We start from the raw sequence: 60,948 nt of genomic DNA, 5'->3' as shown, positions 1-60,948 counted from the left end.
GCGTCATGTCTGGAGGAAACCAGGCACCGCTCATCACCTGGCCAATACCATCCCTACAGTGAAGCATGGTGGTGGCAGCGTCATGCTGTGGGGGTGTTTTTCAGCGGCAGGAACTGGGAGACTAGTCAGGATGGAGGGAAAGATGAATGCAGCAATGTACAGAGACATCCTTAATGAAAACCTGCTCCAGAGCGCTCTGGACCTCAGACTGGGGTGAAGGTTCATCTTCCAACAGGACAATGACACTAAGCACACAGCCAGGATAACGCAGGAGTGGCTTCGGGACAACTCTGTGAATGTCCTTGAGTGGCCCAGCCAGAGCCCTGACTTGAACCCGATTGAACATCTCTGGAGAGATCTGAAAATGGCTGTGCACCGACGCTCCCCATCCAACCTGATGGAGCTTGAGAGGTCCTGCAAAGAAGAATGGGAGAAACTGCCCAAAAATAGGTGTGCCAAGCTTGTAGCATCATACTCAAAAAGACTTGAGGCTGTAATTGCTGCCAAAGGTGCTTCAACAAAGTATTGAGCAAAGGCTGTGAATACTTATGTACATGTTATATTTTCGTTCTTTATTTTTAATAAATTTTCAAAAATTTTAAACAAACTTTTTTCACTTTGTCATTATGGGGTATTGTGTGTAGAATTTTGAGGGAAAAAATGAATTTAATCCATTTTGGAATAAGGCTGTAACATAACAAAATGTGGTAAAAGTGAAGCGCTGTGAATACTTTCCGGATGCACTGTATATTTCAGCTGCTTGGCAGTAATGTTAGCTGACCAGACGAAGGTCTCTCCATGAATCAATGCTGATCCTAGTGTTGGCTTTTCCTGTTTCAGCCTCCCGACCGCGGCTGGAGGGAACAGGGGAGACACCGGAGTTTTGGTCGGAGACGATAACGTTTCTCTCTGCTGAGTCACTTCACAAGACACGGGAAACCTCTGTTGGTCTGGAGGAGCTGCAGCAGTTATTTCTGCACAAACGTCACTCTGAGAATATCTAGTGAATGTAAATTCACTAGATATTCTCAGAGTTAAACTAACTCTTCTGCAGTGTGGAGTGTGCGCGCATGCACGTGAGAGGTGGAGCGAGAACGAGCGCGGTGTGTGAGTGAAGGCAGGCAGAGGAGCAGAGGAACAGAGTACAGCAGAGACTCCGGTCCTGGAGACCAAAGCTACGGTCTCCCCCGCGTCAACACTGTTTAACAGACGGGCTTCACTAGATACAACCAAGAGGTTTTGGTGCTTCCGTGTAGTTTGTGTTGGAGTCTGAGTCTGAACAGCGTAGCCACACGCGAGCACGCATGGGACACCAATCCGCAATGATTTATATGTGTAAGAAGTTACAAATTATTAAATAGCATCAATAGGCGAGATTGGAGTAAATATGATTAAAAAAAGTTATTTTTATAAAACGGTATATCATGACAGTAGTACATGAAACAGTTAACCTGGAAAAATCATGTTCCTCTGTGTCCTCCGGTGCTCCTAACGGCATCTGCAAGATTTCACAGACCGGAGGAAAACAAGCAGTAAGAGCTGATCTGAGGTCTGCTGTCCATCTGCTGTCTATGAGAACCGGCTGTCAATCACTCGTGAACTCCGACCAAACGGTCAAACTAGGCAGCGCTGATCAAATATGAATCAATATTATGTTACTGTAATGCTTATTCCTCTCCTCAAATGTTTTCAGAATCATCTTGTAGTGTACGGTTTAGCTGTAAAATGAGGAAGTTTGTGACGCCGCCGCCATTGTGAAATCTGGTGAAGGAACGCCGAGTTCCGGTCACATGACCGGAGCACAGCCAATAGGAACGCTCTCTCAATGAAATGACCTGTGATTGGTCAAAATCTCCCGGGCTAGATGTTCTAAAGCCTGAAAACAGAGCCATGAGGAGGGGCAGAAGTCTAGTTTTCTCTCACAACATTTGAATTACAATATGCTGAAAGGTTATTATGGGATTTTTGCCCAATGATGCCAAAAATATACTGCCTACTGAAGCTTTAATGCATGAGTTTAAAGTGTATGCTCGTGCTTTAAATAACATTTTGGACCACAAAAATCAAATAAGCTTCCAGGTCATCGTGAACAGGAAGCAGCTCTGGTTGTTGGTTGGAGCATCAGCGTGTGAACACGTGGTAGAGGAGAGTGTGTTCTTTAACATCCATCCATTATCTCACATTCACACCTTACGGGACATTTAGAGTCAACAATGAACCTAACCTGCGTGTCTTTGGACTGTGGGAGGAAACCTGAGAACCCGGAGAAAACCCACGCTGACATGTGGAGAACATGCAGACTCCACCCAGAAGGATCCAAACCTGCAACCCTCTTTGCTGTGAGGCGACAGTGCTAACCACCCTGGATGGCGACATCATATATAAATACCACTGGGCTGCTCTGATTGGCCGAGGGACCACATCAGGTGTAAACTATGAGTGGACACACTGAAGACAATATTATGTGGAGCAGATTTATGTATGTGACTGACAAACAATTATAAAAAAGGAAGCAGCACAATGTGATGACAGAAACAAATAATTTTATTTTAAAAATATTTCACTGCTGATACATACAATACTCATCATACTCATATATATTTGCATAAAGTATACTCTTAACATGATAATATTTAAAGATTTGATACATTATTGTCAGGTGTGGGGGGTATATCAACAACGGGAACACTTTATTGTAGTGTGTAGCGTAAAAACACTGAAAGAGAAAAACCACTAGAACAGATACGGAGGAGGACCTCGCCAGCTGCTGCCTGATTGGAAGAGGACAGGAGGGGGAGTGGGGGCGGAGCCTGAGCTCTGCTGGTATTTTAATGTCAACAGTCCTGTTTCAACCCAACTGGGTTCATTTCACTTGCAACCGTTTTGCATCCCCGACTGGAGAAAGAGTCTCATTTGGGCTGCCAAATATTGAGCCACAGATGATTGATATCGTGTCAGAGATTAAAAACGCTCTGCCTTTATGGAAATAAAAATACGTTTGTGCCTCTCATGTATTATTAACATTCTATTCAAGTCGCAGAGCCAAGCATCCTGAAATATAAATCTTTTTTATTATTATTCATTGGTCTTTGACGAGTGAGGAAACCTCCTTCATTACAGTGCTGAGTGGGTCACACATCTTCCTGGGTTCTTCATAGATGGTTGGTGACGCCGAGCTGTGTGACTGGAACACAACGATAACACATGAGAGGCTCAGTCTAGACCAGGGGTCAGCAACCGTTACTATCAGAAGAGCCATTTCAGGCAAAAAAACAAACTAAAAATCTGTCTGGAGCCACAAAACATTTGATCATTGTGATGAAGGTAACACAGTTTATAGTCTAAGTATATAGGATATAAGTCTAATGCAGTGAGGGCCAAAGAGCAGATGGACTACGGAGTATTAGGACCACATTGAGGGAAAAAACATCTGAGATTTCCAGATTAAAGTCGTAATATTACGAGAATAAAGTCATAACTTCACGAGATAAAGGTTGTAATATTACGAAAATAAAGTCATAACTTTACAAGAAAAAAAGAAAATAACATGTAAAATTACTATTTTATAATATGACTTTATTCTCGAAATCTCAGATTTATTTTTTTCCCTCAATGTGGCCCTAATACTCCGTCGTACCGTCGTACCGCAGACCTACAACAATGATAAATAAAAATGAAAATGTAAATACAAAACAGTTATTCATTTGCATTTTTATAAATCCCCAGGGAGCCACTAGAGAGGAGCTAAAGAGACACATGTGGCTCCGGAGCTGCAGGTTGCTGACCCTTGGTCTAGGGACAGATGTGTAGATGATGCAGTGAGTGTTTTAGGACGCATTAAAAGCTGGCCACTGCATTTTACTTGGTGATTTTCTTGACTTGAAAATCCATTTTCAGTATATTCCAGGACATCTCGTTTGTTTCCAAAAATGCACCAATGAGTGTAGAAACAGTTCATAATGTATTCAGTAGAATGCTTCTCAGGTTGGATGTTTCCTGGAATACTGGGTTCGTTTCTTACAGCTGCATTCTGGACATGAAATCATTCATGTTGTGTCCATACAGTCAGACAGCTTGTCCTCTCTCCACCTCCAACTGGAAGTGCCCTAAACAGGTGGGGGGGGGAGCAGCAGAGAGCTGGCGAGGTGCACGGCTTGTTTTCAGGATATTCATTATCATGGAGGAGAAACAGACACTGAAAATGAAGAATTCCATAGAGACGCTCCCGGGCCGTCCCTCCTGACCCCGTTAGCTGTCACAGGACACGATGAGCTCCACATCCGTCCCCCCGTCTACATATAGCCCTCTCTCTGCTAACAGGCTAGTTTTGCATTGACAGTCACATGTAGCCATGGTACATCTGTTTCATTAAACAGTTTGTTTAATCCACATACTGTAATCTGTCAGCAGGGTAAACTGGGAGGGGGGGGGGGCTCTTCCTGTTTCCCAGGTCCAGGTACTGAGGACCAACATGATGGGTCCGTCTTTAAATATTCAGATCACAAAAGGCAGAGAAATACTTTCTTGGGGGCCTGTGTTGAATCAGAATACTGATCCAGAGTCAGCCCTCCTAGTTGAGGGAATAGATCTGACTGCATCAGTAAGGGCTTCATATGTGTGTTGGTGTAGAGGGGGAGGATGAGTGTGGGGGGGGGGCCCTGTGACCCAGAGCACCAGGTCTGTATGTTAGCAGGCTGATGCTGATTAGCCTGCTAACATGTGTTTAACCTGCAGAGATCAGACCTCAGCAGGATGGCAGTGGAGAACGGGTTCCTCACGGAGGAGCTCTTGAATTGTCTCGTTTTTTTTGCAGTCAAAATGCTCTTTTGAGAGACGCCGAGCACGAACACGCACACCTGCACGCCGAGCAGCTGCCGCCAAGCCAACGCGCCCGGTTACCTCCGTCAAAGTCTCATTGTTTGTTGTAACAGCTTCACTCCAGCTGCCCATCAACAGGAGAACACGCAGTAGAGGTCTTCACAGGTCCAGTACTCTGACCCCGACCTGGGACCGGTACCTGACCTGGGGCCGGTACCTGTCCTGGGGCCGGTACCTGACCTGGGGCCGCATTATATCCAGTGAATTGTGTTGTATTGCCTGAGTGGATCTGAGCAGACCTGCTATCAGCCTTGATCACATGTACATGTGACATATACAAAACAGATTTTGAACTGCAGTCCATCCATCATGTAACCCTTTGATCCTCTGGAGGGAGGCTGGGGGCTGCTGCCTATCCCAGCATGCACTATGTTGAGTCGCTGACGGTCCAGCTGTGTCCCAGTTCCGTTCTACATACAGTATATACTGTGTACTTGTCTTTATAGTACACCATTTTTTAAAATTTTTTTTTTAGTATACAAGAAATCAATTTTGTCCTTTTTAGGACATTATCCGAAGTCAATTTAAGTGAGAGAGTTTTGTGAAGTGTTCCTGGAGCTGTTTCAGTGACCTCACTTCTTCCTCTGGACAGTTTCTGGGTCTAACAGCGGCTCCGTCTCCTCGGAGCTTCAGCAGCTCACTCACTAATCCAGAGGTTTCAATGCGCACGCCGACTCTTCCGTTTGATTGCTTTTTCCGGTGTGGACACACTCCGTAGTACAACGGGGTGTTAGGGCCACAGATTTCGAGAATAAAGTCATAATATTACGAGAAAAAAAAGTTGCAATTTAATGAGATTAAAGTCGTACTATTTCAAGAAAAAAAAAGTCGTAATATTACGAGAATAAAGTCAGAATTATACGAGAAAAAAAGGAGTCATTTCCTCCTCCACAGAAGAGGCAGTTTCCCCATCAGGTCCGTGTGGTTCTGCAGTTTCTTGCATTAATCTTTTCAAGGTCCTGATACTGATGATAATGTGGTGCTGATGTGCCAAAAGATGAAGTATTTGGTTATTAGTGAAACCTTTACTAAAGTATAACTTCACAAGATGCTCCACGATCTTCATTTTCACACACGCTGCTCTATTCCCCCTCTAAAATAACACGTCAAATTACTACTTTATAATATTATGATTTTATTCTCACAATACTACGACTATTTTTCTCTTAGACGTATGACTTTATTCTCATAATATTCCGACTTTTTTCTCGTAAACTTATGACTTTATTCTCATAATATTCCGACTTTTTTCTCGTAAACCTATGACTTTATTCTCGAAATCTCAGATTTTTTTCCCCCCTCACTGTGGCCCTAACACTCGGTCGTACCGTAGAGAATGTAATGTGGGACTGGGACTGGTGGTCCAGCAGAAGGAGCCGGAGCAGTAACCGATGACGCGTGGAAGCTCCTAGAACAACGTGTTGCTTCTCCTGCTGATTGTGTTAAACGTCGTGCTGCTGACGTTGTCTCTCTGTTTGGCTGTTTGGGTCCAGTCTCAGTTTGGACGTGGTTGAAATAATAACATGTATTTATGCACATCGTGTCAGGTGTTGGACTGGTCCATCATTACGGACTTGTGAAGACCTCTACCAAGACACTCGCATGAACTTCAGGAGTATTATTTTTGGACAGCTTTAAAATGTTTTTAACATTCTTTTGTGTTTAAAAACGGAGCTTTAAACTCAGGAGAAATCATTCTGGGAGAATATAATTTAGTGAGGACGAGCTTTAGAGTAGCTTGTAGAAAACAGAGATCATGTTAGTTGAGGAAACAGCAGCTGGGAGGCTTTTCCTGTCATTATTATAATGAAGTGAAATAGACCTGCTCGTGGCGTCTTGTGGCTTGGGGAATAAAGGAGGAGGACGAGAACTGTTGGAGATCAGCTGGCTAAAACAGACGTGTTTGTTCCCCCGTCGACATCCTACGAGAACGTGTTGCGGCAGGAGGCAGAAATCAAGCGTTCCCCCACCCAACATCAGAGTTCACCCAGTGTCTGTGAACGTGTCAGGAGTCCCGCGTTGGCTGACCGCTGGCTGACGGGCCCAGAGCCACCGGTAGACAAGAGTTCAGTCCATCAGTCTACACCTGTAACAGGGGGTCCCCTTTATACCGGTCTCTCACCGTGGCAACACTGCAAAAAGGATCAAGGTATTTCTAGAAAAACCCCAATGAAATCCAGGGGTCGCTTGTCCACCTTTCAGGGAATGATGAATGAAAGTAGCAGTGAAATGTGAACAGCGGTGAGAGCCTCTGCTCTGCTGTGTGTAGTACTTGTAGGAGAAAATCTTCAGTATCTACAGCCCTTTCTATTAGAATACAACTTTTTGCAGTGTGATCGTGTACAGAGGGCAGCCAGAATCCGAGCGGACTGAACTCTGTCCATCAGTGGCCTCTGGTGCTCCCTCTCTCTCTCTCTCTCTCTCTCTCTCTCCCTCCCTCCCTCCGCTTCCTCACAAAGGCCAGGGCAGGTCGCTGAAGTCGACGGGGCCGCCCAGGCCGGCGTCCGCCTCCAGCAGGGACATGATGACCGCCATGGCCGCCTCGTCGTTGCTGGGGCTGCTGGAACCGGGCTCGTCCATGATGTCTATACTCAGGTGGGAGTTGTCACCTGGATGGAGGACGGGTCGTTTAGGAAACAGACAAACTCACAACGTCGGTCAGAAAGTGTGTATAGTGAGTGTGTATAGTGAGTGTGTGTGTGTGTGTGTGTGTGTGTGCTTGTTTTCATGACAAATGAGGACAATTTTATGATAACACACCTTCAATATCAGGACGCTCGGAAAAATGAGGACATTTTTGGGGTCCTCATTTTTCCGAACTCACCACAGTGTTCTAGAGTCTCCGTAGCATTAAAATCAGGTCTGACCAAAGTAAAGCCTTAGACAAAATCTCAACAGATGGATGTATTCGTAGAAGCATGGCTCGGAGATACTTTGATTCCCAGGTCTCTAGCACCTTGGGAAAGGCACGTCCACATTTGTCACGTTTTTTTCAAGTCCTGATATTGTCTATAAACAAGCATGTGTGTGTGTGTGTGTGTGTGTGTGTGTGTGTGTGTGTGTGTGTGTGTGTTGATGTCCAACTCACTCATGATGGACTGGTTGGAGTAGGGGTAGCCTACGGAGTCCGGTCCAGGAATGATCCCTGTGCTCGGCAGGTCGGGGGTCCCTCCGTTCTGAATCTATAGACGGGACACACACACATACACAGGTTTCCATTCTGTCCACAAATGTCTTTGTGTCTGTCCACAGAATACTGAGGGACAAGTCCACAACTACACACTCTACTTTGTTTTATCACTTTTAATAACAGCAGGCGTGAAGGGACACCACGGTGGAGTCCTGCTGACGGGACAACAACACGGATGGTACAGTACAGAGAGCACCGGGTCCAGATTGCTTTATTTCAGCCGCTACCAACCGTTAACTGATACTTCGGATCAGCAACTTTGACATCGACGGAGCACCGTTACTTTTTTAATACATCTAATTTTTCAAGGAATAGTTTGACATTTGGGACCTCACCTTTTCAGCGGTTGTCTGGCAACCTCAGATTAAACAAGATAAGGACAAGGACTGATCTCCCTCCAGATATTAGAGTAATGTGTTGTCTCAGCAGGAATCTCTCTGCCCCGTCAGAGGCAGCTCTTTCCCTCGCCTCCTCCCTCGCCACTTTCTGCTGCTCTGCAGCCGATTTGTGAGCGTCACTGACCGGCTTTTGAGCGAGCTACGCCCGCAGACGATTGTGGAGCTTTGAAACTCCAAAAAGGCAGATAATCGCAGATTCTCGTTCAGATATAACGGACATTTATGTTGTGATATTTAAACAAACTATCCGTCAACAAGGAAATAATAGCCTCTCGTCTACAGACCGGTCTCTAGAGAGCTCGAGCCAGCTCATAGCGGTCTGTGAGCATGACTACCCGGCTGGCGCTACAGGCGCTAGCTAGCTGTCACGGCAGTTTGTGGAGCTTCTAAACTCCGAAAACGTCAGAGCAAATGTTGTCGATTCGCCATCTAATATTGTAAAACTGTCAATATTCTAAATCTACACAGTTGATGTCTCGCCTCAAAACATTTTCAGAAGTGAATTTAGTGATGAAATAGCTACGAAAAATGTAAAAAGGATGTGTTACCTTCTTGCCCCCTGGGGAGCAGGTGTCAGGTGGGGGGGTGCTGGTGATGTTCAGAGGGCTGGAGCCACAGCTGGAGGGGGAGGAGCCTCGAATCCTGACAGACAGACACACAGACAGAGAGAGGGTGAGGATTGTGAAACATCACAGTTTGTAGGTTTCATTCGCTCTGAGTTTGAGTCAGAGCCGTTCACTGGGACGACAGGTACACATACATATCCACACAGAGGGGACCCCTTGACCTCTGACCTCCAGATATGATGAAAATGGGTTCTACGGATAAAGTTTGGGGCAAAAACCATGCCGTTTTTTTCATTAATGTGTTATTTTCGCCTATTCTAAAATGGTGTATTTGAATATTTCTGCATACTGGGGTCTGCAACAACTTATGAGACATAATAGAGCATGGGGATGAATTAATTCATGTTTATTCCTGATTTATGACTAGAACAACTTGACACACAGTGCTGAGCAGCATCTAGAATGAATCTCCAGGTTCCTAGCTTTCAGATGATGTACACCACTTCTACGTGAGATCTATTGTTGACCTGCTATCTCCCCCTAAAAAAACCCTGTACCCCCCTAAAAAGACAAAAACGGGTCTATTGTGGGTCTCAGAGGGTTAAACGGCATTTCCATGACAATAAGTGGATATAACATCCATCAGAGGAGTCACACGAGTTTCCTATTTGCCCAGATACATCATGGCATACGGTCTCGGTGTCGTCCTCCACCCCTTCCTCTACATTCAATCTAGACCACGGGGATGTTCCAGATTGAAATACTCTTGATTTCATTTCTGCTCTCACCTCTGGATCTCCATCACTTCCTCCGCGATCATGCGTCCGATTTTGCCGGCTCCCGCTCTGGTGCCGCCGGGGATGCCGGGGACCGTCTGCAGCGCCCGCCTTCCTCCACCAGCTATTCAACGACAGTCAGGAGGAAGAGGAGGTGTTCATCATTGAGAAGAATGAATGATTGACAGCCGCTGTGGCTGTTTTAGTTTTTTTGATAAATCAGGTGTGCATTTGTTTACAGTAGTATTTTACCTTCTGAGGTGAGAACACTGTCCATGCTCTGTGGCGAGGCAGCAGACTGAGGGTAGTCGGATCCTTCCATCATGGGACACCTGTGGAATATATACATGTTAGGATATTTCACGGCCTACTACGTCCTCCCAGCGGTCTCAGAGGTGTGTGTGAGCGTTCTACTTACGACACCACGGTGTTGGTGGAGACGATGTACTCCACCTCCTTGGTCCAGGGGTTCATGAAGCTGAACCAGCGGCTCCTCAGCGTGATGAAGGAGCCGTCCTTGATCTTGAACTTGTAACAGTTGGTGTTGATCTTCTCTCTCATCTGCAGCACTGTGGACGGGAAGCAAAGACAGACACGTACTGAAGACATTCAATTCAATTCAATTTATTTTGATATAGCATCAAATCATAACAGAAGTTATCTCAAGACGCTTTTTATATAGAGCAGGTCTAGAGCGTACTCTATAGTTTAAAGACCCAACAAGAGATCACACCCAGAGCATTTCATTGATATGCGCTGTGGCCAGGAAGAACTCCCCGTTTAGTGGGTAGAAACCTAGAGCAGAACCAGGCTCTGGGTGGGAGGGCAGAGAGGGAAGGGGTGGGAGAGGAAGAGAGAGATAGACAGAGACAGAGACAGAGACAGCGAGAGACAGCGAGAGAGAGAGAGAGAGAGAGAGAGAGAGAGAGAGAAAGAGAGAGAGAGACAGAGAGAGAGAGAGACAGAGACAGAGAGAGAGACACAGAGAGAGAGAGAGACAGAGAGAGAGAGAGAGAGCGAGAGAGAGAGAGAGAGAGAGAGAGAGACGGAGAGAGAGAGAGAGAGACAGACAGAGAGAGACGGAGAGAGAGAGACAGAGAGAGAGAGAGAGAGAGAGAGAGAGAGAGAAAAGAAACGGGGAGAGATGTACAGCAACCACAATAATAGCACAGCAGCTGTAAGAACTAATACAAGTAGGACTAATAACACAAATCAATAGCAGTGGATGTAAAAGAGTGATGATACAACTATTGGAATTAATAGCTGTAATAATAATAGAAATATAACTAATACTAATAACAATAAAAAAGGCTGATAATAATGATGGTAGAGGTGGGTGTCAAGCAGGCAGCAGACGGCGGCAGCAGACGCAACCCCGTTAACATCCATCCCACAGCAGCCACTATACCTTGTCTGTGACACTCTGCCAGGTGGCCGATGTCGTCCTGGTGGAAATACTCATAGAAGGAGGTTCCCAGCAGCTCCTGAGGCAGGTAGGCCAGGATGGCTGTGGCTCTGGAGAGGAAGAACGATAACAAGTTCTCTACATGTTGGTCAACAGCAAAAACAACTCAGCAATTAATCAATTCACGTTAGCTCCATTCATGTGTTGACTAGTGGTCCTACAGCATGGACAGAATCAGACAGATATAGACAGTGTCCAGCACCGATACACTTCAAAAGCACCACTCATGTCATGTTAACTCATTGTTCCTGCATAGGAAATGGAAATGTGACCACCTTCAACAAATCCTGACCATGCTGGCAGAACTAAAACTTAAAAGAGACTCTATGTAAGAATCAGAAATGTCTTGTTAACAGCGACACCTGTGGCCGTTAAGTCAACGAAAGTCAGCGTCTTGTTGCTCGCGCTTGTGCTCGCTCTACATAGACATGAACGAGCATCGGTCAAAACAGTGAGGCGACACACGTCAGCTAAAAGCACAATATCACTCTATATTTCAGCTGCTTGGCAGTAATGTTAGCTGACCAGACGAAGGTCTCTCCATGAATCAATGCTGATCCTAGTGTTGGCTTTTCCTGCCTCAGCCTCCCGACCGCGGCCGGAGGGAACAGGGGAGACACCGGAGTTTTGGTCTGAGACGATAACGTTTCTCTCTGCGGAGCCCCGTCACTTCACAAGACACGGGAAACCTCTGTTGGTCTGGAGGAGCTGCAGCAGTTATTTCTGCACAAACGTCCACTGTACATTCACTAGATATTCTCAGAGCTAAACTACCTCTTCTGCAGTGTGGCGTGTGCGCGCATGCATGTGAGAGTGGAGCGAAAGAGTGAGAGGTGAGAGGTGCGCGGTGTGTGAGTGAAGACTCCGGTCCTGGAGACCAAAGCTACGGTCTCCTCCGCGTCCTCCGACCGCGGCCAACACTGTTTAACAGACGGGCTTCACTAGATACAACCAAGAGGTTTTGGTGCTTCACTGTAGTTTGTGTTGGAGTCTGAGTCTGAACAGCGTAGCTACATGCGAGTGCGCATGGGACACCGACCCGCAAAGATTTATACGTATAAGAAGTTACAAACAGTCCCTTTATTGAAATTCATCTAAATCAACTATAATTTGCTAGCTGGCTACTCTTGATACAAACAACAAGCCACACATTTATACGGGTAGAACTACACACATTACTGTGGCAAAATATAACGTGATATAAAAAGAAAAGTGACAATACACATCAGGAGCATAAGTGGAATACTGTGCTAAATAAATCCAAACTGATGAACTGATGATTACCTTTAATTTAATCTTTTACATAAATGAGCTGCCAGACAGTAGAGGTAGGCCATATATCAGATACAGTCGATGGACTGCAGCTTGTTCTACGTGGGATGTAGTAAATTACTATATCGGCAACATCGAGCACTGGCATGAGACTCGCTCTGGCGTCTCTCCATCCCACGATACACTCTGTTGGGGGGCGGGAGGGGAGAGTGTGTGTGTAGCGTATGAGCATGGATGTGTGTATGAGGCGTGTGTTTTAGTATGTGGAGGGAAGCAGGGAACAGAGAGAGAGAGAGAGAGAGAGAGAGAGAGAGAGAGAGAGAGAGAGAGAGAGAGAGCCCGGAGAGAGAGGAAGAAGTGAAGCGCCAAAGCGAGTTTATACGTGTCGGTTCAGAGCCTGTAAGAACAGCCTTCAAAATAAAAGTGATCTTCGGGTCTTTTTAAAAACTTTCAACTGCAAACTGTATTTCAGAGAAAAATTTAATTTCAATTGTGTGAATAATTAGTCAGACTTACTAAGAGACCAATCTGCCATCAGTATGACAGTACGCCACCTCATAGGTTTACTCACGCTGCCTAGCAGAAGGTACGCATGATCGTCATCTATTAAAACTGAACTATCAGAGGTCTCAACTGCTGCATGAAAGCTTCAACAACGACCTACTCCAGCAATTAGAGTCAGTTTGGATGAAAGTGTGATCTAAAGTTTGTGGCCAACTGATTTGTTTTAGCAATGTCACTCGAAGCAAGGTCCTAGTGTTTGATCTCTTTTTAATGAGGTCATTCTCATCTAGACATCTAGATCTCAATGATTGTTGAACAGAACGGTGGCTTTTCATTCCACAGTATCAGAGGAACCGGACAGATGATGGAGCAGGACGGTACCGCTGTTACGGATCAACTGCTGGGACTTTAGACTGAATTGGTTTGTTATTGACATTTCGACATACACCCATGTGAATTTTCTCAAGTCTTAGTTGGGAGTCAAACCTGAGTCACCAACAAGGAGCAGCGGTACTCTTCAATATCAATGCACTAAACCAGTTCACCAGCTGCTTCTTTAAGGCAGCAGTGGGTAGAAATGGAGCAAATAGGATTAAAAAAATCACTATATCCTGATGTGAGACAGGTAATCTGAAAAAAATCCTGTTCCTCTGTGTCCTCCGGTGCTCCTAATGGCATCTGCAAGATTTCGCAGACCGGATGAAAACAAGCAGTAAGAGCTGATCTGAGGTCTGCCGTCAGCTTCCGTCTCTGAGCCGGCTGTCAATCACTCGCGAACACCGACCAAACGGTCAAACTAGGCAGCGCTGATCAAATATGAATCAATGTTCTGTTACGTTAATGCCTATTTCTCTCCTCAAATGTTTTCAGAATCATCTTGTAGTGCACGATTTAGCTGTAAAATGAGAAAGTTTGTGACCCGGCAGCCATGTTGAGATCTGTTGAGGAAATACCAAGCACCACCCACAACCCGGAGCACAGCCAATAGGAACGCTCTCTCTCTGAAATGACCTGTGATTGGTCAAAGTCGATCTAGACTTCTGAAAACAGAGCCATGAGGAGGAACAGAAGTCTAGTTATCTCTCAGAACACTTGAATTACAATATGCTGAAAGGTAATAATGGAATTTTTTGCCCAATGATGCCAAAAACATTGTTGCCTACTGCAGCTTTAAGGCTGTGAGTCCATTAGTCCTACAGCCAGCTGTCTGATACAGCCTGATCCACTGTATTCTACAACGCAGGGCTGCACAATGACGTTGTACTTGTGGCCTCTTCACGCTACACACACACAGAACACAAATATTTCAATTACAATAGAATAAAGCAACATGTAATGTCATCTCATCTACCCAGAGAGACTTTAGAGGTTTAGAGGGAACGAGGGTGGTGGAAAAGGTAATGGTATGGTCATGAGTAAAACTATTTTGCCCAGAAAGAACTAAATGTTATCAACACGTTTCAGTAGAAAGTGATCCAATAAATACAACACCACTGCACACTACACAGTCCACATGACAACGTTGAGGATGGAGGACCGGGCCCATGTTGAACCTAATAAAGCCGAATGCTCCTCTACACACTTTTAGCGTCTCACCTCTGGTCAACGAAGACAAATTTGCCGTCGATGGCGTGTCGGGAGACGTACTCCGTGGGCTTCACCCTGATGTCCGCCAGGCTGGGCTGGGGGACGATGTGGGGGTGCAGGCGGCCGATGGCTACCAGGCAGCTCAGGTTGCAGCCCTCGTTGTCGGGCTCGTTGTCCTCGTCCAGACCCATCTTGGTGGGTGGCCAGCTCTTCAGGTAACCCGTGCTATGGATGGTGCAGAAGCTCTTACGGTCCGCTGTGACGGAGGGTGGGGGGGGGAGGGCACACAGAGTTCATGTCAACATACAACACAATAAAAATACATCTACAATTATTATTTTAGACCAGAATACTGTTCAAGACATCGTTTCATTCATTTTGACTCATTCTAGGAATTCATCCATAACTTGTAGTGTAAACACACTAAACAGGAAAATCATGACCTGTGTGTCATTTCACAACCACAAACTGTCCTGCTTCACACGGGACTCACATTCTTCCCTTTGCAGTGTGGGACAGTGATTACAGGCAGGCCTACACGCAGTACCACGCCTGAATGCATCCTGAGTAGACACAGACGCTGCTGAACCAGCGGTCTGTAGATATGTGTCTACCTTCTTAAGATAACTGCACATCTCCAGTTTTATCACAAAAAAGAAGAAAAAATGACTCCATATCTTGGGTCCCCGTGAGAGTGATCTGTTTATTGATTCATGTTCTGAAAAATTCAATACAAATATCAGAATAAAAGATTCTACACTAAAATGGAAAGATATTGTGTCACCATGTGCCTCTGAGGAGTTTAACATCTCTCCGTTGTGAAACACAAAGCAGAGGGAGATCAGAGGGAGAATGGAGTTAGTCTGCAGGAAACAGCTAAACACTCAACATGAATGGTGACACAGTCAGTCTGGGTTGTGTGACTATAAAGATACTTAGTTTAGATTTATCCACATGAGTCCCCAAAACTGTCCCATCACTGAGTTACGGGTCAGTCCAGAGGACTTCATGTCTACAGCACTTGGTTGGAATGAGTCAGTGTGAACATGATATGGACTACAACTAGGGATGCTAATTTTGAAAAACAAATCTTAACCGATAACCGACCTCGTTAACCGATTATTAACCGTTGACCGACAAGATTTGTGCCTCGCACCAGCTGCAGTGTAGGAGCACAACAGACAACTGAGTCCCCAGTTCACCGTCCAGGAGCGTTAACTTAGCAGCTACGATGCTGCGTGTAGTGTCGCGGACATGCAGCCACTTTCCCAGTAAAAGTCTCCACCGCACATTTAGTTTAGTTTAGCAGGTTGTCAGCTGTGTGTCTGCCCGGCGGAACGATACTCTGTCTGCCCGGATTAACGATTGGCAGCGATTGTCCGATAAACAGTGTGTGTATTTGTTCTACGTTAGCAGCTCTAGCATTGCCGGAGGCTTCTTGCTCGCCGCCGCCGCCACACACGTACAGTCTGTCAGCGCTACGAAACTTTAACGAGTGTCCGTGTGTGTGTGAGGTTGTTGGTGGTGTTCTAGCTGTGATCGTAGGTGTAGCAGTGTGTGTACAGTTTATTTGTCGGTGAATAAATTCTACGAAACTAAAACTCCTCCGCTCCGCTCAAGCGAGCCAGAGACCGGGAGCCGACTTCCTGTATCCTGCAACTCCGGCTCCGCCTCTTAAGGTGGGCTGTTAAGGTGGACCAGCTTTTCTCCTTAAAGAGACGAGCCGCTCCTCTGAGCCGCTCAGCTTTTTAATTTTATTAACATTTTATTATTAACCATTTTAACCGATAGCGTTAATCGGTTAAAATGCTTAATGTCGGTTAACAGTTAAAGGGTTAATTATTGACATCCCTACTCCCTATAGCTTTCATTATCTAATATAATACAAAATTATTCCACTTTACCATTTGTTTAAAGGTGCTTAATTCAATATGTCATGATATATTGTCATCAACTATTGTCTATGTAAAGATATAGAGGAGTATTGTCTACCTGAGCAGAGAATGAAGTCTCTCTGTGTGTGTTAGAATCATAACTTCTCTGTGCTTTTAGTGCATGTGAGCGTGCCCCGCTGGCTAGCTCATGGCCGCCGCTCTGCACTGCTGATAACACATTAATCGTTTAAAATTCTTAATGTCGGTTAAACGGTTAATTATTAACATCCCTAACTACAACTAAAAAGGCAACAACGACCCGACCTACAGGTGTGAAAGCTTCCTCATTTCCCACTATCAGCCAGCAATTACTGCTCTTCTTACCAATTTGGAGTTTTACTCGCACAGATCATTTGGAGCTGCTTCCCATCCCTCTGGGCAGGATAGAACCTGTTCAAATCCCTGCTGTGACTTCCCAGTATGACCGCGGTCAAGAGGTCAACTAAGTGGAAACACCCCACAGCTTAACACCAGTCTGCCATAAATAAGGCTCGAGTAAATAAACACATTAATGCATGCACTCGATGAGGCCAACTTCCTCCGTTGTGTAACGGAGGTGTCCTCGTGCTAACTGATGTGTGATTCCTGCTTCTAATAAGGATGTGCTTCTAAAAATAGAGTGAGAGGAAAGACCAGGAAGCAGGCGTTGCTTTCAAAAGAAGCTAAGTGAAAGACTGGAGACACGACAGTGTGTGAAGTACAGAGGAGTAAAGGCTGAAGGTAGAGAAGAGCCCTCGACTGGCTCTCAAAGATAAAGATTGACGGGCAGACGCTTTGAGCAGCACAGAGCTTCTTCTACCGTGACCTGCTGTTCAGGGCGAGAGGAGGATTGTGGGTGACAAAAAAACATGAATTAAAACTGGAATTCTAACAGAACTAACCTTTTTTCTTAGAGCAGGTGGAGGGAAAGTCTTTATCCTCTACTTTGACGGAGGGTCTGTTGCACTTCATCCTGCAGAAAAACGAGCGTCTGGCTCCAGAGCAGAGTCTAGACGGGCCGGGGGTGATGTCGGTCTTCACTGGAAGACCAGCTGCAAAATACACACACACATGCAAATGGTTAACATAGCAGCTTTCAAAACTATCACTTCTGGGTTCTTTAGTTCATATCATTGTTTTTTTAATGTCCAGGGCGGACACTTTCAGAACGTGATTGCATTATCGGCTGAAACTTGTTTCATCATACTCAAACACAAAAATAACATGGGAAAAATAAAGCATGTTTGTGTGTAATAACATCCATCCGTCTCAAACTCCTGTAGCCAGATTCATTTGGGCTTTCGATTTCCACTGCCTCTGTTTAAGTCTTCAATGATGCAATGATTTGCATCCATCCATGCAGTCTGACAATAGTTTTTCTACTGAGAAAAAGTACTCCACTATTACTAGCCATCGGCCCTCTGTAGGGGGGTCAAAGAGCAGTTCTATTTAGCACCATCGCCTTGACATAGCTTTTTACTATCTTTATCTATCAGACTTCCATCTCTTCTAGGGATGTCACGATACCAGAAATCTAGTAGTCGATACCAATACCAGTGAATTACCACGATTCTCCATACCAAATTCGAAAAAAATAAAAGTAAATCCCATGTAATGTGTACATGTGTCTATATATAATCTCAGATTGCAAGCAGTAGTTTAAATTCACTAACATGGTGACATTTCATTGGGTAAAGGCTACCAGAGGTGGGACCAAGTCATTGTTTTGCAAGTCACAAGTTAAGTCTCAAGTCTGTGACTCAAGTCCCAACTCAGGTCTCCAGTCCTAAACAGGTCATATGAGCTCTTCATCAAATGTAACGTCATTTTAACAGCAGAGTAACTGGATCCAACTGGTGCTCAGTAATGTAACGTTAGTTCTTCATGGTTTTTCTCCTGAAACTTGATTGGATGCTGTTGGATTGGTTCAAACAAAGTGGATCTGGGGAGTTAAGTGTAAGATAATCAAATGCAATTCCCAATAACATTCACCGGAAATAAAGAGTCCAGAGTTCAATAAAAAAAACAAAAAAACACCACTTCTCAGAGATTAAGCAATAAGCAACAAAAGATAGAAATTCAGTTTGTTCAGTTCAGTTTTTTCCCTCACGAGTGAATCCGCTTCTCGAACATAAAGGATCTCTGGATCTCGCTTCAGCATGGCGCTGTTTTGTGTGTGAGCAGAGGACAGAAGCAGCCGCATTTGGCGCTCTGTGAGTGTTAATTTCGGACCCTGCAGGCATCGTACGGTACCTTCGGTACTGTAGAAAACGTGTACCGTCGCGTTTATAGAAATTTGGCATCGACTTGGTACTGAAGTATCGGTTCTCGTGACATCCCTAATCTCTTCTTTGTGAAAATTCCTTCTGCCAAATTACAAAATAAAAGCTCATATATCATGCTATTATTAACCTCTGGTACCACAAGCTGAATCCACAATAACAGAGGCGTCAGTGTGCTAACACTACCGCTGCTACTTAAATCACAGCACAAAAGGAAAATAAATGGACAAAACACAGATATGAACTGCAGAAAAAAGGGGTTTGACCGTTTTAAAATGACAACATTCGATAGACGGTACAACCACCGGAGAGGCTTTCTGGCGTCATGAGGCAGCCTTGAGTTTGCTGCCTGGTACCGCGAGAACTCAACAGATTAAGATGAACGCTCCGATTCTACACAATAGATGACGTGTGTTTGGGGATTTGCTTACTTTTAGCATCGATGAGCCTCTCTCGTGGGGCCGTATCAGAAGAGGACAGCTGCTCTTTGACCTTGGCAATGTCCTTGGGGTGAAGGTAGTCGAACAGGCTCTGACCGATCAGGTCGTTCTGTGTGAGACACAAAGAGAGAACAGAGGGATCAGGTTCAGGGTCATACCCGACTCAGGGTCATACCCGACTCAGGGTCATACCCGACTCAGGGTCATACCCGACTCAGGGTCATACCCGACTCATGGTCATACCTGGCTGTAGTTGAGAATCTTGTAGACGGATTCGGAAACAAAGAGGATCTTTCCGCGGTCACACCCGACCACGAACAGGAAACCATCAGCAGCCTGCATTATCAAACACACACAACACTGGAATAAATATGGGGAATGTCACAAAAAAGTGGTACTATTAAATGTTGGAAGTTTAATAATTTGCACTGCACTCACCCTTAGTATCAAGTGCTTCAGTTCATCATCGGAGAGGAAGGAAGGCTTGTAGTTGGCCTCTGTGTACGGGTTGGCTGCACCTGCACACAACAGTAGACACGGCGCTCACGCATGACGTATTCACTCTGCAGCTGCACGGGTAACACTGCTCGGAGCCTTCTGGAGTCAAAGTCATAAGTAGCTATTTTCCATCTACTTCAAGTAAGTTATGAAGCCAGGATTCTGGTAAACAGACGTGTTTTACTGAAAAACAGTTTTTTTGCAATCGGTCAACAGGATTGTTGATCAGTACCGAGTGAATCTGGCTTTAATAACCAGCATATCCTTTACTGAACAGGTATCTTCCTAACTGCTCCAAGATGGTCCTTCAAGTGATCACAACATGTTTTGTTCTCCGTTCATGAATAGACCCAGGAAGCTGAGAGAGTCAACACTGTTGCAATTCTTACTAAGAAAGTTTACCTACAAACCTGTCCTTTCTTTCTGCAGATCACATTTTTCACTTCAGAGCTGGACAAGGGTCAGAACTCTACATACTAGTCGCTTACAGTTATGACCACGGCTTACCTAAAACCCTCATACATTGAGCCAATATTTATCCTAACCTCTGAGTGTCTTCATGTGCTGGACGGCCATGCGCAGCACCGTCAGCTTGTCTAGTTTGCGGGACATGGCGTTGCAGGTGGGCACCAGCGACGCCAGCTCGTCGATGAAGCTGTTCATCTTGTCCCTGCGACGCTTCTCGATCTGGCTGTGAGCCTCTCTGTGGAGGGAGAAGCATCAGACAGTTACAGACGGTCATCGTACATCGATTATTATCCTCAGAAATCCAAAGAAGAGAAAAAAACATTTGGTTGCATGTCACCTGTTGTATAAAGAGTAGCACGCAGTAAATTATCCTTCAATGGGCCTCACAAGGCTAACAAGATGTAAATCATGGAGCTCAACACTAAGAACACGCTGCTCTCTGAAGAGGAAATGCCCTCGGTGTTGTTTCTATCCTTCAGGACATCCCAGAGTCTGTCCAACTGCTCTGTCTGTCTTCACTAGCTGCTACTAGTGGGACTGTTCTTTCCACGCCAGAGAAAGAGAGCTTGTCATCAGCCATTAGCTATGCTCTTACAGTCCCTTAGTTCCGCATAATGCTCCGATCCACACACTTCAATGTATAAAGTTTCTTATTATCAACGTACACAAAGCTCTCTCTGTTGCCCATCAGACAGAGGGACATTTAATTCATGTAGGAGAGATTAGACGGCGGTGGGGAGGGGGAGAGAGAACGGATAGGGGAGTGGTTATACCTGGCATTCTTAATCCGGCCCTGTTGGTCACTGGAAAGACAAAACACAGAAATATTAGAGAGGAGAAAATTGGCAAAAAGGGAATGTTTAAGAGAGAATTAAGCTTCAAGGTTTGAGGTTCAATTTCTAGGACAGGAGGTATTTAAAGAGCCAGGGAGAGAAAGGGAGGGAGGGGGAAGAGGCCCAGTAAAAGCAACCTCAGCATTGAGCTCTTTCTCACACGCAGTTATGGAGCGTAACAATGAGAATTATTTACGCCCCCACCCACTACAACTACGACCATAAACCGGTTCCATCCTACACGGTCTGAAAGATGGATTGATTTTCTCCATCTGAGCAGATTAAAAGACAAATGAGGACGCTTTCAGCATTGAGAACTATGGAGTTAGGGAGGTTGGGTTTAACTAATTTAAAAAGGGAAACTGGATAACAGGGAATGGGATAAAACTACAGCAAATACAACAATAGTGAAGATTACAGCAGCTGCTCTATCCCCATAGTAATGAAGGCCTCTTACCTTCCCAGTTTATCTTTGTCCGGGTCCATGTCACTAAGGAGGGAAGACGGGAGATATTAGTGCTCAACAAGAACATCAGAGGGAAATGTTTAAGGCATCAGGGGGGTTCACTGGGTTCACTTTTCAGTCTATTCAATATCTCACGGTGCAAAATCAATTGTGGCTCATTGATATTTCAGATCTTGATAAATGAAACTCTGTGCTACATCTATTAACATCGACTCATGTTTGAACTTACTCAAATGAGAAGCCATCAATTCTGCAAAGAAACACAAATATATGAATCAGTTTGTGTCGTCGAGGTACTGAGAAATGTGTAAAAAACAACTGACTGACAGCAGCGTACATACTGTTATTGATTTATTTACCCCACTGCTTCCCACATCTCCTACTTTCCTCCTCTCTTTCTCTCCAATCTGCCCTTTTCATTCTTTTTTTTCCACTTTCCTTTCTTTGTTTCATCCTCATTTAGTTCATTACTTCATTATTTCTTTCCCTTCTTTTATCTCTCCTTCCCGGTGTCCTTACTGGTAATCGGTAGTGCTGCCCTTCCTCTTGCGGGTGTAGTCCATGCCGGGTGTGCTGATGGAGCTGGAGATAAGGTCGGTGGACCCGGGGGACATGAAGTCAGTCATTGTAGACGAGATGTCCATCCTTTGGTCTGCCATCAGGTCATCTGCAGAGCAAAGACAAACAAAAAACTCATTTAGGAGTGGAAATAAAAGAAACGGTTCTGTTCTGTGTGATTTTGTTACTTTGGTTTAAGTTTGCAGACTCCTACGTCAACAGATAAGAGAAAGTCAGCAACACAGACTGTTGCCATGGATAAGTAAAACGCATGTAAATAACAGAAAGGGAAGTCCCTCTTAAATTAGGACTACATAAGTGTCCGTAAGCACGCCAGTATTTATTAGGAGGGGCTGTTGATTGTAATGGGTGTGTGTCCAAATATGTAAATAAACTGCCAACTTATAACCAAGGCCTGTGAAGGATTAGTCATGTTATCGTTATTGACTGCAGAACTTGCTTGACAAGGTCCAAGGTCAAAGCGGTATCTGTGGCGAGTTTCAGACATGAGTATTCCTTAGGAAGGGACTGTTGGAACAGGAAGAGTCCCCGTTTAAAGACAGAACATTATCAAGTCCCACTCACCACAGATGTTCATCACAGCCTCTGTGTTAAAATCATCTCCTTCCATCCACTCTTGAGCCCTCGACTGTGAACACACAACAACATCCCGTTTACTAACAAATGAGTCAATAATCAAAACCAAACACAGTTAAGAGTTCCTGGACACTAGCAGACAACATTATGGCATCTACTAGGTCAAATGTGGAGGCAGAATAAACAGGAAGACGCTGCTGTCTCAGTAACTGCATGTATAGAAATACTGTACGTCAGTTATTATTTTCCAAGCAGATTTAGGTCATACTCGGGGTGTAACTATACGTTTTTACAACGATATGATACGATACGATTTCCATAGTTCTGATACGATTCAAGGGTGATATTTGGCTCATCTAGAGCGATACGAAGTGATTCAATGACTTGAAATCAATACAGTAACTTGTTTTTTGCCAAAAATTCAATCAGTGTGACTGTGAAATAAATATCTGATCCTGGACAGAGCAGGTCAAGACTCCTCAAAGTTTTTCTAGTACGGGAAACAGGGATAAATGAATTATGGATATAAACAAGTAAACAACGATTAATGGCAAATAAATGCAGCTTTTATTAGAAAATAATAAAAAGTGCAACTGCAGGACCCGCTGATTCAGTTCTCAAGATACAAGGCAGAGCAATATTTAACACAAAATATAATAAACCAACTTCTATTCAAGTTAAATGAGCAGTGGTTTAACCTGCTGCTTCTGTTCTCATTTACAATATAAACAGTAGATCAACCTCTGACAGTGATCAAACAGCTGATAGTGATCAAACTGTTTGGGACAGAATCATTCCTCAACAAATGCTGTTTGAATAATATGCTGATAGTAATCCAGTAGTCCACCTACAGTGTTCATTTGGGGTCTTTTCATACATGAAAACATCTGGAGAAACATTTTAAAACTCTGTTAGACTAACATTAGTTGAATCTCTGTTTTGTTTTTTACTTTACTCCCATCGTGAAACTTTGCCTCGCGGACCGTCTGCTCTCCGGCTGGATACGTGAGGTTCATGCTGCGTGCACATAGATATCATGACGGGGAAAAGGACAGTCATTTTCTCTGAAATGAAAAACCGATAGCCCACGGGTAAAGCTCCTGTGGGTGAAGCCGCCCCCGTCTCATGCAGATCGGTGCCCATCTCCCTCCACGCCACTACCTCTCATGAGAGAGCGAGGAGTCCAGTGCGCCGTTCGTCTGCATGCACGCCATGGATGCGTGCTCACGATGCAGAGGGCAGCGCTCGGAAGCTGGCACAAGTCTGGAGAGTGAACCGTTTAACATTTCTTTACTAATAAAAGTGCTAAAAACACTTTCATATAACATTTGTCGTCCTTAAATACAAGGTGCAAATCCTTAGTATCCATACAAATCGATTTTTGCGTTTCAAATCGATTTCATATCGATATACGTCTCCCGTGAAGGACAACTTGCCGAGTACCTATCGATGTAGTTGGATCGTAGGAATATAAATCGATACATCGATGTAGCAGATGAATCGTTACACCCCTAGGTAATACCATATCAGTTATATGAAAGTCATAGTGGTGAGTCATGTGTAGGGATTGGTTCCCGAAACCCGGTATTAAACGGGCACCGCTGCTAAATTATTGATAAGCTCCGACGTTAGTTTTTTTTTTTAAAGATAATTTTTGTGACAGTGACAGTTATGAAAAGGGGAGAGAAAACCTTTAGGACATGGGGGCGCCCGCTCTACCAGGTGAGCTTTAGCTGAGCTTTTTTTAACATAACGTTATGAAGCTATTTATTTTCACACGGCAGCATCTCCTCTGCTCTCTGTGTCACTCCTCTACACACACACAAACACACACGGACTGGAGAGAAGTCAGAGAACAGCAGAGCAGAGAGGCTGCGGTGGAGACAGTGACATGAACCAGAAGAGTACTCCAGTTGACAACTACACTTGTAACTGTAAGTGCAATGAAACCTCTGCGAGTAAAAAGCCAATACTTTATCAAAACACCTGTTCAACAAGCATGAACATGTAGACATGTAGAAGTGTGATATTTCAATCTGCTCCTTGGGGGAATCCAACTAACTGTCACCATGTTATTTCCCTCTCAATCCTCTGTCCATTGTGAGAAAAAACTGGTTTTAGTGATGGATTATTTTACTCCAGGAGGTAAATTGACACACTCACAAAAAGGCGTTTTTACGCACAAAACAAATTGCCAGAATTTAAAAACCTCTACAATGACCATCAAGCTTTAGATAGAGGTTAGTCAGAATCATCAGACAAGGATGCAATGGTGCCAGTGGGCATGATTAGCTTTCAAGACATCACTACGTGACCCTATAACTTAGTAGAATGGGAGCGGACAGCAGGAGGAATAAGCACCAAAAATCTCTTGATTTTCTGTTTATGCATTCGACTCTCTGGTTCTCACATGAGTCAGACTGATGAGTAAGATCAGTAGGCAGCCTTCCTTGGTTCAAATTCACCTCTGTGAAATATGAGTGGGGACCCGCCTGCACACGGGGAACAGAGCTGCTTCGGTTACCTGGATAGGAAACTGTAACAGGCCTCCTGGACCGGCCGGGTATCGTCTGGATTAGTCTGGTCGGCTCCGTTCCGATCTGGACTCGGTCTGGTTTGATTCAGCCTGACCTAGTTTCATCTGGTTTGATGTGGTCTGTGTGCCCCCGATATGATATGATCCTTAAACAGCTGGTGCAACGCCTCTACCCCTGGAGAGAGAGACGAAGAGAAAAGTCAGTCAAGTGCAAATTCAATCTTTCACAAATCTAAAAATGTAAAAAAATAAATAAAAAAAAAAATCTGAAATTTTAAACAAGACCGCATATTACGTCAACATCATAAAACTTGATTAAAAACAAAGTATGGAACACAAAAAACAAAAGAAGTCCGTATGTTCACAACTGCTGACCTGAAACATGTCATAGCTGAATCTGGGCTAATTGGGTCATTTCCTGATGTTCCATTAATGCACAGATGAAAGCTGAAACATTTTCTCTCCTCTCTGATTTAACTTGGATGTAAACCTGAATTTGCATGGTTGCTGCTGTTCAGTTTGGGCACTTCAAAGCTTACTGACAATTAGGGATGCACCGATACCGATACCAGTATCGGGTATCTGTCCGATACTGTGCTCATGTACTTGTTCTCGTACTCGCAAAACGGCTCCGATACAACGGCACCGATACCACTTTACAGCAGCGCGACATTAACCTCTCGTCACCATTTTTCAGGTCCTCACGCTCCACCTCTCCGACGGTGCGGGTGAGACGGGCCGTCACTTTCATTGCGGCACGGCGTTTTGCTTGCACCCTCTGATTCGCGCATGCGTTAGACTCCTTAGTCCGTGTTTCAAGACGGATTGGGTGGGTTGCAGACGACGCCACAGACCCCTGGCGCCTTTTACGTGGGCCGTGGCACGACGCGGTTGGGGAGCACTGAGGACAGTCCGCCCCGTTCGACAGTCACACCGGGAGCAGGAAGCCCCGTCACGGTGCAGCAGGGTCCGGGCGGGGAGCGCTGTAAAGCTGCGGCCGTGAGCCACCTTTGCCCCGAGCCTTTCCAAGCCGATCTAGAGACGGTCGCGGCGCAATGCCTCGTATGCGGGACTCCCCAGCCTGCCGTGTGTCGCTCACACCCTCCAGCTGGCTGTTAACGAGGGTCTTTGGGCACAGAGAAGAACTCGTATCGATAATCGGTATCGGCGAGTACCCAAATATAAGTACTTGTACTTGGTATGAAAAAAAGTGGTATCAGTGCATCCCTACTGACAATGTCCTCATTAGTAGTATCTCGCTACCCCTGCCTTTCATGAATACTATAATGGCAAAAGAACGTTTTAAATAACCTTAGAACCTAAAGTGGCTCAAGCTTACAACCCTCAGCCTAAACATTTTTCCTTTCTAGTGTTGTGCGGAGAAGACGGCCCATAACGTATTCCGACAGCCCCTCAGGTACTGCACTGCTGACAGCTCAGCTGGTGACAACAGTGACAAGCTTTCTACTCTCACACGGCACATAACGCAGTTTTAAAAATTCCTGATTTTCATTTATAGCCTATGATTGTTGGTTTTGTCTGCTAAAATGACGACTGACAGATGTGATCAGCTGTAGCCGGCTAATTAAGCTAACGGTGGCTCCATGAGTTGGATAAAAACACCGTCTACGGCTAACTTTAATGTTTCCAGCAGATATTTTCAGACCCTGTAAAATGACTCTTAATCAAACACGTGATTCCTATATGTAGATAGCATTATGCTAAAAGACTGAGGCTAAAGTTATTTCATAACCCTGTCCGGCTACGTGTTCGTATTCTAAAACAGTATGTTTTCACTGTCAAAATTAGAAGAGAAAATTAAGGAGAACAATTAGGATGAGGACTAACTGATGTGTTTGGTAAATGTAATGCTTCCCAGGAAACGTTGGCTAGGGTTGCTCGACTCTAAACTTCCCAAATCCAATAGAGCAGAACAGAGTTAGCGTTAACGTTAGCTTAAACTCTGACAGCATCTAGCTCCAGCTTCAACGCAGTGGGGAAATACTCCACAGTGGAACGCTATATGGTGACAGTAGCACATGAAACAGGTAACCTAAAAAAAATCATGTTCCTCTGTGTCCTCCGATGCTCCTAACGGCATCTGCAAGATTTCACAGACCGGAGGAAAACAAGCAGTAAGAGCTGATCTGAGGTCTGCTGTCCAGCTACCCACTATGAGAGCCAGCTGTCAATCACTCGCGAACTCCGACCAAACGGTCAAACTAGGCAGCACTGATCAAATATGAATCAATATTATGTTACGTTAATGCCAATTTCTGACGCCGCCGCCGCCATTGTGAAATCTGGTGAAGGAACGCCAATTTCTGGTCACATGACCGGAGCACAGCCAATAGGAACGCTCTCTCAATGAAATGACCTGTGATTGGTCAAAGTCTTCCGTCACGGGCTAGATTTTCTAAAGCCTGAAAACAGAGCCATGAGGAGGAGCAGAAGTCTAGTTATCTCTCAGAACACTTGAATTACAATATGCTGAAAGGTTATTATGGAATTTTTGCCCAATGATGCCAAAAATATACTGCCTACTGAAGCTTAAATGCACAATGTGTCAGGTTGTTTCTGGAGTATGAAACAAATAATCCCTCTCATTCATTACTTGTGACCCACTAGAAGTGTGTGGTTAGGTCTGTATTTGCAGAGACCCTGCAGCTCTCTGCCTGGATTTTGTCTTTTCTTTTCATGTTGTTGTGTTTGGAGCTTTCTGGGTATCAAGTTCAACCTCTATAAAGATGTAGCGACCAGATGCTAGATCATAAAAAACGCATCAAAGTGGAACATAAAAAATGGCAGACACTGCGCCGAAAAAACAAAAACATTGAACCGGGGAGGCGGGGCAAACTTTGAATTGTGTGTTTACAAACCGCAACCGACAAATCCTACTCGTTGTGCCTTTAAGGAAAAAATTAGACAATAAAAGCCAGTCCGAAACTGTGTCTGAATCCTATAAGGGTTCTGAAAAAGACACTTTGGTGGGCCATTTATATGTTAAATGTACAGTGACGACGAATTGCAAAGCTCAAGGAGCACTGTTGAAGTAGCAGGCGGCGCAGTTCTAGGTCAGGACAGGCTTGGTGAACCAGGCCGGGACAAAGCTCTGGGCTAGAGGGGGAAAACCACTATGTCATGATTGAACACTGAAAGGAACTGGTGCTGGAGTGGAAAGTGGGTCAGCCAGTCTCTATGGTCTCAAACCAGCCAGCCTCAATTTCCATCCACCACCTACTTCTACTTCGTCAGTGAGTCAGCAAGCCATTCAGCTTTGTTTCCCTGTTCTACACTTTACACCCACTCAGATAGCCAGGAAGCAGCCAGCAAGCCTGTTCATGAACCAAGGAAACATCCAGGCAGAAAGTCAGCCGCCCAATCTCCCAAATCACAAACGCCTCCACCCTGACCAGTGATGGAAATAGCTTGGGAGAGGCGGGACAAGATTGTATTGATATCAGTGTCTATACAGAAATACTGATCAATAATCTTGAAACAATCCCAAAATGTTGGGAATAAGGGGGAGACGTTGTGAAATCAATTGACTTTTTTGTAATTTTGGCAGAAATAACGACAAACATAGCCCCAAGTGGTGGAGAGAAGGGTCCAAGCTCGTGCGACTATTTGACTTACTAGAACATTTTTACAATGCAGCATCCATGAAAATTTGGTGATAAACCCCACACTTTCATTAATCACAACCAACTAGGGCTGCAACTAACGACTCATTTTCTATCAACAAGGTGGACTACATGCAATGTTTCTGTAAGTTATTAATAATAATAATTAAAATGTCAATGTTTATGAACGAAGCGTACTTTCTCCGTCTTGTCTACAGTGTTGGACACAACGAGGTTCAGGTTGTGTCCAAAGCAGTTCAACCAGGGCCAGCCTAAGTTACGTACTGATGCTTTTATGTTGCTTCCACTGTAGGTCGTGAGACAGGAGACTTTATCCCCTTCTTAACCCCTTAAACCCCTCCTGCAAGGCATCGGCCAAGTTATGGTACGTGTCCACAGGCTCCGTCCTTTCCACGCTTCCCATTCATTGTCTATGTAAGCAGCCGTGCAATGCATTCTGGTAGCGTGGCAGCGCGATTCGAGAAACGGAGCGTCACGACGCCCGCTCCTCATTTGCATGAAGTTGAGGTCCAGGCTACTTTATGCAAATCACGGGCGTCCGACACGACTCGCCGCCTCTCTAAACTCCAGAGAATCTTTTAAAATAAACGTTGTCGGTCCAAAATAAAGACAGATTCATCAGCTGCATGGATTATTTCTCGCCTCAAATGTTCTCAGAAACACATTTCGGTGTACTATTTTCGTGAAATAAGAGAAGAACGTTTCCAAACGAGCCTCCATACTGTTTCCGGTTTGAAAGCTGGGAGCAGCAGCCCACGGAGGGAAAACGTTCGTCCAATCAGGAGCCTAGTTCCTTGTGTCTAGTGGCAGCCCACCAAGCGTCCAATGCAGGGAAGCGGCGCGTCCCCTCGCAATAAAAAACGCCCCTGGGGACACGTAAAATTAGCGACGGTGTGGTCCTCTGGCAAAAAGCTTGTTTGCAGGTATTTGGACACCAGGGTCCATTCCATGTCAATAAAATGTAAAGTCAGTGACATGTAAGGTATCATTTTTGGCTGGATCACACATCTGTGTGATCCCTCCATATGCTGCCACCTTTATCAGGCAAAGTTTATAGATTGCCTCATTAAGATTTCCAGGTTCCCTATTAGCATTTAAATCAGAAGTATTGCCAAGTAGGCGTTTACGTACATAAACGCTGTATCGTGGGCTTCAGAATAAAGTAGTGCTTTGGGCGTTTTCTTAGCGACCCTGTCTTTGGACCGTCTGAATGAAACAGCAGAGGAGGAGAGACAGGTGATCAGAGAGGGGAGAGGACGGGAGAGGGGGAGACAGCCAGCAGCAGCTGGACTCGGTGCCTGTCGGAGGGCTCTTTCAGTGCCACTGGCCAGCTGCAATACTGTTCTGTTTCAGCAGAAATGGGCCGTTTTGTCCTTGGTTTTAACATTGTAAAACTAATTTTTACACCCAGGAACAATACAATAGTGTCCCCTCTTTTGTTTTCTTCGATCCTGTGTCTCCTCAGTCTCCGTCTTTCACGGTCTCTACCGTTCTATCTGTGTAACTCAGCCGAGCCAACCAACCTGGTGACCTCACAGGCTAGAGTACTGAGACATGGCGGCGCTCTTGTCACAAAAGATGAAACAAAGCTGCTTTTTTCTTTTAAATGCTGACCTTTGTCATGTTTGTTAAATAATTGTTCATTAGAGTGGAAATCCATTTAGTAAACCAGCTTAACTTGGTTGAATGTTTCTTTTCCACTTTAAATCTGGTGTTTACCAGGGATAAGATCAGAAGTTTTTTAGAAATAAGTCATTAAGCATGAAAAAGGCATAAAGAACGACTTATCAACTGTATAAATCTCAGTCGACTAATGCCTACCATCCACTAGAAGACTTTGAAAAGACTTTGAAAAGACTGAAGTCAGACACCCTCTCACATCTAAAGACAATGTGTCTTAAGTCAGAGTTTTTAGTCACAGACTATGATATATTAAGACTGGGGATCTTGCAGGGTCACTATTTACAAGACTACAACTAGATTCCTTTTGAGATGATGTCACATCCTGCTCCTGGTGGAAATGTATTTAAGAAGAAAAACTGTTGAGGAACACGTGGACAGCAATTGCTGCGGCCCTCGAAATCCACAGTGAGTACTGTATGCTATAGCTAGCTAGCTAGCTAGCTAGCACCCACTGTCCCAAATGGGGCTACTTGCTAACGTTAGCTACTGTAACGTTTGCTATTAGCTTACGAGCCATCTATGTTTCAGCTGAAGATTGCTAGCTTCAATCATCGTAGGTACCTCGTAGGCTAATAGCAAACATTACAGTAGCTAACGTTAGCTTGCAAGTAGCCCCGTTTGGGACAGTGGTTAGCTAACTAGCAATAGCATATAGCATACTCACTGCAGCTTTTTTTCCTTCTCCACTCTATAGTGGTACAAATGAGAGGACACGTCAAAGAGGCACTCTTGTTCACTCCACAACTCCACCAGTTTCTCCATGTTTACTTTCTACCCCGTTTGCTGCTGGAGAGAGCACACCTATTGGTTGTTGACAATGTCCGCATCATCGAACTTACGATAACATTAAACTTGTTTGATTTTAGATTTTTTAATGTCAAGACGAGAAAAAGACTGACTTAAGACAGCTTGGACTGAGTTTTAGAACCACCTTACACTAAACGATCGAAATCACGGGAGTGCGCCGAACAACTCTAGCAAAACTCTCCTGATTTTATTTGGAAATATGTCTGAGAGTTAAATCACTTGAAAAGTCGTAGTCGTAAGGTCAGCATAAGACCAAAACAACCGATTAATGGACTAAGAGTGGGCAGCCTTATTACACACCTCTTCGTTAACAGAGAACAGACAGATCAATGAAGAGACACCGTATCGATTATTTATTAACCAAAGTTTGATTATCAGGTCTGGGACAATAAACGTTTATGATACAGTACTAAGCAAAACTTGCTAACAATTTTATCTATTCTAAGCTACAATCTGCTCTGTTTAGCTGCATGATGAGATTATACTACTAGGGGTATAGGGGATAACAGCAGCCTGTGTTGTACAGGCTGGTACGATGGAAGGTAACCTGGAGCCTGTCTGTCTGTCTGTCTGTACCACGGATGTGAAACGCCTTGAAAAGGGTAAATATAAATAAAAAATGTAAGCAGAAGCCAATCATTTACTGTATTTACTCACTGTAGTGTTTTCAGTCTCACATTGTTTCACAGCTGAGAGCAAACTGTATATACTAAAGTGCAGAGGGTGTGAGCTTTTTAAAGACACACACACACACGCTAGGGGTTAAGTGACACATTTTTACAACGATACGATACGTATCACTTTCCATGGTTCCGATATAATTTGAGGACGATATTTGGCTCATCTTGAGCGATACGATTAGATACGATTCAATGACTTGAAATCAATACAGTAACTTTTTTTTGCCAAAAATTCAATCAGGAATCAGGGATAAATTGATTATGGATATAAACAAGTAAACACAAACATTAATGTCAAACACATACACCTCGTTTGAAAATAATAAAAAGTGAAACTTCAGGACTGCTGCTTCAGTTCTCAAGATACAAGGCAGTGCAATATTTAACAAGAAATAAAATTATAAATTCAAGTTAAATGATGTTCTCATTTTCAAAGCAAAAGGTAGAGCAATAATATTTAACAAAAAATACAATGCAACCATCTTCTCTTCAGGTTGAATGATCAGTGGTTTATCCTAGTCATCGTGCACGCGGACAATGGCTAACATGGCGCACCTGTGGCGCATTTGAGCACGGAGTGGGATCAAAAAGAAAGACATTATTATAGCGGGGGTGCATTAGAGGCTGTGACAAGACTTATCACATTCACTAGCCTACTTTTCCCCCCTTTAATCACAGGGCTATCCCCGCCATGACGCACTGACAGTTTGGGAGTCCTGTAGAGAGTTTTCTTCAGAGGAAACTTATTGTTGTCTGGGACTATGTACATAACTTTAGTTTTCAAACCGAACCATATCTGTCACCTTATGTTGCTCGCCACAGCCTCAGGCTATTATAATTAAAAATGTGGAGCTCACAGGACATTTTGGCCAGGATGGAGACACTGTCCAGGGGAAAAACTGCCAGGAACGGATGGTCCTGAGCAAAATGCCTGTTGATGCGCAGAAGGAACTGTGTAGAATAATTCATCAAAACAATGTGTTTGATGTGCACATAAACACGTAGGGTTCTGTGGATCAAAATTGCACAAAATGTAACCAGCAGATCTGTCGTGTCAGTGCGTAATTGGGGCTAGACAACATCACTTGTTAGAGACAGCAGCGAGGTGCGCTGTGCTGGCTCCCTGTATATACACTTATCTCGTGCGCACAAATTAGTTAATGAGTGGAACAGAACATGATAAACGTCTATGTATAATAGTGTTATTTAAATTGTGGTGAAAAAATTTGGTAGTGGCTTTTGAGACATTTGAGTGCATTACAGATATTTATCGGGACTCGGGACACCAACCTTGAAACCGGGACAATCCCGGACAAACCGGAACATCTGGTCACCGTAGTTTAAGCACCTGCTTTTGTTCTCATTTTCAATATAAACGGTAGAGCAATAATATTGACGTCTCAGTAGGTGCGTGGAAAGATTGGTCGTGTTGCCATAGTATTTTATCTGGCCTTTGCATATTCTGCAAACAGCGGGCGATTTGTCAAGGACATTTCCCATTTTGCAAAAGCCAAAATGTTTCCACGCGCTGGACCTCAAACGCAGCTTGAAAATCTGTCGCTCGTCCGGTTTTTCCTCGCTTTCAGTCATGCTTCGTTTTGTTGTCGACTGTCTGAGACTGCCGCTGCTGGCACATGTCGTCATACACAGGGAGAGTGAAACGGAGTAACGTTTAACACTTCTTTACTATTAAAAGTACTAAAAAATACATCCATAAAACGTTTGTCGTGCTTAAAAACAAGGTGCAAATTATTAGTATCGATACAATCAATAATTTACTTTGCAAATCGATTATAGATCGACATACGTCTATCATCATGCATTGATTAATGTATGGGCGGCTGTGGCTCAGAGGGTAGAGCAGGTCGTCCACCAATCAGAAGGTTGTTGGTTCGATCCCCGGCTACTACATGTCGATGTGTCCTTGAGCAAGACACTTAACCCCAAGTTGCTCCTGAAGGTGTGTGAATGAGTATTAAGAAGTTGGTACCTTGCGTGGCAGCCTCTGCCATCAGTGTGTGAATGCTGACATGTAGTGTAAAACGCGTCTTTGGTTCTTTTTATGAAGCTTATCCGACCTAGCAACAGTAACAAACAGGGGTGGGACTTAGGATTGGTCAATTGAGACGCATATTCCAAATGCACTGTATACACCTGTCACAACAATTACGTTATCGGCTTATCATACAATATATGGACATGACCTCAATCATTTTTTACCTCGATATTGCCCGTTGTGTTCACGTGTTTGTTTACGTAAGAATGTCACCTACATTTTAGCCGACATGATGCCAGAATAAACAGCACGGTTTTCCCGACCATTATAAGACTTGGCCATTGCACTTTTTTTTTTTTACAGAGCCCGATAGTCCATTTCATTTATTGTTTTGGTTGTATTGTTTTATTTTATTTAGGTTTTATTTATTTTAGACTTTTTAATATTTTTGTCCACATTCAAATTCCAATGTCTGAATATCTTTAAGGATTAAGATCATTGCTCTTTTAAAAGGGTGTACTTACATCATTATGCTATTATATTATCATTTTATCAGTGGCATAAAATGGTCTTAAAATGACAATAACAACTAACATTAATTTTGTTAATTTTCTTCATGAGTTCATCCTAGAGTCGGGCGGTACGTGCAGGGCCATGCACTTAAATTTATATAAAAATATATGTCTCAAGTACCTAATTTACTCGGGTTTTTCTCTGGAAATAGAAAATGATTACTGCTTGAATAAAGCTTTCATCTAAAAAATTACCATGCAATTTGTATTTTAGATACTAAATCAATCATTAACGTGGCTGACAGCCCCTCTGCATCCACAGTGGTGGTCACTGAGCTGGTCACTGAGCTGAATGTCAAATATTGCAATATTTAAATACCTAAATATCCATAATTTGGGAAGAGACAAGAAAACGTTGAGAAACTATAGTTAGTAACAGATGATAAGACGGGACGAGACATTCACTTCATTTCACTCAGCAACAACAGTCTTACGAGTTCAGAAAATAGTTTCTTGTATCCGTAATGTATCCATTATGAGAGCAGGAAAAGACAACATTTGAGTTTCATCACATTACAATAACCAAAGTCCCCCCGGCTCTACTAGGTAGGCCAACATCAGCCTGTGGACCTGATATCACCAGAACTTTATTTTCTTATCTTTAAGATACACCACAGAATAACACCTCCTACTACTACTACAACAACAACAACAACCTTTTCCCTCATGTTTCTCCATATATGTTTTAATCGAATTAACATTTGAAAACAAAAACTTTTCATGGACACTTGTTCTATTTTGTCTCTTGATGACGAGATCAACAAACTTCTATTATCAAAATGCCTTCATGGCCACACCAATCAACCCTGATAAGCACCATGTTAGGTTGCTACCTGTCTGGGAGCAAAAATAACACTTGTCAGTCCAAGTCTGAAGTTCACACCGGATGTCTCTCCTGCAGTGAAAAGGTTGATATATGAACTACTGATACCACTACTGTTGAAGCACACTTATCACAACCATTTTTTTGCAGAAATGAGAAAACACACACATTTAACAATCCATAAAAGGCAATTAAACCATCTCAACTATAACCGTCTCCTGGATCCCTCCTCAAAGTTTGGGGATCCCCTGCTTGCAAATCACACACAACAACAACAACAAATGGCCCTGATCGTGCCCGGTGCCCTGTGGAGGCTAAAACCAGATCACAAAGCCCCAATATCATGGTCATCTTCCGGCTACCACTGCGGGAGCCTGCAGACACCGAGCGGTCCCCACATTTCCACTGCCAATGCCAACACTGTGTCACGATCTTTCATAACCAAACATGTGCCTGCTGTCTCAAAAGCTCTCAATGGGGTTGAAAAAACAGCTTTTTTACTGTGTTATTAGGAGAGCTCGGCGGTGGAGGAGGGACGTGGATGTGACCGCAGCAGGATGGATGGATGCTGTCGAAGAACCCGTGCTCCAGATCCCCACCGAGGCCTGTTGACATAGCTAGCGTGTTAGCATGGATTAGCATTGTTCACTTATAGGTCCCGTTTAGTTAACATGTAACGAGCCTAACGGAGCGGACACCTACCTATACACGAGCTGCCTGGTAACCGCTGACAACAGCTGAAGCCGGTCTGGCACACCGGAGCCGGTTAACACACCGTTAACAACAGCATAACAGCGTCCAGTCCCTTTACTAATATTAGCATCCAGCTGCTAGCTGAGGAAGGCTAACTGTCAGGAGCTGGCCAGCGAGCTACCGTCCTCCTCCTCCTGCTGCTGCTCTAGAGAGCCTCTCTGACATGACCACAACACCCACCACCATATATCTCCTCCATGGTTAAACACCGAGCGACGTCACCTCCGAGCTGTATTATCGACAGCTCGAAGGCTTGTTTTCATAGTATACTCACAGCAGGTCCGGTGCAGCAGGCCTGTCCATTGAGAGCCGCTGGTAATATGTAATAGCAGCCTCACACAACTGTGACATAAACGATTCTCGATCGGTGACCCAGTTTCTCTCTTCACCGTCATGCCCGTCGGACCACTAACCTAGTTTTTCGACCAATGGCGTCGTCGCTACCGCCGTAGGTGACCCTCCAGCCAATCAGACAAAAGTTCAGGCTGGGAAGCGATGACGGACGTGCGAGTTGACCAATGAGAGCCGGTGTCGAACGGAATGCAGAGGCTGCTTGTGTGTGAGAGTGTGTGTGTGAAGACAACGAGTGGAGGTACAAGTGCGCTGACCCTGCGATTCATACTGCCTCATACTGTATTTTGACACTTTAAATTGGTTCATTCCTCCTATGTACTCACAATTTAAGATATGATATATGAGGGGGGATATATATATATAATTGTAGTGTTTTGTTAGAGCACTGCTAATCAGTTTGAGAAATGCATTTATCATCTTTCTCCACTCCTTTAGTCGTGTTTTTGTGTGAACTTATTATTCCAAAATTGATTTATTTTGATTGTAGTGTTCTGTTAGAGCAACTAATAAAACAAGTAATTCCCTCATTGTTTGGGTCAAGTTCAATAGTTGCCTGCACTGTATACGCACTGACGCCTCCTGCTGGTCATATTCTTTTACCACTGCTACTGTCCAAACATTAAAATAAATACACAATAAATACCGTCACCTGACAGTGTCATTTAAAAGGTCAAATGTGCACATATGTGAATATTATGTTATTATTTGTCAGTCATGTTGTACCTAAGAAATCCAGTGGTCTCATCAGTGTCAGTCAAGTCAAGTCAATTTTATTTCTATAGCCCAAAATCACGAATCACAAATTTGCCTCGGGGGGCTTTACAATCTGTACACCCCCCTCTGTCCTTTACAGTGCGACCCTCTCATCGGATAAGGAAACCCCCCCCCCACCCTCCCCTCCAAAATACACTTTAACAAGGAAAAAGAAAAAATAGAAGAAACCTCAGGAAGAACAGCACAGGAGGGATCCCCCTTCCAGGGTGGACAGATGTGCAATAGATGTCGTGTATAGAGAGTAACAACATAATGAAAATACAACATAGACAATCCATAAGTCAAAAATTAATACATATAATGTGAACATATGTGAGAAGGTGGATCCAGGAGGATGTGAAGCAGCTTCCCAGCGTCGCCAAACAGATAGAGCCAGAGCAACACAACCTCCTCTCCACGCCAGATAGATAGAGCCAGAGCAACACAACCTCCTCTCCATGCCAAACAGATAGCGCCAGAGCAACACAACCTCCTCTCCACACAAAATAGATAGAGCCAGAGCAACACAACCTCTTCTCCACGCCAAACAGATAGAGCCAGAGCAACACAACCTCCTCTCCACACAAAATAGATAGAGCCAGAGAAACACAACCTCCTCTCAATGTTGGTAATGTAAAGATATGTTACCCATGCCAATAAGCCCCCTTGGACTGAATTAATGATCAATGAATCAGTGATCTTGAACACTGGGCAATAAGTGTCACTTCCTATTTGTATTCTTTGCTATTTTGGAATGAAGTCAAAGTGCTCTGATGAAGCTGCCTCCTAACATATAGACTTTTGTCTCACATGACACCAGACCGGCTAATACAACATTAAACCAAAGCTTCTGTAATGGTCATGCTTGGCATGAGTTAACAGCCAGTCTATTTGTAGTTTATTGGTTAAACCAAAGTAAGCTGGATAAACGTGTACGGATAAATACGTGTATGGTATTGTTTACCTGTTTATTAACTGCCCTCCTTCCTTGTACCTGTCCATGTTCTCTCCACACACTGACTGTACATTGACTGTAATTATCGTGGAACAGTGTACAGTTGATGAGTCGCTAAAACCTAAGCTACCTAGGGTAGTGGGCTTTTATGTGTATATAACTTATCGTGGTAATAAATACTAAAAAGAACAAAATATCAAAATTACCTTTCCCTGATAACATTTATATGATTTATTACATTGTATTTCCATTTGACTTTTCCTGTCATTTATGTCTCATTACCACTCTAAATTATTTTCCATCCATCCATCTGCAATTATTATTATTATTATTATTATTTCTATGAGACAGATCATATTCCTCCTCTTGAAAACAACAACAGTGTTCAACAATGACAACACTGTAAAGATAATATATTGAGATCTGAGTGTAGGAGGAAGCAGCTACTCTAGAACCTGGATCTGGTCTGACTCCAGACTTCATGGACTTCTGAGTTATGCCCTGGAGCATAGCCTCTTATCTTATACCACATGTGTATGGCAGGTCAAAATAAGGTAGATTACAACCCATAACAAGCCAAAATGGCACTGCTCTGACTTACAAACAATTCTATCTGTACTACTGTAGCACCATATTCCTCATTTTCACACATAAATGCTTTTTACTTACATGAAACATTCTAGACATAGAGAACTCAGTTACACCAGAAACAAATACTATGCCTATACATGTCAAAACACATGGACATTGTTATTTGAGTGCTGTTAATCGCAAACATACATTGTGCCACTAGAGGGCAGTGTTGAGTCGTATTAAAACAGCAGGATGTAACAGTAAAGGTCATACAGTTTGCTTGTTGTTGGCTGTTGAGGCTGTATATTTGTTGTAGTCTTGTTTGTGCTTTTTCAAAAGTGTCAACGTTTACAAATTGTTGTCTAAACCTGTGTGGTATTTTTGAAGGATTATTCCCCCCCGTTTCCTGAAAATATGGGAGGTTGTCAGGGAAACAACCTGAAGAACTTTTTGGAAGAATATTTAGTTTAAAGGTTCCATATTGTAAAAAGTAAGAATTTCATGTCTTTTATATTATAAAGCAGGTTTAAGTGCTATGTGAATACTGTGAAAGTATCAAAATGCTCAATATACAGAGAAATACACACAACTCCTTTTCAGAAATTGTGCATTTGAAACAAGCCGTCTGGATTTCTGTCTATTTGTGATGTCACAAATATACAATATTTAGACCATTACACAGTTTTAAAAGTAAACATCCTTAATGTATCCCACTTTATTTCCTATTGCAGTGTATGTGAATGACATCAGCTGACAGGAAGTGAACATGGACCCAAACTGTTGCTTAGCAACGCAATTCCGTTGAAATGCACTAAAACGGAGCGTTTCAGACAGAGCATGAATACAGGTGTATTCAGGCAGACAGTACAAGGAAAATAAAGTTTTTTTTTTTTTTAACATTACAGCATGTAAACATGTTCTAGTAGAAACACAAAATACAAGTATGAACCTGAAAATGTGTATAATATGGGACCTTTAATGTCCCTGAATTCCAATTATCCAGCAAATTGTTCTTATTAGAGCTGCAACGATTAATCGATTAGTTTTCAACTATTACTTTAATCACCAACTATTTTAATAATCGATTGATCAATTTAAGTAATTTTTTTAAGAAAAAAAAAAGTCTAAATTCTCTGATTCCAGCTTCTTAAATGTGAATATGTTCTGGTTTCTTTCCTCCTCTATGACAGTAAAGTGAATATCTTTGAGACATTTCAGGACGTCCTCTTGTGCTTTGGGAAACACTGATCCACATCTTTCACCATTTTATGACATTTTATAGACCAAACAACAATCGATTAATGGAGAAAATAATCGACAGCTTAATTGACAGTGAAAATAGGCGTTAGTTGTGGATGTAGCCCTAATTATTATTTTAATATATTATTATTACTTCCTACTGATATTCCTGCTATTTTGCTGCCTTCAGGTACTGTCGGACATATTTATTTGTATACAGTATGTTGGTACAGTTAATGTTGCAACAAAGTTATGAAATATGGGAAAGTGCATTAGTCCTTTCTGTGAGGTCTGTGTTGCGAACACGCAATGTTTAAGACTTCAGTAGCATATTACCAGTAGCTTGGAATATCAATAGCACGTGCAAGTATGTCATTAATATTTGAGTGTGGCTTTTGAATATTAACTGTCATGATGTGTAAATGATCAACATGGCCAGCAGACAGCAATAAAAGGTCCAACATGAATCTGTCTGGCACTCGAGCGCGGGAGATATTCCGAGGGGCTCCTGAAGGCATCGCGCCTATCACATGGCAGGTGATAGTGGAGGAAGCTCGCGCCTCACTACAGATCACACAGAGGGATCAGACCCGGACCCAGACCCGAACCCAGCAGGAGCCCACCAGGGACCACAGGAGGCTAGAGACCCACCAGGGACCACAGGACACTACAGACCCACCAGGGACCACAGGAGACTACAGACCCACCAGGGACCTCAGGAGTCTACAGACACACCAGGGACCTCAGGAGACTACAGACCCACCAGGGACCTCAGGAGTCTACAGACCCACCAGGGACCTCAGGAGTCTACAGACCCACCAGAGACAACAGGAGACTACAGTCAGAGCAGCGGACATGTGTGACAGGTTCATGTGTGTGTGCGCGCTCACTTTATCTTCAAGTGTCTCCAGCAAACCAAGTTAAAGGATCTGGTTGGATAAAACCTGGAGGAGTCACATCGTAAGTAACTATCAGAATGACTGCTGTAAAGTGTCCTTAAAGTGTCGTTAAAGTGTTGTTATAGCTGGTCTCTGTGTCAATTCAAAGTGTCGTTATAGCTGGTCTCTGTGTCGATTTAAAGTGTCGTTATAGCTGGTCTCTGTCGATTTAAAGTGTCGTTATAGCTGGTCTCTGTGTCGATTCGAAGTGTCATTATAGCTGGTCTCTGTCGATTTAAAGTGTCGTTATAGCTGGTCTCTGTGTCGATTCGAAGTGTCATTATAGCTGGTCTCTGTCGATTTAAAGTGTCGTTATAGCTGGTCTCTGTGTCGATTCGAAGTGTCATTATAGCTGGTCTCTGTGTTGATTTAAAGTGTCGTTATAGCTGGTCTCTGTGTTGATTTAAAGTGTCGTTATAGCTGGTCTCTGTGTTGATTTGAAGTGTCATTATAGCTGGTCTCTGTCGATTTAAAGTGTCATTGTAGCTGATCTCTGTGTTGATTTAAAGTGTCGTTATAGCTGGTCTCTGTGTCGATTTAAAGTGTCGTTACAGTCGGTCTCTGTGTTGATTCGAAGTGTCATTATAGCTGGTGTCTGTGTTGATTTAAAGTGTCGTTACAGTCGGTCTCTGTGTCGATTCGAAGTGTCATTATAGCTGGTGTCTGTGTTGATTTAAAGTGTCTTTATAGCTGATCTCTGTGTCGATTTAAAGTGTTGTTACAGTCGGTCTCTGTGTCGATTCGAAGTGTCATTGTAGCTGGTCTCTGTGTTGATTTAAAGTGTCGTTATAGCTGGTCTCTGTGTTGATTTAAAGTGTCGTTATAGCTGGTCTCTGTGTCGATTGAAAGTGTCGTTATAGCTGGTCACTGTGTTGATTGAAAGTGTCGTTACAGTCGGTCTCTGTGTTGATTTAAAGTGTCGTTATAGCTGGTCTCTGTGTTGATTTAAAGTGTCGTTACAGCTGGTCTCTGTCGATTTAAAGTGTCGTTATAGCTGGTCTCTGTGTCGATTCAAAGTGTCGTTATAGCTGGTCTCTGTGTCGATTGAAAGTGTCGTTATAGCTGGTCTCTGTGTTGATTTAAAGTGTCGTTACAGTCGGTCTCTGTCGATTCAAAGTGTCGTTATAGCTGGTCTCTGTGTTGATTTAAAGTGTCGTTATAGCTGGTCTCTGTGTTGATTTAAAGTGTCGTTACAGTCGGTCTCTGTGTTGATATAAAGTGTCGTTATAGCTGGTCTCTGTGTTGATATAAAGTATCGTTATAGCTGATCTCTGTGTCGATTTAAAGTGTCGTTATAGCTGGTCTCTGTGTCGATTCAAAGTGTCGTTACAGCCGGTCTCTGTGTTGATTTAAAGTGTCGTTATAGTCTCTGTGTTGATTCAAAGTGTCGTTATAGCTGGTCTCTGTGTTGATTTAAAGTGTCGTTATAGCTGATCTCTGTGTTGATTTGAAGTGTCATTATAGCTGGTCTCTGTCGATTTAAAGTGTCATTGTAGCTGGTCTCTGTGTTGATTTAAAGTGTCGTTATAGCTGGTCTCTGTGTCGATTTAAAGTGTCGTTACAGTCGGTCTCTGTGTTGATTCGAAGTGTCATTATAGCTGGTGTCTGTTGATTTAAAGTGTCGTTACAGTCGGTCTCTGTGTCGATTCGAAGTGTCATTATAGCTGGTGTCTGTGTTGATTTAAAGTGTCATTATAGCTGATCTCTGTGTCGATTTAAAGTGTCGTTACAGTCGGTCTCTGTGTCGATTCGAAGTGTCATTGTAGCTGGTCTCTGTGTTGATTTAAAGTGTCGTTATAGCTGGTCTCTGTGTTGATTTAAAGTGTCGTTATAGCTGGTCTCTGTGTCGATTGAAAGTGTCGTTATAGCTGGTCACTGTGTTGATTGAAAGTGTCGTTACAGTCGGTCTCTGTGTTGATTTAAAGTGTCGTTATAGCTGGTCTCTGTGTTGATTTAAAGTGTCGTTACAGCTGGTCTCTGTCGATTTAAAGTGTCGTTATAGCTGGTCTCTGTGTCGATTCAAAGTGTCGTTATAGCTGGTCTCTGTGTCGATTGAAAGTGTCGTTATAGCTGGTCTCTGTGTTGATTTAAAGTGTCGTTACAGTCGGTCTCTGTCGATTCAAAGTGTCGTTATAGCTGGTCTCTGTGTTGATTTAAAGTGTCGTTATAGCTGGTCTCTGTGTTGATTTAAAGTGTCGTTATAGCTGGTCTCTGTGTTGATTTAAAGTGTCGTTACAGTCGGTCTCTGTGTTGATATAAAGTGTCGTTATAGCTGGTCTCTGTATTGATTTAAAGTGTCGTTATAGCTGGTCTCTGTGTTGATATAAAGTGTCGTTATAGCTGATCTCTGTGTCGATTTAAAGTGTCGTTATAGCTGGTCTCTGTGTCGATTCAAAGTGTCGTTACAGCCGGTCTCTGTGTTGATTTAAAGTGTCGTTATAGTCTCTGTGTTGATTCAAAGTGTCGTTATAGCTGGTCTCTGTGTCGATTCAAAGTGTCGTTTTAGCTGGTCTCTGTCGATTCAAAGTTTCGTTATAGCTGGTCTCTGTATTGATTTAAAGTGTCGTTACAGCCGGTCTCTGTGTTGATATAAAGTGTCGTTATAGCTGGTCTCTGTGTCGATTCAAAGGGTCGTTACAGCCGGTCTCTGTGTTGATTTAAAGTGTCGTTATAGTCTCTGTGTTGATTCAAAGTGTCGTTATAGCTGGTCTCTGTGTCGATTCAAAGTGTCGTTATAGCTGGTCTCTGTGTCGATTCAAAGTGTCGTTATAGCTGGTCTCTGTCGATTCAAAGTGTCGTTATAGCTGGTCTCTGTGTCGATTTAAAGTGTCGTTATAGCTGGTCTCTGTGTCGATTTAAAGTGTCGTTATAGCTGGTCTCTGTGTCGATTTAAAGTGTCGTTATAGCTGGTCTCTGTCTTGATTTAAAGTGTCGTTATAGCTGGTCTCTGTCTTGATTTAAAGTGTCGTTATAGCTGGTCTCTGTCGATTCAAAGTGTCGTTATAGCTGGTCTCTGTGTCGATTTAAAGTGTCGTTATAGCTGGTCTCTGTCTTGATTTAAAGTGTCGTTATAGCTGGTCTCTGTCTTGATTTAAAGTGTCGTTATAGCTGGTCTCTGTGTCGATTTAAAGTGTCGTTATAGCTGGTCTCTGTGTTGATTTAAAGTGTCGTTACAGTCGGTCTCTGTGTTGATTTCATCTGAACATTGTAGCAATGCTGTCGGAGATCAGTTTACTGTAAACTTAGCTAGCATCGGAGCGGAACAAACAACAAACCATAGTCCATAAAGCTGCATTTAAGGGACTGTCTTTAGTATCGTGCTGCTGGCTATCTTGGATAATTGTTCGGTTTTGTGATTTAGTGATTTCATGGTTCATCAACTATACTGTCCCTAAGGAAAACAATGGCAGCCTAATATACCTAAAATATTAATATCTGTACTGAGACATTAGCATACCTTTCATCCTCTGTAGCTTCTTAGCATACAGGCTACTAATGCTATTGCCTGGATATTCCCATGATGCAGGGATGTGGTACTCAGTAGTAAGTTTATCAGTCCTTATGGTCACCATATCTCATGTACTTCTCCTAGCTCATGTTAACAGTGTACCATTCCTGTGACAGTCGGAGAGGTGTGGGATATTTGATATGCACTTTTATTTTTTAGACTGGACTTTTTCCACATGACAGTAAATGTGACTTGTGGACAAGCGACGTGAGAAAAACATGGTATGCTACTTTTACTGCGAAGCTTGAAGCTTCTCTGCTTGCTCAGTCGTGTCCTGTCACCTCGGAGCTATTAAATGATGTTTAGTTGCACTGACACATGCTGTGTAATTGCAGATCATCAATTTCTGACAGCATGAGTAAAGGAGGGAGGGAGGGAGGAAAAAGAGGGGATGCTGATATGCTAATGGAGGAATATCAAGGCTGATGTGTGGCTCCCCTCTGCTGAAGCATCTGCTGCATCTAACGCTGGAGATAGTGTTCATAAATACACACGCACACACACACACACACACACACACACACAGACATCACAGACAGGCGACTTGAGAGAGCTGAAGGATCCTCCTCCTGCCACTGAATACAGCAGGCCGGAGCCTCTGTTCTATTGCAAATCTCATTTAAAAGGGAGAGAGTTGAAAGGCGTCGCTGCACTGACGACAGTGAATTGATTAAGGCTGCTTTGGTTGGCACTTGGGTGGCATTAGCGCTCAAACAACAGAGGAAATAAAAACAGGAGCTGAAGTGAAGTGGCGATGGATAAATGACCCTAAATTTATTACCAATGTATTATCGTATAACAGTTATAAAACAGTTTGTTTTGACAGTGTTATTAGCCTACTTTGGAGTAGGTTTCAAAGCTATTTGTGTGCACATACGCATGCACGGGATGAGCAGATGATGGCTTTCATCCCCTTGATCAAAACAAGCTGCTTGTGTAATACCAAAAGAGCGGTGTTTTCTCTGCAACCATATAGGTTTCAGATGATTGCTCTGTCATCTTAACTACTGCTGCTAATGTAGTTCACTCGAGGTAATCTACCGCTCCCTGATGGCGAGGAGCGACGCAGAAAAAAGGGAGAGAAGAATAAGAAATATGGGCGAGATTAAGGCTTTAAAAAGAGAGATGAGAGGAGCACATGGAGGGACAGGGTATAGAGACCAGGAAGACAAAGTCAGGCAGTTAATCTACAAGGAATAATCCTCTGCTTTCTGACGGAGTGGAAGAACAGATATTGGCAGAGAGAGGAAGGACTGTAGTTTATTAGAGGTTATCTCTGGCTGGCTGTCAAAGGAGAGACGAGGAAATGAGAAAACGTGGTAGAGAAGAGCACGTGCACGGATGCTACACTGGTTATAGTCTTATTTCTGTTAGAGAAAGGAAGACATTAAAGGACCCATATCATGCTCATTTTCAGGTTCATACTTGTATTTTGTGTTTCTACTAGAACATGTTTACACGCTATAATGCTAAAAAAAACTTGTCGACATGAATATACCTGTATTCACCCTCTGTCCGAAACGCTCCGTTTTAGCGCATTTCGACGGAATTGTGACGAAATTGCAACAGAATTGCGTTGCTAGGCAACAGCTTGGGTCCATGTTTACTTCCTGTCAGCTGATGTCATTTACATACACTGCAACCAGGAATAAACTGGGACACATTTATAATGTTTACGTTTAAATCTGTGTAAAGGGTCTAAATATTGTATATTTGTGACATCACAAATGGACAGAAATCCTGATGGCTTGTTTATAACGCACAGTTTCTGAATACAGGCTGTGTGTATTTCCCTGTGGATTGAGCGTTTCGATACTTTCACAGTATTTATATAGGATTCAACCCTGCTTTATAATAAAAAAAAAACATGAAAATCTCACTTTTTTATAATATGGGACCTTTAAAAGATGCTCATCGGCTATCCTTGGATTTCTGGAAAAGAGAGAAGAAAAAGTAAAGGAATGGATTATGTTTTGTTATTTTATTTTTCAGATATTTCTTTTCTTATTTGACAGTCAACACTACAGCAACCCAGCCTATAGGTCGGAGTTAAAGGCTTAACATAGAAAGGAAAGTACCGTGCTGGTGGAAATGCTCGATAACATACAAATATGCAAATATAATGTAGTATCACCACGGAGTGCCATGGAACTTCACAACAACTTTAATCTCCTTATTGTGCAGCCGTTGCCGTCTTCATGCAGATTTCAGCACGCTCTCTTAAAACACAAAGCCTCCTGCTGTGAGAGAAGAAGGAGGTAGAATGATAATGGTCGGAGATGACTCACTGGAAGATGTCTCACTTAGTTGTGGTGTTTAGAAAACCAAAGCTAAATGGGTTTATAGGGGCATTATCATCCTGACTTCATTCACGAATAACTTTATATTGTAAGACGTATGATGAAGTCAGAGCTTCTTTTTTGAATATGTGAATTTCCTTATACTGTATGTTTATAAATGACATACTATAGAATTGGCAGCTCAATATGATGTGATTAAATTTGTAATTTACACTCCTGGTTTCAGTCAGTTTAATGCAGTCTGTTATTTCATATACCTCCTGTGTTTCTAGTGTGTTCCAAGCCTGTTAATCCACTATCAGGCCTACATGTGTTGAATGTCAACACACGGATTCCTCCTGTTCAGAGAGACCGTCGGCAACATGAAGTGAGGTTGAGGAGTGCAGGTTGAATGAAGGCAAAGGACAGAATGATGAAACACAGGTGGATGTCAAATATAAATCACTATTTACTTATATTCTGCAGTAGGACGTAGCCACCGTGACGTCACCCGTTGGTTTGTGGACTGCCGTTTTGAAGCCTCGAGTTTGGTATTCTGACCGTCGCCATCTTGGTTCTTTGCAACCAGATGTTGACACGAGAGGGTGAAGCTAAATAGAACCGAACGCAGAATAAAACGTTTCTAGGTAACTTAAAGATTATAATTAACTTCCATGAAGTGAAAACACACTGCGAAAGGGTTAAAATTGTGAGATGAAAACACGGACAACTCCCAACCTGTCAATCACAAGGTAGCCCCGCCCTAAAGCATCCCCTGCTTTATGGTCTATTTGACTCTAAATGGGACCATAATTTACTAAATGAACATCATGCTGTATTGAAGAAGACTTGAAACTAGTGATTGAGACTATAAACTCATGTTTACAATGTTTACTGACGTAATAAATCAAGTGAGAAGTAGGCTCATTTTCTCATGGACTTCTATACAATCTGACTTCTTTTGGCAACCAGACAAGTCGCCCCCTGCTGGCTATTATAAAGAATGCAGGTTTAAGGCACTTCAGCGTTGGCTTCACTTCTCAGACCCGGAGGTCTAGCCGCCTGAGTCAGCCTTATTGATTTCCCCTTCTACGTACAACATAACTGAACTGACCTACAGCTGCACTATTTACTTAGGCATCTCTTTTTCTTGCCCGGTTGTCATAAACTTCATCATATTTTCTGAATGGACTTTAGTGGACCTCCATTAAAGGTCCCATATCATGCTTATTTTCAGGTTCATACTTGTATTTTGGGTTTCTACTAGAACATGTTTACATGCTTTAATGTTCAAACAACACATTCTTTTTTCATACTATCTTTCTGAATATACCTGTATTTACCCTCTGTCTGAAACGCTCTATTTTAGCGCATTTCAACGGAATGGCAACGGAATTGCGTTGCTAGGCAACAGTTTGGGTCCATGTTTACTTCCTGTCAGCTGATGCCATTCACATACACTGCAACAGGAAATAAACTGGGACACATTTAAAATGTTTACGTTTAAAACTGTGAAATTGTCTATTGTAGATTTGTGACATCACAAATGTACAGAAATCCTGACGGCTTGTTTCAAACGCACAGTTTCTGAATACGGGCTGTGTGTATTTATCTGTGGATTGAACGTTTTGATACCTTCACAGTATTTATAAAGCACTTAAACCTGCTTTATAATATAACAAATGTGAAAATCCTTTAAGAAATCAACATTGATTGACTGTAAAAAAGATCATCTTAGTCCATGAATGAATGCGCAGGAAAAAAAAGGGTTAGTAGGGGTGTGGACAGGAAACGCTAAAATGGCAAATAAGGATGGAAAGAAGGGAAATTAGCTGTGTTGTTAACAAACGAGTGGAGGATAAAAGCTTTCCATCAGCTCTCATTCTGCCCTCTGAGAAAACAGGGAGAGATTGTGAGAGCGTTAGATGATGCAGCAGAGCCAATATACTGTATTAATACATATCACAGTTCAGCATTAATGGAAAATGAAGTATGGGATGCCAATATTTATGTATTGAAGCTGGTATAACTAATGATTTTGTACCAGTATTCCAGATGCAGTATAAACAGAAAGTTTTTCCATGACATGCCGTCATTGAAGAAGTGATTTCTTCGGTATTCTCTGCTTTGGATACATACACATTACCCTTCCTTCAAAAAGTGGGGCGTGTGAGCATCGCTGGATTCATATCTATCTGTGTTTGACTTGTCAGAAACAATATAACACAGACAAGCAGACGAGAGAGGAGGTGAGGGGGAAAAACAGAATTAGGGCGATGAGGGAGAGAGGGCAGGAGAGTAGCAGCAGAGAAGACAGGGCTGGTAGTAGAGAGAGGGAGAGGTCAGAGGTCAGTGCTGCTGGATGACCGCTGGAGTTAGGAATGAGTTCAGGGTAGGGGTGGGCGATATGGCAAAAATATCATATCATGATCTTTTTCAGGCAGGATCACTATCCGTGATCTTATCAAGTTTTTTTTTTCATGCTGGTTTTAAAGACAATTTTGCACGTTACTGAACATTACAACCAAACTAATTTCCCCATTTAAAAAAAAAAAATCCAGCCCTATAAGCTAATAAAACATAAGGAAAACGAATAACAGATCATTCAGGCCAAACAGATTTTAATCAAGTGTGCAATTCTGCAAAGTATGAACATTCAACAAGAATATTGACTTGCATAAATCCCATCCCAAAATGAACATTGGTTTCAAAATGTAAACAACAACACTCAAGTAAAGTGCACTCTTGCTACATAACATTAAAGGTCCCATATCGTGCTCATTTTCAGGTTCATACTTGTATTTTGTGTTTCTACTAGAACATGTTTACATGCTTTAATGTTAAAAAAAAACCTTTATTTTCCTCATACTGTCTGCCTGAATGTGCCTGTATTTACCCTCTGTCTTAAACGCTCCGTTTTAGCGCATTTCGACGAAATTGCAACAAAATTGCATTGCTAGGCAACAGCTTGGGTCCATGTGTACTTCCTGTCAGCTGATGTCATTCACATACACTGCAACCAGAAATAAACTAGGACACATTTAGAATATTTACTTTTAAATCTGTGTAAAGGGTCTAAATATTGTAAATTTTTGACATCACAAATGGACAGAAATCCTGACAGCTTGTTTCAAATGCAGAGTTTCTGAATACAGGCTGCGTGTGTTTCCCTGTGGATTGAGCGTTTCGATACTTTCACAGTATTTATATAGGACTTAAGCCTGCTTTATAATAAAAAAAACATGAAAATCTCACTTTTTTATAATATGGGACCTTTAAAGGAACTGACTTTGGAATTGTAAATCAGGTAGCTGATTAGACACAGATCCATAGGTGGAATATCGACAGCCGTAACAATTACTACTGTCAGCTCTCTCGGCAGATAGAAGGGTCGACACATAACCAGCCTCTAAATCAGGGGAACAGTGACTGTCAGTGATTCGGCTGTTTGTTCACCAGCCATTATGCACATAAATATATAAATTCGGTCCAGGCGGTGGATTGTGCAGCCTGCTAGCTGAACAGCAGCGCCGGGTATCAGCGGGTGAAGCCAGGTCTCCGTTATTAACATCAGGCAGCAGTCCCTGGTGGACTTGTTAGCTGCCTTCTGTAGCTCCAATTCTTCCATTCTGTGAACGATGGATCTGGCGTTAGAGAGAAAGATGCTTGGTAGCGGTGGTTTGTGTGGATGCTTCTTTAGCCTATAGCCAGCAGCCCGGCATCACCGTTTCTGCTTCCTCTCTCTACGCCGCCTACGTCGCTTCTGCAACTGGTAGAATGTACACTGTAGCGCTGTTCTAACGATCCAGCTGTAAAGGCAGATCATAGAGATATTTCAATCGTTCACGATCTAATATCGTCATATCGCACGCCCCTACGTCAGGGGACCGTTTGACCCCTGTGGATCAATAAAGTATTTATCCACCTTCAAATCAAAATGGAAACTGAAATCAATCTTGAATTTGTTTATTAGTCAAATGGAGTAAGAACTTCAATATTAGTCCTGATGCAGATTCTTGTGTCTGTGCAACAGTTCCTCTTGGCTGTGGATCAGCAAGACAACGGTCCTTTTAGGCGATTAGACAACATTCATGAAGTATCTTCTTTAAAGGAACTGTTTGTAAGAATCAGAAATTGCTTGTTAACAGCGACACCTGCGGCCGTTAAGTCAACGAAAGTCAGCGTCCTGTTGCTCGCGCTGGCGCTCGTGCTCGCTCTACATAGACATGAACGAGCATCGCTCAACACAGTGAGGCGACACACGTCAGCTAAAAGCACAATATCACTCTATATTTCAGCTGCTTGGCAGTAATGTTAGCTGACCAGACGAAGGTCTCTCCATGAATCACTGCTGATCCTAGTGTTGGCTTTTCCTGCCTCAGCCTCCCGACCGCGGCCGGAGGGAACAGGGGAGACACCGGAGTTTTGGTCGGAGACGATAACGTTTCTCTCTGCGGAGCCCCGTCACTTCACAAGACACGGGATACCTCTGTTGGTCTGGAGGAGCTGCAGCAGTTATTTCTGCACAAACGTCCACTGAACATTCACTAGATATTCTCAGAGTTAAACTAACTCTTCTGCAGTGTGTAGTCTGCGCGCATGCACGTGAGAGTGGAGCGAAAGAGCGAGAAGGAGCGCGGTGTGTGAGTGAAGGCAGGCAGAGGATCAGAGTACAGCAGAGACTCCGGTCCTGGAGACCAAAGCTACGGTCTCCCCCGCGTCCTCCGACCGCGGCCAACACTGTTTAACAGACGACCTTCACTAGATACAACTTTGTGGTTTTGGTGCTTCCGTGTATTTTGTGTTGGAGTCTGAGTCTGAACAGCGTAGCCACACGCGAGCGCGCATGGGACACCGACCCGCAATGATTTATACGTGTAAGAAGTTACAAACAGTCCCTTTAAAATACGAGATCTAGATCAGTTTCAAAAGTTTTGAAATTAAGTGTGTGTGTGTGTGTGTGTGTGTGTGTGTGTGTGCGTGTGCGCACCTGCTTCCTGATGACATTTACCTGAGACCTGTTAAAGACTAATACACACAGCTGCTCACGTGAGTGTAACATAACCCTGTAATGTGAGCTGACTCAGTTCTTGGTAGCAGGTCGGCTCTGTGTAACTCTAGTCTCCGGTAGCTGAGGTGCCGGCCCTCTGAAGTGCAGCGCTGCTTGGCTGTCATTAGATACAAGTTTTGTGTTTAGTAGCTTTTTATAGTTGGTGGAGAATGCTTCTGTTCAGACTGAATTTGGATGGAGGCTAATGAGGATGTAGAGTGGTCTCCATCCGAATCAGCTGGCAGAACACGAACAGTTGACGGTCTCAGTTGGTTTAGTCCACCGGGGCTCCAGCAGGAGGTGGCGCCGGCATCTACCATTATTGTTACTTTTGCATGCAGGTCATGGTCTGATCTCTTTTGGTTCTTCAGATGAGCACTTGGATCTTGCTCTTTCATGTAAAATGGGTAAAAGATGTGAATGTATCCAGCGTTGGGGGAGATCGGCCCGAAGATGACAAAGGTGGGCTTTATTCAGAAAAACTCTACTGGCATAAAGCCCGCTGTGTTTTGGCTTAGAGTAGCATTCCACCAATTTTACACATAAAGGTCAGTTCACTAGTCATGAGGAGTACCTCTCAGCCAACAGTTATGTAGTGTCTTCTGTGATTCTGGAGGAGCTTTGTCATAGTCAAGATGATAAAATAGCCCAGATGATAACACCAGGGTTTGGATGAATACACATTTACAGTGAAAACTGAGGGTGTGGAGCATGATGAGCTGGGCATTTACCAGCCAGGGAGGGTCAAATGAAATTATGCTATTAGTGTCATAGGAAATGTGGATGGCCAAGGAATTTTGTATTCACTCTACCATGCTAGGGACAAAAAAAAAGGGGATTTCTCAGCCTGTGCTGCTTTGATTGTTGACCTTTTTGACCTTCTTTTTTCAGTGTCTGTTGCGAGGCTCCTAGTCTGACTCACCGGATGTAGACTGTGGGTGTAAGTCTGCCATTGGCCACGTCTCTCACACAGCATTCTCCTCCTCTATCTATTATGCAAGGGCACTGTTGCTGCATCCCGTGATTAGCTCCGCCCGAGACGATCGTGATTGTTGTAAAGAAATACAAACAAGTCGGTGCGTTTTTTTTCCCCCTTAAGCAGAACGATAATGTGTGCAGCCAGAACTCTGTTTAGTGCTGACACAGCGCTGTAGAGAGAGCTATGAGAATATGAGGCCCCCAACTTAACCTAGTGCAACACTCCATTGCTTGACTAGCCCTTTAGATACAGTATCTGTGGAAAGATGCAGGTTAAAAGCCTGGCTAAAATAGTCCATACCTGACCCACACCTCCATGTAATTATGAAGTCTTTTCAGCATTGTAAAGTAAAGGTCAGAAAGTGATGTGTTAACATGTAAAAAGTACTTTAAAGGTCCCATATCATGCTCATTTTCAGGTTCATACTTTAATTTTATGTTTCTACTAGAACATGTTTACATGCTGTAATGTTCAAAAAACACATTATTTTTCTCATTCCTCATACTGTCTGCCTGAATATGCCTGTATTTATCCTCTGTCTGAAACGCTCCGTTTTCAACAGAACTGCAATGGGATTGCATTGCTAAGCAACAGTTTGGGTCCATGTTTACTTCCTGCCAGCTGATGTCATTCACATACACTGTAACCGGAAATAAACTGAGACACACTTAGAATATTTACGTTTAAAACTGTGAAATGATCTATATATATATAGATTGTAGATTTGTGACATCACAAATGAACAGAAATCCTGACAGCTTGTTTCAAAGGCACAGTTTCTGAATATGGGCTGTGTGTATTTCTCTGTGGATTGAGCGTTTTGATACTTTCACAGTATTTATATAGAACTTAAACCTGTTTTATAATAAAATATACATGAAAATCTCACTTTTTTTACAGTATGGGACCTTTAATGTTGCTGGTTTGGTAACGCTCAGCCAGTACAGCTGTACTGGTGTGAAAAGTAGCCTACACTATTTCCCTCTAAAATTAGCTGGAGAAGATTTGTGAAATTGCACACATGGAAATACTCATGTTAAGAACTGGTATTCTTAAAATGATAAGAAATATATATATATACTGTATATATTGTATTCTTATCTCTGTCTTTAATATACCATTAACAGTCATCAGTATTACTGTAATGTTATCCTCTTTCTTTGGAAAATCACATACAGCCACTCAACAGCTGTAGCAATTAAACCAATTTGTGGTGGCAGTACTTGGTTAAGTAGCTAATTAGACCTGGACTCCATGTGTCTCCTTAAACACAAAATAAAACCTGCATCTGCTTTGGAGAGACACAACTCTTCTTTTTTTTCTTTTTTTCGAAGCCAACAGTTGGAAAGGAGAAAGAAAGAAACAAGGTGCAGCAAGAGAGATGAAAAAGGCCATTTGAGTTTTTGTTGTTTTGTTATGAGGCTGTTAAAGTACTGTTAGCACATCCAGGCCTCCCTTCCGTGACTGATGTCCTGAGGCCTGTACTATGAAGCAGGATTTGGGATTAGCGACTATTTCTGATTTATTTAGTGTTCCGTTAAATTAACAAATCTGTTAATTGACACATTCGCACATCGGCATTATTTCTTTTGCCAGCTGTCCTTCCTGTATTTGGCCGCTTCAACTGTGTTACTTTTAGCCTGGATTATGTGTTTAACTTCTTTGTATTAGTCTAATATTATAGTTTGCTCGTCCTTTGTAAAATATGCCTCTCTGCTGACAGTAGACTTGTCCATGTCTGTGATTGGTCATACAGTATGCTGCAAACTCTGCCCCTTTTATGTGAATGCGCTCATAGCCAGACTGAGAAACCCTGGGTTGAATTACCGAGTTGATAACCAGCGTCGTAGAACGGCTTAGCAGGATCACGGTTGTTAGGGTTAGTGAAGCCAGATAACGAGAAGATACCCTGGGTATGTTGAACTCACTTCGTAGTACAGGCCTCTGGAGCTGCACCGCTCTGTAAAAGGTCTAGAGCTTTGATCACCGAGCTTCTACAACCACATATTTGGCAAAATCGTGGATGAACTTGACTGAGCCACTTTCTGGTGCGACCGAGCCATGTTGACGGCACACCTGGTAGCTGTTAGCCGTCTTTTTCCGAACACCTTTCACCTGCTACTCATGATGCTTTTAAAGTAGAACCGAAAGCTTGAGAAGTGTCACCATGCCTCTGTGTTTTTGGCAGTAACTCTACTCTTACAAGTGAACCAGTGCTCATTGTGTCTAAAACAGAGAGCCTGCTGGAGCCTACTGTTTCTGGATGTTTGTCCCCCATTAGACAAAATACATTCGAACCTTGAGAAAGACATTGTCACATAAATAACATTAGGCTGTAACTTTTTTGCAAAGCATCACACATCAGCTGTGTTGTTGAACACGATCACGCTCCGTGCGTTTAGCTGCAGGTGTCAGTTACAGAGGTTCTGTGTCGGTTGCCAAGAAGATGGTTTGAGATGTCACAAGGAAGAGGAACAGGACCCGACTTGAAAACCAGAGAACTTGAGAACCATGTAGACGTGAGGCTGCATGTGTTCTGCCTGACAAACTCACTCTGACTCTTACTGCTGCTGCACAGTGTACTGCATCTGTGTGCAACATCGCTTGTCAAAGTCATTTTATACTCTGGTCATCACACACACACACACACACACACACACACACACACACACACACACACACACACACACACTAGAGACCTAACTAATGACCATATGCTGGTGAAGTGTGGTGAGGTGGAAGAGGTTGATATATCCTAGAGATCTCATCAAGCCATTTACCATTGTTCTGTAGAAACCATGGTGACAATCAAAAACTACGGATGTGTCTCAACTAAGGATGCTAATTTTAAATGTTTTTCTAACCGATAACCGACCCTCGTTAACCGATTATTAACTGCTAACTGAGATTAGTGCGTCGCATGCAGTGGTGCTATTTTTAGTGCCTAACAAGCCGCCCAGCTGCAACGAAAAGCCGCTGCACAAACAGGTTAAATCCATCATTTATAACCAGCTACAGTGTATGAACACAACAGACAAGTCCTCAGTTCACCCGACTGGGAGAGTTAGCAGCTACAATGCTACGTGTATTGTTCCAGTAAGTCTCCACCGCATCAGTTAGTTAGGTATAGTTAGTTTATCTGAGAGGTTGTCAGCAGTGTGTCTGCCCGGCGTAACGTTAGCGAGTGTCCGACAAACCACGTGTGTTTGTGCTACGTTAGCAGCTGTTGCTTTGCTGGTGGATTCTTGCTCGCTGTTGTCGCACACATACGGTCTGTCAGAGTGGCGTAACGTTAGCGAGTGTCCGACAGGCCGCGTGTGTGTGGCGGCGGTGAGTGTGTGTGGGGTTGTCGGTAGCGTTGCAGCTGTGAGCGAAGCAGTGCAGTGTGTGTACAGTTTATTTGTTGGTGAATAAATGCTACAACTCCTCAAGACCGGAGCCAACTTCCTGTATCAACACTGGCCCAGACTCTCTTAAGGTGGACTGTTAAGGTGGACCAGCTATTCTCCTTTAAGTGACAAGCCGCTCCTCTATTTTGTAATATTTCTTTTAATAGTTTAACCGATAGCATTAATCGGTTAAAATTGTTAATGTCGGTTAAAGTGTCAGTAGGCAGTATATTTTGGCATCATTGGGCAAAAATTCCATAATAACCTTTCAGCATATTGTAATTCAGACTTCTGCTCCTCCTCATGGCTCTGTTTTCAGGCTTTAAAAAATCTCCGTGACGGGAGACTTTGACCAATCACAGGTCATTTCAGAGAGAGAGCGTTCCTATTGGCTGTGCTCCGGTCATGTGACCGGAACTTGGCTTTCCTTCAAGCCATCTCAACCTGATCTCAACATGGCTGCCGGGTCACAAACGTTCTCATGTTACAGCTAAACCGTGCACTACAAGATGATTCTGAAAACATCTGAGGAGAGAAATAGGCATTAACGTAACAGAATATTGATTCATATTTGATCAGCGCTGCCTAGTTGACCTTTTGGTCGGAGTTTGCGAGTGATTGACAGCTGGCTCTCGTAGACAGCAGATGGACAGCAGACCTCAGGTCTCAGAGTGTTAATATACAGTTCATTATCTAAAAAACTGCAACTTTTGAGCAGTTTTAACAAACGGCTAGACGTCTGTTCTGTTCTGTGCTGTCATCACTTCAGTTCAGCCTGACATTTGACATGTGTTATAGCACATGTGATTATGAGCTGCTCCAACAACAAGCTGAGAGTTCAAGATCCATGAATTCAATTTCATTTTTTATTCCTCTCCATTAAATCCTCATGTTCTACTGCACTCATATCTAGATTGGTACTTACGTTTCCACTTACAGTGTAATGGGTTAATGATTTTTACGAAGTTGTGTGCTTCTTCTGATTTCAATGCAAGGAAGCATGCATTGCATGTAACGAGTATGTACTTTATTCACTGTAGAGGTCCCGCAGTAGACATTCATGTTGTTGTTGGTCCAAAACGTGTATCATAACCAAATTCACACTACAGTAGGCTGCCATCACCTGTCTGTTATTGGAGGTGACATAGGTACATGACTCACTATGCTGTAAGGGCAGTGCAGCCTCAGAGTGCAACACTGCAGGTGTCTATTAGTAAACCAATATATGAAGAGAGAGAGAGAGAGAGACAGAGAGAGAGAGAGAGAGAGAGAGAGAGAGAGAGAGAGAGAGAGAGAGAGAGAGAGAGAGAGAGAGAGAGAGAGAGAGAGAGAGAGAGAGAGAGAGAGAGAGAGAGAGAGAAAGAAAGAAAGAAATAGATTGCATTCTCATACCCTTTTCACACCAGTGACCAGGCTTGGATCAGGGTTATCTGACCCTGGAGGATTACAGAGCGAGGGGATGATAGTGACATCATCAATTTGTGCAAAAACATAAAATGTCACAGAATGATGCATGTTTTTGGGATACATTGTAAATATAGTACACACAGTATTTTTAGCTTTATAAAATGTTTAACATACGTTGTGTGTATGGAGCTGTAATGTATGCAAACAAGATCTTCAAGATCTTCCAGGGGCATTGAGTCCAGTCTGGCCAAGAATGAATAGCAAGCCTGGGTAAGTTATCCTGGAACACACAAACATCCATTTCTTTAAAAAGCACAGAGATTTCTTTAGATTACTCTGTGCAGGTCCTTCTCCTGAACTTCTATATTACACAGTGGAAGTCGAGGATGCTTTACTGTGTGAGGACCAGGCCAAAAATACAAGCCAAATAAGGCCTAGCAAATTGAGATGGCTACAATTTAGGGTTTGTGAAACCTAGCTTAAATTGAACCAAAAACCAACCCATGCCTGATTTACCGAGGGACACAGATAAAACCACGTTAGGGTGAGGTCAATATAATCTAGGGCAGGATATTTGAAATAAAGCCAATCCGAGCCAGATTCTACCAGGTTAGGTCAGGCTTTCATCGAGATAGAACCAAAAACTGCACTGATTTAGACAGGATGAGATGAGGACACGTAGGCTAGGAAATGACGGTGCCTAAATTATCCGGATAAGAAAATGAAACCACACCAGACCAATTCAATCAGGTTAATCCAGTATAGTCCAGTTTGATGCATCCGATCTTCATAGTCAAGTCTTTTAGTCATGAGTTCATTCCGAAAAGGAGCAAGACTGGACCTAACAAGCCTAGACCCAACCATTTAGGTAAGGTCCAAAGACATTTCCTTTGATTATACTGCGATGCAATTCAATGTAATCCAGTTCAAATCCAGTTTAACAACCATTACTCCACTTTAGTGGGTTCACACCTACACATACAGACAACATAGAGATTTACAGTATCTATCAATCAACATGAACCTTTTTTCCTCTGTCTATCTACAGTACCCATTTATCATATATCAGACCACATTGTGTTATCTAATATGATAATAGAGGCTACATTTACAAACGGATCAGACACTACTGAAGACTGAAATGTATATTCACTTACTCCACCATCCCAGCTAAGATTTACTGGTAGACTTGCTAAAGTTGTTCAGCTGGACATGTGGCAACTGTTGGATAATGTAAGAGCTGGTCCAAATGTAATAAAATGAGTTTATATTTCATTTAGTTTGCTAATAATTTGATAATGTAATGAACTGGGACTGGGTTTGTTACTTTATAACAGAGAGAGCAGGCGACAGGTTGATCTTTTTGCAGGTTTATTTTGAAAGATAAAAAGTTAAAAAAGGTAACGTTATAAATAGAAGATGTGTAAACACACTTTATAAACAGAATGCCTAAGAGACAACCACAACAACACATAGCAGATGTATCTTACACTGTCTTTTATGTACTCCTCTACTTCACGTTTTCTGTTTACATTTATCATTTGATATTGCAATATATTGTTGTTAATTGTTTTTTATTTATTTGTTTGTTTTATTGACACAACAAACATTAATTATTTCTGTATTGTTTTCCACCATTTCCATGTTCTTTTTAAATATATATATATATATTATAATTTGATATTTAATGAATTGTATATATGTATATATACTGTATGTTTTTGTTTTTATTAATTAATTAATTAATTTCTTATTATTGAATTGACGCTTTGGCAATATTGTTCACCTAACAGTCATGCCAATAAAGCATATTGAATTTAAATTTTTTTTAAAATGAGAGAGGGAGAGAGAGAGAGAGAGAGAGGGAGGTAGAGAGAGGTAGAGTAAGAGAGAGGTAGAGGTAGACTTTGAGACTGGTCTAAAGGACAGAACAGGGAACATCCTCATCCTAAATGTCACTGGTCCCGTCGCATTGATGTTAATTGGTGAAGAATCTGGTGTTTCTTGTTGGCTTTGCTCCACACACACACACACACACACACACACATACACACACACGCATACACACACACACACACACACACACACACACACACACACACAGAGAGAGAAAGAGTTGTATTCAGCGTGTGTGACAGGAGGGCCTGGGGGGTTTAGGTCTGGCCTCTAGCTGGTGACACTAATCCAAACAGGCTAAGCCAAATGAGGAAGAACGGTAAACTCACACACCCCTTGCTGTGTGTGTGTGTGTGTGTGTGTGTGTGTGCGTGTGTGTGTGTGTGTCTTTCTCTTGTGTTTCTCTGTGTTAATGTTTGACTCGTCTTCTCAGCCGTACAGGTTCACATGCATTCTGGTATTTCCTGTTCTCACAGGCCCGTCCCAGTAATTGATCCTTTGTTTTTGGTGATGCTGGAATTTCAAATGTTTGAAGGTTTCCCACTTTGCAAATCAATGTCAGCTTTCTGTAGATATTTGACGAGAAGGTTCACTTAATATTCAACGCGTTGAAAGCCCTGACTCTCCTGCTTGTGTGTTACTGATTCATCCTGAAGGCACGTTTGTGTCACGCGCTTTCACCCCCGTGTAATGGTCTAAATATTGTATATTTGTGACATCACAAATGGACAGAAATCCTAATGGCTTGTTTCAAACACACAGTTTCTGAATACGGGCTGTGTGTATTCATCTGTGGATTGAGCGTTTTGATACTTTCACAGTATTTATATAGGACTTAAATCTGCTTTATAATATGAAAGACGTGAAAAATCTCACTTTTTACAATATGGGACCTTTAAGTAACTGTAAATACTGTTCTTTTTTGAGGAGATTTCATCATTTGCATGTGTAATGTATGCATATCCAAATGCTGGAATAACGCTCCCAGCCTCCTGTTCCTGTCAGGCAAGTTAGAAAACCAACTGCATATGGAACATTTTCTTCTCATAGATCTCAACTGTTACCGGTTCACTGCCTCACTTCCCTGAAATGTCCCTTTGGGTTATAGTCAGGAATGCAGTGATGAATGAAACCACCTTCATGTTTGCAAGAATAAAAAGTAAAAAAAAAGAGTCTTCAACATGCAAATTCATACTGTGTCATATATCGTAGTAAGTAGTATCAAACTGAATTAGTTGATTGAGTTCAATTATAGCATCTACAGTTTCTCATTGGGGAAGCTATAGTATTTAGCATTAGTAGGACACAGGGGGGCAACCTCCGGGGGAAGCCAATGCGGAAGGCCCTTAAAGGTCCCATATTGTAAAAAGTGACATTTTCATGGCTTTTATATTATAAAGCAGGTTTAAGTTCTATATAAATACTGTGAAAGTATCCAAACGC

The 60,948-nt window shown here is 42.9% G+C and overlaps 2 protein-coding genes across 11 annotated transcripts in view; one reads left to right on the top strand and one right to left on the bottom strand.

Annotated features, from left to right (window-relative positions):
- Positions 1-6,187: 6,187 nt before the first annotated feature.
- Positions 6,188-36,617, bottom strand: bmal1a (basic helix-loop-helix ARNT like 1a). 5 transcript variants are annotated; one of them, XM_074631535.1, is made up of 21 exons: positions 36,460-36,590; positions 35,934-36,037; positions 25,216-25,402; positions 22,680-22,743; positions 22,056-22,203; positions 21,766-21,786; positions 21,528-21,560; positions 21,011-21,040; positions 20,315-20,472; positions 19,710-19,789; positions 19,515-19,607; positions 19,263-19,380; positions 17,452-17,601; positions 14,646-14,892; positions 11,217-11,323; positions 10,227-10,377; positions 10,061-10,140; positions 9,821-9,932; positions 9,015-9,108; positions 7,967-8,060; positions 6,188-7,487 (listed from the first exon to the last, which is right to left on the bottom strand). In XM_074631535.1, the coding sequence occupies exons 4-21, from the start codon at positions 22,723-22,725 to the stop codon at positions 7,330-7,332; spliced, it is 1,920 nt and encodes a 639-aa protein (XP_074487636.1). In that variant the 5' UTR covers positions 22,726-22,743; positions 25,216-25,402; positions 35,934-36,037; positions 36,460-36,590; the 3' UTR covers positions 6,188-7,329. The 5 variants fall into 5 exon arrangements, with proteins under 5 accessions (XP_074487636.1, XP_074487635.1, XP_074487633.1 ...); XM_074631534.1 differs by lacking the exon at positions 36,460-36,590 and adding an exon at positions 36,135-36,374; XM_074631532.1 differs by lacking the exon at positions 35,934-36,037 and having other exon boundaries at positions 36,460-36,617.
- A 3,919-nt stretch (positions 36,618-40,536) lies between these two features.
- Positions 40,537-60,948, top strand: part of ppfibp2b (PPFIA binding protein 2b) — a 112,487-nt gene continuing 92,075 nt past the window's right edge. For 5 of the 6 annotated variants that reach the window (XM_074631519.1, XM_074631513.1, XM_074631511.1 and 2 more), the window contains exon 1: positions 40,695-41,019. The gene's annotated coding sequence lies outside the window, so the exon portion shown is untranslated. Of the gene's footprint in view, positions 41,020-60,948 lie in introns of all 6 variants that reach the window. The other variant, XM_074631514.1, reaches the window with a different exon arrangement.

Source organism: Sebastes fasciatus, chromosome 4, assembly GCF_043250625.1.
Source record: "Sebastes fasciatus isolate fSebFas1 chromosome 4, fSebFas1.pri, whole genome shotgun sequence".
Lineage (NCBI taxonomy): Eukaryota > Metazoa > Chordata > Actinopteri > Perciformes > Sebastidae > Sebastes > Sebastes fasciatus.
This window is presented reverse-complemented; position numbering and strand designations above follow the sequence as displayed.

Excerpts from the sequence above, each read along its gene's own strand:
- bmal1a (XM_074631532.1), bottom strand. The coding sequence starts at position 22,725 with ATGGAAGGAGATGATTTTAACACAGAGGCTGTGATGAACATCTGTG. Across the intron at positions 14,893-17,451 it reads CACCTGCTCTAAGAAAAAAG|CGGACCGTAAGAGCTTCTGC; the intron begins GTTAGTTCTGTT and ends CCTCCGTCACAG. Across the intron at positions 9,109-9,820 it reads GAAGTGATGGAGATCCAGAG|GATTCGAGGCTCCTCCCCCT; the intron begins GTGAGAGCAGAA and ends TCTGTCTGTCAG.